The following is a 60,948-nucleotide window of genomic DNA, read 5'->3' on the forward strand; positions in this document are numbered from 1 at the left end:
TGGGAAGCTAAGGCAGGGAGTATTGTAAATCAGGTGAGCAGACACATCAACCTCTCCTCCATTCCAATCTACACACACGGATGCGCGCACACACACACGCACACACACACACACACGCACACACGTGTGCGTGCACACCTTTATTAGTGACCCTTTTTTCTTCCCAAAGTCTACAAGAGTTTCTCCATTTGAGTGACCAAGGTCTGTCATTCTAAAGACACTGGGTCTTGCTGGGCGTTGGTGGTGCACACTTTTAATCCCAGTGCTTGGGAGGCAGAGGCAGGCAGGTCTTTGGGGGTTCAAGACCAGTTTGTCTACAGAGAGTTCCAGGACAGCCAAGGCTACACAGAGAAACCCTGTTTCAGAGGAGGGAAAAGATACTGGATCTTCCCTCAATGACAGGAGATAAGGGGTGACTAGTGAGAAGTGGGTTAACAACCTGCCTTTGACCTTTAAAAAAAAAATCTCTGGGAATGCCACAAGACGTGCACTGCTAAGGATTTTCTCAGTTTCCATATACAGCTCTAGAAGGGACCTTCCTCAGGACCATCTCAGGAACGAGATGGCAAAAGTCCTGGGTCCTAGTCAGCCAGCTATCTGCTCACCAGCAAGTGTGCTAAGGCCCAGAGCCCAGGGACCGATGTATTGCTAAATTTGTTCAGGAAAATATAACAAACACCTTTGAGTGTGAAGGTTTTCAAGCACATGAGAAAGCAGAAAAATAAGTAAAATGTACTCTCAGCGTTCCCCCTAAGGTCCAGGTGATCACAGACTTGCCATCCTGGCTCCATCCGTCCTCCCCTTCTCCCTAAGGTCCAGATGATCACAGACTTGCCATCCTGGCTCCATCCGTCCTTCCTCTCCTGTCTCTGCTTCTCTTCCTGCTTCTATTTCTTCCCCTTCAATCCCTCATCTTTCTTTGCTGTAGTATTTTAAAGCAAATCTCTTTGTAATTGTTGATTGCATGTCAATAATCCAGTGTGTCTAACACTGGGAAGAGAGCTTAAATATTTTACATTTATTTACCTTGTGTGTGTTCTGTTTGAGTCATAAAACTCAGAGTCACCAATGATGTGTCAGTAACACATCAAAGAAGGAAATCAGAGCTTTTTCCCCTTGATGCTGCTTAGCAAAGAGCCAGCCCAGACTTCAATTCTCCTCTTCACTGCTCCTGTGTCTTCTGCCGTCCTCAATCTGGCAGTTTGCTGTATTAGTCTGAGGTTGCATTGTGTGTGTGTGTGTGTGTGTGTGTGCGCGCGCATGTGTGTGTGTCCTATAGATGGTTTTAACAACAAAGAAAGCATCACACAGGGAAGGAATAAAAGATTCTTCGCACAAATCTTTAACAGGTTTTTACATGGCATAAAGTCACTGCCTTCAACTGACTCCAGTGACCCAGATACAAACAAGCACTCTGGTGTAATATCAGAACAGTGCTTCAGAATGTATGGTGGCCACTCATTTTATAAGGACACTTTATCCTATTTGATATTTCCATCAGAAGATTATCCTAACACACATGCAAGCACACGTGCCTTACTCGGGGGCGTGACTTCAGACTACAGCTATGATTAGCTTACGTTGTGACGATTGTTTAAGTGAGAGCTCCAAGGCAGGTAAGGATTGTTGCATTGTTACACACGTGGGCATGTGTGTGTCACAGCACCATATGTGAAGGTCAGTGGGCAGCCTGCAGGAGTCAGCTTTTGCCTTTCACCACTTGAGTTCTGGGGGACAAACTCAGGTCATCCGGATTATTGGCATACCCTTACCTGTGGAGCCACCTTGCTGCCCCCTCCCCCTGTGGTTTTTGGGACAGGGTCTCAGTTTTCTAGGCTGGTATCAAACTTGCTACATAGTCAGGGACTATCTAGGATGTCTACTCTTCTTTCCTCCGCCTCCTTAATGCTGGGCTTACAGGTGTGCTGAGGGACTGAACATGAGGCCCCATGCATGACAGACAAGCACTCAGTTGGTGAACTGAGCTGTATCTCGAGCCCTGACATTTCCTTGTACAACCATTAAGGCCAATATCACACGTGGCCAAATGAATAACAGTCCTCTGACCTCTAACACCCAGCTCCCAAGAAAGTTTTAAAAACCACAAGGCTTGAAATTTCTATTGCTTCCAGAGAAAGGCTCTGCCACACCCAGCCTTAATAGGTCAGGGAAGATGTTATACGCTCAGCTTACGCTTTCATCCCATTACTAACATCGTGCCCCTGTGTGTTGCGTTGAAGGAATCATCTGTCTTCAGTGTTTACACACTTCAGATACTGGTAGAGTTTAGCCCTAGCCCCTACCCCACCCCCACCCCCACCTCCAGTCATTGCTTAGCTGAGCTGCATATATTTAAATCTGCTAGTCCATGCTAGTAAACCCCACCCATCAGCGCCTCCAACATATCACCCCTGTGCTTTGAACTGTGCCCAGGTGGTTTCTATAAAGCCCATTCCAAGCAGTCCCAAGCCAGATGTAGCCAAGAGTGGTCTCACCCAAATTAAAGCACCGCCGGCTGCACCCGGTGCTCAGGCTCAAAGCAGAAGTCTCCTGTTCTCTGCTAGAATGGAAACAAATGTTTCGCTCTCTGCTTTTATTCCCAGATTTTATTTAACTTCTTTCTTCTCTTCTTCTTCTTTTTTATTTTTCCTCATTACAACATGTGTGTCATCCCTCCCACCAAACATCTGTGCCTCAGAGCACTTCTCTCCAGCTGTGATGTGACAGCCATCTGCAGCGCGCGGAGTGTAGAGAGCCCTAACTTTGCCACACTGCTGGGTGAGTCACCACGCCCTGCAGTGGCCACTTCAAGTTCTTCACCTAAATAACAGATAAAAGACAGAGCCGACTGATGTCACAAGATTAGCTGGAAGGGACTAATTAAATGTGTAAGGAAAAGGGTTTTGAAGTAATTAACCCCTTACTGCAGGGGGCACATTCCAAGGTCCCCACAGAATGCCTCAAACTGAAAATAGTACAAAACTCATGTTCGCCACCTTCACGCACGTATCCACGTGGAAAAGGACAGCAGCCAGCCGCTAATAATAAATGTCATGTAGAACTTAGGAAATGTTCATCTCTAGAACTTTCCATTTAAAATTCTCAGATAGTGGTTGTCTACAGATAAATGGAACTGGAACGTGAGACCACAGAGAAGAGGACCGCTGGTCTAATGTTAACACAGTGTCTATAAATGTACAGGCAAATCCGGCTCAGGACTGCTTGGTACCAGTTTTATAGAAAACAGCTGGGCTTGGTTCAAAGACAAGCTCTCAAATGATGGAGGAGCTGGTGGGATAGATTTAAAAATAAAGAGTAAATGAATAAAATATGCGCACATATATATGTGCACACACCCATGCACGTACATGCACTCCTGTGCGCGCACACACACATGGTTTAGAGCACTCAGCATACCTTCTGTGCAAACATGGGCATCTCTGTTCCCTAGAGTCATTAGTTTTACTTGCTGAACAGCTTAACTCACCAATAATCTCGACTGCTGTAGTTCACATCCTGTCATCAAATAAGAGAACGCATCTCAGGAACACATATGATAGAACCCAGGAGAATGTTGCCTTCTCTGCACAGGGACAGTGTGTGGGACATGCAGCTACTTACAGCTCTAGTTCCTGGACCCTAAGAACCATGCTAACCTGGGGCTCGGGACTTTGTGAAGGGGAGCACTGAAATCTCCTCTTTACAATCGAGGAAACTGGGCGTAGGAAGTCAATTATCTTGTCTAAGGTCAATAGCTAATGGTAGCACCAGCACTGGGAAAAACATACCATCCTCTTCAACCACTAGCAAGACTTTGTGCTCCCCATCACAGGTAGGAGCCCTAAATATAGACTCACACAAACAGACCCCTGCACACCACACACTCTGGAGAGCCTTCCCAAGAGGCGCATCGCCTGAAAAGAGGAGAGCACGCATGGTGGAAATCCCATCACAAGCAATGGTTACTGATGACCCAGCGCCTAAGAAAATGCTACTCAAATTTTCAGCTCTGTTTCCTTTAAAAACAATGATTGCTAATCATTTATCCCTTGATTCCATAACCCTGAATTATTGAGCCAATCAGTAAGGACCATCAATTCCTTTTTTTTTTTTTCTGTTCATTTAAATGTCTGTCACCTAAGGCTACTCCAGTCTGTATTTGACCTCAGCCTGCCACTACTGCACTATACTCACTTCTAGCTGGGGGACTGCCTCCTGGTCCTACCTGTTAGCTGTGCTAGTGAAATCTCATTACAACAAAGCCTCTGCACGAACCAGTCTGCCCTCTGAAGCATCACGGAATCCTGGCTCTCAAGGCTCCAAAGGACATGACTCCAAATGACGCAGATCCTTTTCTCTCTTCAGATGGAGCAACCACGCCATGCCTTCCGCTGTCTTTGCAGGACCAGTCTCCCGCCTTCAGCTGCTCTCTCCTCTTAGCTCTCTGGATATGCAGTTCAAGGGTGACAAAAGCCAGCCTGTCCCGACGACATGCCATGTTCTCTCCTCGGTTCAACAGGAGCAGAACAGGTGTTCTCAGGAGCAGATTATTGTTCCATTAAACCCTTCTTGGCAGACACACTCACTGGTGACGGTGTATTGCCCCCCTCTGTTACTTACCTGTGTGTGGACCACATCTTGTATGCCACACCTTATTACCTCCCAGTGAAGTCACTTGTGAATATTTTGACAGCTGATGTATTTAAAAATTTCATGGAACAAAATGAACCGGCCATCAGCTTTTAATCCAACACCAGCTCTGTGAACCCAGAGGAGATTAGTGGCTTGATACCAGGCCTCTAAGGGCTGTCTTGGCTAACGCCATAATTTGAAGTTAGAAGCCACTTCTATGTGCTGTCTTCTAATGGAATAATGAGAAAGTGGGATACTTCAAAGCACCCCAATACATGAGAAATTAGATGTTTCTATTAATTTGCTGCTTGACAGATTATGATTTTTAGGGCATGGGTGTGCGAATGGGTGGAGGTCACGGGTCAGCCTTGGTTGCCTCTCCAGTTTTGTTCTCTGAGCCAGTCCCTTCACTGGCCCAGTGCAGACTGGCCAGCCAGGGAGCACCAGGGACTCTTCCCCACGCCTCCACAGCGCTGGGATCACAGCACGTGCTGCCATGACCTGAGCTCAGGTCCCCATGTCTCCACAGCGCTGGGGGATCACAGCACGTGCTGCCATGACCTGAGCTCAGGTCCCCATGTCTCCACAGCGCTGGGGGATCACAGCACGTGCTGCCATGACCTGAGCTCAGGTCCCCATGTCTCCACAGCGCTGGGGGATCACAGCACGTGCTGCCATGACCTGAGCTCAGGTCCCCATGTCTCCACAGCGCTGGGATCACAGCACGTGCTGCCATGACCTGAGCTCAGGTCTCCATGCCTCCACAGCGCTGGGGGATCACAGCACGTGCTGTCATGACCTGAGCTCAGGTCCCCATGTCTCCACAGGGCTGGGATCACAGCACGTGCTGCCATGACCTGAGCTCAGGTCCCCATGTCTCCACAGGGCTGGGATCACAGCACGTGCTGCCATGACCTGAGCTCAGGTCCCCACGCCTCCACAGCGCTGGGGGATCACAGCACGTGCTGCCATGACCTGAGCTCAGGTCCCCATGTCTCCACAGCGCTGGGGGATCACAGCACGTGCTGCCATGACCTGAGCTCAGGTCCCCATGTCTCCACAGCGCTGGGATCACAGCACGTGCTGCCATGACCTGAGCTCAGGTCCCCATGCCTCCACAGCGCTGGGATCACAGCACGTGCTGCCATGACCTGAGCTCAGGTCCCCACGCCTCCACAGCGCTGGGGGATCACAGCACGTGCTGCCATGACCTGAACTCAGGTCCCCACGTCTCCACAGCGCTGGGATCACAGCACGTGCTGTCATGACTTGAGCTCAGGTCCCCAGGCCTCCACAGCGCTGGGATCACAGCACGTGCTGCCATGACCTGAGCTCAGGTCCCCACGCCTCCACAGGGCTGGGATCACAGCACGTGCTGTCATGACCTGAGCTCAGGTCCCCATGTCTCCACAGGGCTGGGATCACAGCACGTGCTGCCATGACCTGAGCTCAGGTCCCCATGCCTCCACAGGGCTGGGATCACAGCACGTGCTGCCATGACCTGAGCTCAGGTCCCCAGGCCTCCACAGTGTTCTGCTGACTGCGATCACTCTCTAGCTCTTGGCATTCTGTTTTCTAAGGAACTGAAATTAACTACAACATTAGTTTTGTAAATTTATCTCAAGCGCTTTTAGGATACGATGGATTCCATTTGGAGCCAAAAACAGACCAAATAATCTCAAAATCTTCTCAAGGGTAAATGGGGGGGGGGCACAATTTAAGTATAAAAAGCCTCAAGAGGGTATCAGTCTACTTGAACAGTAACAAAACGCTAGAGGGAGTAAAGGATGCAAGGTAAATACTGTGTTACTGGCTATAAGATTTTCAGAGATGTGCTGGGTGGTGGTGGCATACAGATATCTATGGTTTTCAGGCCAGCCTGGTCCATACAGAGTGAGTTCCAGGACAGCCAGGGCTACACAGAGAAACCCTGTCTCTAAAAACAAGCAGACCAAGCCAGAAAGATTGTCAGATGTTAGTTATCAGGTCGCAAGAACTGCACGTTGTTAGCACTCTTGCTGTTTCTGTAATCTGTACAGGGTTGTGATTCCATTCAAAATTATTTCCACTGTCATGCCTCTTAGACCCGTTAAGTTATTTTGAAGTTTGTTCCTTAATTTCTAAATACTGGAGGAATTCTCTGATTCGTCTCTTAATTTCATTGTGGTTGGAGATCACAAAACACATGACTATAAAATACATGGCTTTGGTCTTCTACGTGTGTCACTAGTTGTTACGTGAGACTGAGATGGTTGACCTCGGACTGGACTGTGCACATTCTTCGCAACAGTGTCTCCACTGTTGCTGGTGGAGCATCCTGTAAAAGTCACTTAGGTCACATGATTGCCAGTGGTCAAAGTTCCCATAGCATAGCTGCTTTTGGTTTTGCTGTCTCCTGGGTTTCTTGATTTCTCTATTAAGTCACAGGGAGAGCTGACACCCCCAGTTCTAACAGTTCAGCTCCGCACTTTGGCTGTGTACCTGGAGTTTTGGAGCAAAGGTTAACTCTGGTGTGCCTGGCCAAACAGATTTCCATGACTCTGCAGGGATGCTCCGAGCAGGCAAACATCTACACAGATAAAGATTCATGGAATGAACCCAGGGCCCCACTGTGGGAGACAGAAGATAGTTTTCCTTGGATGAGAATTAGGCAATTCAACAAACAATATTAGAACACACTGCAAGAATTTCAGGTAAGCTGGGTGTGGTGGTGCACGCCTTTAATCCCAGCACCTGGGAGGCAGAGGCAGGAGGATCTTTGTGAGTTTGAGGCCAGCCTGGTCTACAAAGAGAGTCCAGGACAGCCAGGGCTATTACACAGAACAACCCTGTCTCAAAAAAACAAAAATAAATAAATAAATGAAGAAGAAAAAGGAGAAGAGGAAGAAGAAGAAGAAGAAGAAGAAGAAGAAGAAGAAGAAGAAGAAGAAGAAGAAGAAGAAGAAAAAGAAGAAGAACTACTATTATTTCAGGCAAGTGAGGGCTGGAGGGATGGCTCAGTGGTAAGGGGACTCGCTGCTCTTGCAGAGGGCCTGAGTTTGGTCCCCAGCACCCAGGTCAGATGGTGTAGAGCCATCTGTAACTCAAGCTCTGGGGAATTCCATGCCTCTGGCCTCTGTGAGCACTTGAACTCATGTGTACATAACTCACATGCAGACAGACAGACAGACAGACACCCCCCATCCTTAGTTTTTGAAATAATAAAAATAAATCTTAAAAAAAAAAAAGAATTTCAAGTAAATGAAATACTAGAAACCACTGAACAGCTAAGATTAACTAGGAAATAGATTAGGAAATCAGACCAAAACTAATTGGAGAGGTTGTGGGTGGGGAGCTTTTAAAGCCACGCTGTGATGACGCAGACACCAGTCTAAATGGTGAGAATAAATGGAGACAATGTAGTGCCAAGGCCAAGGTGGAACTGCCAGCATTCCTAGGCACTGCTGCTGGGTTTTGAAAACCTGTTCCTGTCCCTGGTAGCTACCAATGCTTCAAATACATATGCCTTACAACTTAGACTCCACTGTTAGAAACAGCCTAAAGAAATGCATGTGTACTTTTACCAGGAAATAAAGACTAGATAGTTCATAGAGCTCACCTGAAACAGAAGCCGTGTGCACCATTAAGTAAAATACAGAGAAAGGGGTAGAACTAAGCATTATAATATATTATAAAGATGCCACACAACAGAGCTGGTATGAAGAGATTTATTGTGGGGAAAGGAGAAGAGGAGAGAAAGAGGAGGGTGCCCATGACAGAGGGAAACAGAGAGAGAGAGAGAGAGAGAGAGAGAGAGAGAGAGAGAGAAAGAAACTGGAAGAGTGAGAGAGCAAGCGGGGCAGCAGGTGGGTTATCTCCCCTGAATCTGGCACAGGTGATGACACAGGACACAGGTGGTGATGTAGAAAGTTGTCAGGACCCTACCACGCGTGCCCCCCTCCCCCCCCCGAGGGCAGGCCAGTTGGATTGCCGACACACCAACGTGACACTAAGCACAGCGGCTACTAACAAGTAGCCCAGGGCCACAGGCGGCAGTCAGACACTATTTCTGACCCCTAACATTTGTATGGTGATGTTTGCATTGGTTTCTTTTCTGTTGCTGTAATAAAACACCATGACCAAAAGCAGCTTTTAGACGGAAGGGTTGATTTGTGTTTGTGGTTTCAGAGGGAGCAGGATCCACCATAGCAGGCAGGGAGGCTGAGGCAGGAAGCTGAGTGCTCACATCACCAGTTATAAGCACAAAGCAGAACGTGAACTGCAAATGTTGTGAAGCATTCATCTCAGAGGAGCGACAGACTTTGTCCAGCAAGGCTGTGTCCCGCAACAGCGCCACCTACTGGAGCCAAGTGAGTACTGCGCCTCCAGGGAACATTCTCACTCCACTACAATAGCCCAAGCCCCGATGCAATTAGCTACAAAGCAGAGCCTCTAAATGACGCCATGAGGTGAGAGCCCCAAGACCAGACTAGTGGCCGGTATGAAGAGGAGGGCACAAGAGACTTTTCTATGCATCCCAAGAGGACACAGAGCCAGAGAGAGTTGATCAGGAGCAAGACCATGCTGGCTGAGCCATCCCATGGGCTAAGATAGCAACAAGATAAAGAGAATCACACACACACACACACACACACACACACACACACACACACACACACACACACACACACACACCCTTGAGCAGACACGGAAGCACACAAGCCCTATGCTTACACTTAAATAAAGCACAAAACAGACAAGATAATATAAATACACAATGTTTGTTGCAGAAAATAACTAGTTTATTACTTTTATTTTAAGAGCCTATAATTATTATAGCAGTTATTATTAACCAGCTACCATATCAATAAAATACAGACACCTGTTGTATTTTAAATCAGCCTGGCTCTGCCTGAGGCTGGGCAGATTTTGCCCCCTACGCTACCTTGTTATCTCTCAGCCCCACATCCCATGCCAACTGCCCTAGTAGTTCCTATCTGAGCTACTTCCCACCCATGCTTCTGTAAATACTTGCACGTGCTTTCCATCTGGGCAGCTTCACTCCATGGTGGTCCCCCTGTGGACCCATGAGGTTCTTTATCTACCCGTGGCGACTCTGCTTCCTTCTTTCTCTACGCCTCTCTCCTTCCGTCCTCCTTGCCTGTGAACCTTTGCCATGCCTACTTCATTTCTGTCCCAACCAGGCGTGTATAGGCATTTCATTGGTCAAACAGGGATTATTGGGAGGCAAGGTTACACAGCAACATTTTGGGTATGTGATAGTCTGCTTGTAAGATAAGGCGAACCGACCTTGGGATCAAATTAATTAACAACCAAATACGAAGCACCAGACCACGCTGTTACAGATGCTAGACGTGATTACTCTTGGGGAGGGGTGGGGGGGCAGGTCCGGTGTGGGGGGGCATAGTGACATCAGGGCTTGGGGCAGGCAGGGAGAGGAATGGCCTGATTCTTGATTTACACACTGGTCACTCTGTATTCTGTCTCTGAAAGTGTACAAAGCTATACGCTTACAAAAAGTTTTCCATATACATATTAAATCACTAATGAAAGTTTAAAATACATGTTCACAGAAACCCTGATGATGGACTAAGGCAACACAGGGCTTGGCTGTAAGACAACACTGCCATAGCTCAGTGGCAGGACACTTGACTAAATATGAATGCGGTTCTGGTTTCAATCCCTTGCATCAGAGAGAGGAGCACACAGCACACACAGAGGCAGGCGTTACATAATATGCACTGTGATGTTTTTGAATTAAAGACAGAATACAATACTCACTGAAATAATTGTTAGTAAATAAAAATAGCAGAAGGAAGCAGCTGGAAAAGGAATTGGAGGAAATTCGGGGTTCAGCATGGAAAGAGAGAGAGAGATGGGACCTAGGAAAGAGGAGGTAGCCACCCACAGTGAACGTGGAGAGAGGGAGATGGAAAATAATCTTATCATATCGTGGTTTCTTGTTTTAAGAGAAATAGAATAGAACACAGTTCTTACAGCTTTCTGACTGGCTTCAGCATTTTTAAGGTCATTCTGAAAACATCTTATTTATATTTCTTAGTTTACTTGGTTATAAGTAAAAGCATTACCAATTTGAGAGCCAGGCAAAATGTGTTTAGCATCTGTATTTCACAGAGGACGAGCTAGACGTGCTCACACAACACCCTGAGAACAGAACAGCTTAGGACAGTCTATTACCACATATAGCAATGCAGTACACAATAGCCTAACGATTCTGTGCAGTAAGGCCATTGCCACAACAGCCTCAAGTTCACTGCTCACACTTCATACTGCATACTCTGTTTAATAACTGCATCGGCACTTTAGAGTGGTTTTGAGCCATATTTCCCCTCGTTTTCCAGATCATGATACAATTTAAATTCCTTTCTTCCTCTGAAACGGAACCTCTAGATGCTCACTGTAAGTTTGGTGTGGATTTCAAACTGGCCAGAGGAGCATGAACTGTACCAGTGGCTCCTCGATGGGCGAATCCTGGTGAGTCAGTGACCCTGAGGTAATTCGTGCACAGAACAAAGAAAGGTCCAGGGAGCACTAGGGAAATGCTGGTTTATCCCTGTTCAACAATTACAATGTTAAATTACTGTTATTCTAATCCTTTTGGATTTTAAGGTCAGAAAATAATTCTATGACTATTTTAAACAACTTTCACTGAGCACAACATTTCTCAGAAACATTAAGAGTTAAATGACCAAACTGAAGTGGTTTGGTATTTTCCTTTTTGCCTGTAGGCAAAATTACTTTATCACACCAAGTATTCTGAAGCCTAAGATACACAAATCACAACTGTTTCTTCAATGTTTTGACTAAAATTTTAATAAAGTTTAAAAAGCAAGACACAAGTCGGTGGCACTGCCAGCTTGGCTCCTGAGCTTCGCGGGAGGCCGCCCTGGGCTGCCTAGGAGGAGGATCTTGAAGCCGAGCACACACACACACACACACACACACACACACACACACACACACACACACCCCGGCCCCGTGTTGACCTAACGGGGTGCAGGGCCATTCCCGAGCAAGGGTCCCGCGCGGTGGGAAACGGAGGATGTCCACGGAGCCCTGAATCTGTGGCTGGTTATTCACACTGCGGTGTGTGACCGGCTGCTGGTGTTGGACAGTCTTGCTGCCTCTACTCTAACGGGCTGCATCCTTCCGCCGCTGCCGGAGGCTGAATAAGCACGTCCCCTTTAGGGCACCTTTTGTCAGGGGATTTAATCACAGGGCCAAGGAAAGAAACTAAGACAGGCAAGGAAAACCCTTCTGCTGAGCACTTACATAACATACAAGGAATCCATCAAGACATTTATTTGTAGAAATAAACAGACTGTAGAGACAAGTCACACAAAAGCAAAGCAGAGAAGCCTTAGCAACAATGTATAAAATCCCAAAACAATGATGATACTGTAAATGTTACAACCCTGGCAACCATGAAACTGTCTTTATTGCACCATCTAAAATAACTGCAGGCTAAGAACGCATCCTAGGAAAACAGAAAAGCACTTATGTGCACAGCAACAGGAAAGTGCCAAGCGATGCGACTGAGATAATTGTGAAGACTAAATGTGTCCCGATAAAAATCACACAAAAAGTCGATAAAAGCATGAGTGCCTGGATTATGTAAATAAATGGGAAATACAAAATAAAACCCAAAATGAGTGCATTAGGGCAGTGAATATTATGAGTAATTTTTAAAAATTTGCACATTTTTTCACCATTTTCAAACAAAAGGGAAAGACTGGCTACCATTTCTTGAATGTGCTGCCTTTTCATAAATTCTACTCTTTCCTCCTAAAAGACTATATACGTAAATTTTAAATAAAAGAAAGAAATCCCTCAGTTGTGTGGTCATTTCAGACTTCAGCTGTTAATGAAGACGCACTATACCCTGGCGTTCTAAGGCGCAGTGGGGTCTACTGCCAACTTTGGTTACATGATTCACACCAGACAGAGGTAAGTAAAATTACAAGCATCCAGGGTATCCCTCTGTCGTCCCGGCTGGCCTCCAGCTCAGAGATCCACCTGCCTCTGCCTCCTGAGTGCAGGGATGAAAACCTCACCATGACACCAGGCTCAAAACAACAAAACTTCTACTTTATAAATTTGCCATGATATTATACTCATTTATTCTATCTTATCCTAAGAGTTGATTCTTAAATTAAAAACATTTTCATTCATTTTTTTTTATGTGCGTAGGATGGGTGTGCAGATGGCACACAGTGGGTGTGGACAGCAGGCTGCAGCTGAGTCTCTCCTTCCATCACATTGGTTGCCCAGAGATCAAAACTCCAGTCATAGGCCTCGGGGGCCACTGCCTTTACCTGCTGAGCCATCCTGCCTGCCCAGCATTAACTTTAACGTTTTATTCAAAACGTTGCCAAATGCTGAGAACGCTCAGTTGAAACACCTAACATTTTATATTAGGTTTACATTACACTGGCCACAATAACACCATTCGTCTATTTACTTAATTTTTTTTTTTTAGTTAGAGGCAACAACCTTTAAAAAGAAAGATATAAAAATATTAAAGCTTTATTTTATGAAATGTGCAATAAATCTTTTTGATAATATATTTTAGTAAATGAAGAATGATCCAGATGTTGTCACAGTTGCACAATACATTCCCTTCCCTAAGACAGTGGTGTTTGCCGGGACTCTGCACTCGGGAGGTAGAAATAGAGGAGCCATGGATACATCGTGAGTAGGGCCATCCTGGGCTAAGCCTTTATATCTTTTAAAGTAATTATTTTACTTGTGGGTGAATGGAGACACGTGTGTTCACAGGTGCCCAAAGGCCAGAAGCAGGGGCCCCCTGGAGTTGGAGCAGGAGGGGCCACTGTAGGTGGATGCTAAGATCTAAATCATGAGGTCTGCGACAAGGTGTGAGTTCTTTCAACCACTCAGTGAAAGGCCCCTTGCCTACAAAAACCCAAAACCCAACAAATGAATAAACAAATATTCTCAGAACAACAACACTACACTGAAGCACTCATTTAGTTTGCTTTTTTATTTTATTTTATTTTATTTTTGTTTGTTCCTTGAGACAAATTTCACTGTTGAACCTTGGCTGTCTTGGATTCGATTTGTAGACCAAGCTGGCCTTGAACTCACAGCAATTCACCTGCCTCTGCCTCGCAAGTGCTGGGATTAAAGGCGTGTCACCACCACGCTCAGGCAGTTTGCTATTTTTAAAAGTGATCATATCTTCAATAACTATAGAGACCATGTCACGGGGACCAGTGCTCCATAGAGAGACACAGAGATGCATTAAAGAGTAGGCAGGAGAGAATTTTAATTCAAGATACATTCTTTAGTTTATATTCTACGGAATCACATTTTTAGTAATTTGATACTATGTGGTTGACCACAGAAATAGCTGCCACAACACACAGCTACAAGAGCTGAGTTCTGCTCCAAATGGGATATGAAATTAATCGCATCTTAACCTATTTACATTCTGCTAGTGGTGGAAGCAGAATTTTGTGCATTTACAAATATTTATTAGGAAAACATACTCATTATCAAGAGCTAAGAAACACAGGCACAGATGATTCCGGCGCAGCAGCGCTTCACTCAGCCATGAGCTCCGCAGACACAAGGGCGGCTCAACACTGAGCACCCAAATACACAGAGAATTTCAAAACAGCAGAAGCCCCGCCCCTGCCCCGCCCCAGTCGAGGCTTCTGGGAAACTAGTGGACCACGGCAGCTGAGACTTGTTTTCTGTAAGTAGAATATTGTTTAACTTTTTTCATAGGAAAAAGACTACGGGAAGATCAAATTCAGAAAGCTTATTTATCTGAATCCAATCGAATTCATCATTCACAACATTAAGACATCTTACAAAAAACCATCGAGTCCACGGCATTCCTGGGTCAGAACGCACACTGACCGGAAGCCATCCTCCCAGACCAGTCTCAGAGCGCCTTAATTGCGTCATCTTCTCTCTTTGTCTCCCGTAGAGCTACGTATTCACAGCTTAAAACCTGATCACTGGTCTTCTCGGATTTTGATTTTTTAGATGCCAACTCCTCCGGCATAAGACATGTGCAATGCTCCAGGGACTGTGCGATGTCATCAATGGTCCACCTGTCTTCTCGGAGGGCGTGCTCTTCAAGTGTAAAGGGCCCCTGCTTGGTGCGGGTCAGCTCCAGCACGCTGGCACAGGAAGAGAGTTCTACAGCACCCCAAAGTGAAAACGCAAGATGAGCCACACAGCATGCACAGTCTGCACTCTGTAAAGAACAGGAGGCACCGCTGCCCTCGCAGGGTACTGCCTGAGGCAAGAGCCCAGAGCCCAGACAAGGCAGTGCTTAAGAACTTAGCCATTTAAACTTACACCCGTTTTTCCTACTTGAAGCAACCCAGGAGGTAAATATTCCTCCTACTGTACAAATAGGATTCAGTGACCTGTCTACTGTCATGTGACCGGGAAACAGTGGAGGCAAAACGGAGCTTTCCGAGGCAAAGCCAGTAGGATGCAGCTTCCAGTTTTTGTTTTTGTATTTTTTTAGAATTGATTTGTCTCAATGTAAATAATTTTTAGAAGGATAAATGGGGCTTTTTTCCCTGACCCCTACTACTTTGAGCTAAAATGCTTTTTACTTGAAAAAATGTTGGCTTTCCCATCCATTACCACCGCGTTTATTTTCTAGCTTTCTCTCCGTGGTGCCCCCACCCCGCCCCATTACCAGCGCCTCCTGGCAGCTGCTGAGGCTCCTAAGTGCACACTATAAACCCACAATGCATCTGCACTAAAAGCAGTTCAGTTCCTCAGCCAGTCCTCAGAAAAACAAAAAGCAGAAAATTCCCTCCCCGACCAAATGGGAGCAGCACTCTCTAAACGGCAGCTCACAATTCATTTCTCTGCTTACCTTTGCCAATGTCGTTGACCAAGCTTCGGATGTAAAAGCCGCCTCCACACTCAACATCTGGAATGTCAGTAGTGACATGGTGAGCGCTGACCTCTGCGAGCTCCACTTTACATAAAAACGAGCTCTTCAACACATGTGAAAACGCACTATGCAAACAATTGAGCCATAAAATATTTATGTGCTAAACCATAAATTATTCATCCGGCAGCATATGTGTTTGTGAGATTGAAAAGTCAGAGTGTGGAGCAGGCAGAAAGTCATGAGCACATTTTAAATTAACTGGCACGCCATACCACGTTAATACCCCAGCCTTGTTCATTTAATAGGTTTTAAATAGAAATCCCAGCTTTGCCATTATGAGCTAGAGCTGCTAAAAAATATTTTCAGATTTGTACACTTTGTTCATTTACTATGTTTGAAAATGGTCAGAAAACTCAGCTTTTCTATCATGAACTGTACATTTCTTTGGTATTTTCAGATTTTATAACATTTGAAAAAATATAACCAAACAGCAAGCAAAAATCCCTTTGGCAATGAAGAGAACTGTGCTTGGGGTGGGACACTGCATGGAGAGAGCCTGTGCATTTAAATGCTCGCTTGGAAATATTCCTGAAGAAATAAAAAATAAAATAACCTAAACTGCACAGTGCTGAAGGGCTGGCAGTGCCCGTCTCACAGCCCACACTTGCTGGAACTCAAGGCCTGAGTGGGGCTGCCACACCCTCCACATCCTACAAGGCCCGAGTGGGGCTGCCACACCCTCCACATCCTACATTGTTTCTAGCTGCATCAAGCAAGAAAAGAGACTTGGTAGGATTAAATCAAAACTCACCACCTGGGGATTTTTTGTTTTTGTTTTGTTATGTTTTGTTTATCGGGGCAGGGTTTCTCTGTGTAGCCCTGGCTGTCCTGGACTCACTTTGTAGACCAGGCTGGCCTCGAACTCACAGCGATCCACCTGCCCTGAGTATTGGGATGAAAGGCATGCACCACCAGGCCCGCCTCCATCTGGGGATTTTAATTCTTTTTCTACAGATCACAATTGGGGACGACTGAGACAAGACAGGGTGAAGCACCAGGGTCAGCCTAGGGTGCCAGCGTTCTGAGGGACACTTGACTCTGCAGAAGGCAGCTGCACACTCGCTCCTCCACACTCTCCAGTCAACACCCTGCAGGCCCCGTGCCTCACAGGCAGCCAGGAGACCCTGATGCCCAAGCGTATGTGTCTCCCAAAGTGGGGGCTGCACTTTTATGGGATAAATGGAACAAACCACCATGTGGGGGTCTTCCCCCCGCCCCCACAGTGTTTATCGAGCTGTTTAGAATTAGGAGATGTACCAAAAAAGCCTTGTGGGTTGTTTTGTTTTGTTTTGTTTTTTAGCTGTTCCACCTTCCGCAGGAACACCAAAGAGACCCAGTGAGGGCAAGGGAAGGAACATCCTCGGGAGACGCCATCAGCAAGAGTTTTTATTCAAAATTACTGGGAAATTAAGGGCTGGGTCACTTTCAGGAGCCCATGGGCTAACAACTACATAGGTTTCTACAATTTAAACACTATATAAACAAGTATTTCAGTTTTTAACTTGGATCACATATTCAAACTGACAACCTGAACTAAAAGTCTGACCAAGTGTCAACAATACTTTTACCTATATTCACCCAATAACATGCAGTTCACAAAGGGGGCATGGGATAGAAACTAGCCCACTTTTACAGCCTTTTATCCCAAAACTAACTAAAAATGCTTTGTTTAAAAGATCAATATTAGTTGGGCTTTGGCGGTGCATGCCTTTAATCCCAGCACTTGGGAAACTGAGGCAGGTGGATTTCTGTTAGTTTGAGGCCAGCCTGGTCTACAGAAAAGGTTCCAGAACAGCCAGGACTACAGAGAGAAATTCTGTCTCGAAAAACGAAACAAAACAGAAAAATCAGTATTTACTCTAAAATAAAATGCATTCAGCATGAAGCAAAATGGAAGAGAAAGTATCCATAAGATAAAAACTAAAAAATTTTAAATTTATGTTTATTTTTATTGCTATACGTGTAGGTACGTGATTTGCACATATGTCTGAGTACCATGTGTGTGCCTGGTTCCCACGAGGGCAGAGGGTATAGGATCCCTGAGGCTGGAGATAGGGACAGCTTGTGAACCATCTTGAGGGTCCTCCGGCAGCACAGCCAGTGCTCTGAGCTGCTGAGCCAGCTCTCCATCCCCAACTCTAACATCTGGAAAGTGCTGTCCTCTCCCTGCGTCTCTTAAGAGATGAAAAGTATTTACTCCCAACGTTATAATAAGATGACAAACATATGGAAATCGGCCTGGCTATGTATTTCTCAGCCTCTGTGGGGTTAATTATGTAACACCTCCTGAAAGCAAACCATAACTTTTTTTACATCCATAAAATTCTAAGACCATAAGGATCCATGCTAACTATGCAAAATTAGCCAAACACAAATAAAGATAGAAGCAAAGTGGACTATTTCATATCTCTCCGTCTTACCTAACGTGAAAAACGGTGGCTGGAATTTGAGGAGGGAGACGCTGTGCACGGTCACCAGCCTGGCGGGCCTGGGCTCCACAGCTCCACCTCTCTTCATCAGGGTAGACAGCCGCTGGCCGTCCTTCTTCAGCGCAGAGTAGCTTGTGGGTAAGGAGAGAGCGCGAGTAAGAAGGTGCTGGGAGCAGAGCAGTGCGGGCAGCATGGAATGAGGGCAGCAACACTTCTAAAATTCAACTAGTCTTTTCTCATGGTCCCCACATCTCAGGATGGAGGCCCTGCGTGTCTGGTTCTCATGGTCCCCGCGTCTCAGGATGGAGGCCCTGCGTGTCTGGTTCTCATGGTCCCCACGTCTCAGGATGGAGGCCCTGCGTGTCTGGTTCTCATGGTCCCCACATCTCAGGAGGGAGGCCCTGCGTGTCTGGTTCTCATGGTCCCCACGTCTCAGGATGGAGGCCCTGCGTGTCTGGTTCTCATGGTCCCCACGTCTCAGGATGGAGGCCCTGCGTGTCTGGTTCTCATGGTCCCCACGTCTCAGGATGGAGGCCCTGTGTGTCTGGTTCTCATGGTCCCCGCGTCTCAGGATGGAGGCCCTGTGTGTCTGGTTCTCATGGTCCCCACGTCTCAGGATGGAGGCCCTGTGTGTCTGGTTCTCATGGTCCCCACGTCTCAGGAGGGAGGCCCTGCGTGTCTGGTTCTCATGGTCCCCACGTCTCAGGATGGAGGCCCTGCGTGTCTGGTTCTCATGGTCCCCACGTCTCAGGATGGAGGCCCTGCGTGTCTGGCTCTCATGGTCCCCACATCTCAGGAGGGAGGCCCTGTGTGTCTGGTTCTCATGGTCCCCACATCTCAGGATGGAGGCCCTGCGTGTCTGGCTCTCATGGTCCCCACGTCTCAGGATGGAGGCCCTGCGTGTCTGGTTCTCATGGTCCCCACATCTCAGGAGGGAGGCCCTGTGTGTCTGGTTCTCATGGTCCCCACGTCTCAGGATGGAGGCCCTGTGTGTCTGGTTCTCATGGTCCCCACGTCTCAGGATGGAGGCCCTGCGTGTCTGGTTCTCATGGTCCCCACGTCTCAGGATGGAGGCCCTGCGTGTCTGGTTCTCATGGTCCCCACATCTCAGGATGGAGGCCCTGCGTGTCTGGTTCTCATGGTCCCCACGTCTCAGGATGGAGGCCCTGCGTGTCTGGTTCTCATGGTCCCCGCGTCTCAGGATGGAGGCCCTGTGTGTCTGGTTCTCATGGTCCCCACGTCTCAGGATGGAGGCCCTGCGTGTCTGGTTCTCATGGTCCCCACGTCTCAGGATGGAGGCCCTGCGTGTCTGGTTCTCATGGTCCCCGCGTCTCAGGATGGAGGCCCTGCGTGTATGGTTCTCATGGTCCCCGCGTCTCAGGATGGAGGCCCTGCGTGTCTGGTTCTCATGGTCCCCACATCTCAGGATGGAGGCCCTGTGTGTCTGGTTCTCATGGTCCCCACATCTCAGGATGGAGGCCCTGCGTGTCTGGTTCTCATGGTCCCCACGTCTCAGGAGGGAGGCCCTGCGTGTCTGGTTCTCATGGTCCCCACGTCTCAGGATGGAGGCCCTGCGTGTCTGGTTCTCATGGTCCCCACGTCTCAGGATGGAGGCCCTGCGTGTCTGGTTCTCATGGTCCCCACGTCTCAGGATGGAGGCCCTGTGTGTCTGGTTCTCATGGTCCCCACATCTCAGGATGGAGGCCCTGCGTGTCTGGCTCTCATGGTCCCCACGTCTCAGGATGGAGGCCCTGCGTGTCTGGTTCTCATGGTCCCCACATCTCAGGAGGGAGGCCCTGTGTGTCTGGTTCTCATGGTCCCCACATCTCAGGAGGGAGGCCCTGCGTGTCTGGCTCTCATGGTCCCCACGTCCCTGCGTGTCTCACTTTCCTCTTGAGCTTTCCTGAGATGACAGCTCCCTTCACTAGTCCCCACTCAGAAGCTGCTTCTCCCTGAAAGTCTTCCACAGTAAACACCACAAACCCATGGATAATCAGAGTACATCGAAGCATTTTATATGCAGGAAACATATACGTTTACATAAACATATATTTAACTTAGTTTAACAAATGACATAAACATTTTATGCAAATTTTTTTGAAAATTTCAAAGTTTTACATTTGAAAAAAATCTTGAAGAAACATTTCTGTAGATATACTTCAGTGTTCTTAAGGGGAAACAGATTTCTAAATACAAAGCAAGATCTAAATTTTAAGGGAGCCTGTCCTGATGTGTCCTGGTCACGCAGGCATTCGTGTGACATAGTCACGTGCACACAGGCGTGGATAAGTGGTGCTGTGCTGAGTGCCTCCCCTCCCAGTCACCTGCCAAAATCCTAAGTACCGAGATGACGGCGTCAGGGGAGAGGCCTTTTAGAGGGTGGCCAGGTCAGGTGACCGAGGCCGTCTTGCTCTGATGAGGATACCATGAGAAAGCAGGCTCTAGCAGCATGTTGCCCAGAGCCTTGGCCTGCACGTGGCCTCCGGACCATGGGAAACAGACGCCTAGTCCGCGCCATTTTGTTACAGCCACCCTAATGCGCTAAGACAAGTGGGGAGGTGAGTTACACTCACAGTCTTACAAAGTTACACTTTCATCTGTTGGGTGTACTGTAAAGATTCCGGGGCAGGCAGGCTGCACGTAGTAGGACCATGAGCATCCGTCTGCCTCAGGTTAGTCCTCTCACAGCGGTTCTGGGGGCAGCGGCCCCCCTGCACTCCGTCACAGCCATGTCTGCAGGAGACAGGATGCAGAGGCTGGGCCACACTGCTACCCAGCACAGGACGAAGCGACCACTGCCTCAGGGCCAGAGCTTCTGTCCTGCCCGGGACCACTCATCTCTCTCTGATTATCTGCGATGCCCAGACTAAAGCTCAGCGAAGGAATGCCCACTTCATTCTAGCTGGTGGTCAGCCTACAGACAATGCAGTAAACATAAGGTTGATACCGGAACTTACAGAGGGGGCACTTGCATTATGTTCCCAGTGAACTTCTGTAGAACGCCTTCAATATCTTCTTGTGTTATTTTATCTGTCAAAAATGAACCAAGAAAAGATGACAACAATCATAAAGGTAATAGCCCCAACAAATAGCCCCAACAACCCTGAAAGGCATTATCATTGTTGTTGTTGTTGTTGTTAAGGCATTATCATTGTTGTTGTTGTTATATTATTATTCAATACAACACAAACTACAGGTCTGGGGAGATTGCTCAGTGGTTAGGGGCACTAGCTGTTCTTCCATCGGACCTAAGCTCCATTCTCAGCACCCATGAGGAGACTCACATGTGATTCTAGTCCTAGTAGATCTGACATCCCCTTTCCTGGGCAGTACAGGAGTAAAGACATATGTAGGCAAAACTCCCAAACAAACAAATGATTAAAAGACATTCAGAGGCCTGCCTGCTGCCATGCCACGCAGTGCGGGTGGGCGAAGATGCCCAGAAACCCGCCCTCCACTATACAGCAGGTGGACAGAAGACACAGAGACCTAGCTGCCGCCATGCCACACTACACAGGAAGGGGAGGAGACCTAGAGACCTGCCTGCTGCCACGCCTGCTGCCACGCCTGCTGCCACGCCTGCTGCCACCCCATGCGGGCAGATAGAGGAGGTCGCCCAGAGGCCCGTCAGCTGGGTGGCCCACTACAGTGGGAACCAGCACAATGTGCAAGTGTGTGGTGGACAGATAGGAAAGAAAAGCAGAACCAACCGTTTGAGTGTCAGAGACAGATGGACGTGGAGATGTGAGGGAGAAGAGGAACAGCCTGCTGTGAGTAGCCAGCCTCGCTACCTGAGGCCACGGGTCAGCACCGAGGGACATGTGTGGGTCTGTAGCCAGGCAGCAGCGGGGTTGGTGTCAGGTTGGTGGCTCACAGTACCACTAGAGAACACGGGGATGTTCCTGGTCAGGGCAGCCGCCTGGGACCACACAGATGTCCAAGGGCAATGCAGAACTGGCCCCACCCCTCACTGGAGGTCCTTGGAGAGTGAGTCCTGCACCTCACCAGGCAGCACAGTGGAGATGGCCACGGCAGTGGGAGAATGGGTGAGCCAGCTCCAAGGGCAAGAGTATGGAAGAGCTGACCCCGTCACTCATCTGCCATGAGGCGGAGTGGGGGTGGCATAATGCCCTCTCTCAGGAGAGCGGGAGAGCTATCCCTGACCCTCATTGGCTATAGCACCTGGGAGAGCCGGCCCTGCGCCTTGCCTGGGCCACATAGTGGAGCTGGCTCTGGAGGTGTGAGTGCAGGTGAGCCAGTCCTGAGTGTGTGAGAGCAGGAGAGAGAGCTGACCCTGCCTCCTACCTGGTGGCACGGATAAGTGAGAGCCAGCAGGCTGACTAGCTCAGCTATTACCCAGGTCCAGATCCAGGGCTTTGAGTTGGCCCACCCCAAAAATCTACATTATCTGTGAACTGTTGAAGTATGTGAAGGGGCTGGTCCTCCTGATGCAGAGCTGCAGGGTCTCCATGACCCAGGGCAACCACAGGATAACCAGGAGTCCTGGTGAGGATCCAACAGTGATGACGTCACAGAAGCCAGAGACGTCAATGCCTCAGTGCAATGAACATTTGCAAGTGAAGATGTGTGGTTAGAGGGTGCACTGTGGGACACGCTGCAGCTTCCATGGTGACATGTTGCCTGTGCTTTGGTTTGTTTGTTTGTTTGTTTAGTGTGTGTGTGTCTTATTTTGGGGGGAGGCTGCAAAGGCAGGGGAGAAGGAGAGATGGGGGCTGGGGTGCATGATGTGAAACTCACAAAGAATCAATACAAAGTTAAAACAAAACAAACTAAAAACTGCAACAAATTAAAAAATAAAATAAAAACTCAAAGAGTTTCAAAAAGTAAAACTTGAGTTTGCCACCGGCCCAGCTCTAAGCACAGCCATGTGAATTAGAGATGAACGTGCGCCCACTTTCTGTCATGTCACGGACCCTCACTTTCTCTAGGGTTCTTATTCGAGGCCTGATCCCACCATGTGTGGTGTAGTTAGACATGCAAAAAAATAAAGACAGACAGACAGGCAGATGATTGATAGACAGATAGATAGATAGATAGATAGATAGATAGATAGATGATGGCTATAGATAGATAGATGATAGGTAGATATAGATAGATGACAGACAGATGATAGATGATAGACAGAAAGAATAAAAACATCATAAAGCTCCATGTATGTCCTGTAGGCCAAATGCCACCTTGTTGAAAAGAATGAAATACATATTGAGATGAAAATAAATTGTTATTTTTTTTAATAGAGCTTAATTTCCTAGTTCAATTCCCATGCTAACCCAGTTATTTCCCCATTTAAAAATAATGCATCATATTGGGTGATTCTAATGGCATATTTAGAAAATCCAAGAAAGATATGGAATTAGCTACGGGCACAGCCCTACGGAATCAAGACAGAGTGACCAGAGGGCAGGCAGGCGATGCCCGCACCGCTGCACTTCCTTTCTCTAGGCTCGGTGTCTGAGTGTCTGCACAGCAGAGGAAACAGCTGCACCCTGCGTTCCACTTGAGAGAATCTGAAACTGCTCTGTGCTGTGGAATAAATCTCCTATGTGCACATTTACCTGTCTCCACACAGGGCTATTGATCGTCTCCCCGCCCGTCTCTGCTCTGGGGTCTTCTCTCCACTTTTAAATGATCACTCTTGGTCAGCTTAAACAAACCAGTACAGAAACAGAACACACAGCAAGGACTTCAGCGTGCTTACTAAGCATTTTTAAAGGTGGATCCCAGCAGATGTGAATAGACTTACATGTAAGGCTTCTCACACGCAGCACGTTTCCAGGCGCTGTCTGGCACACCCAACAGAAGGGTGCAGCATTATGCCAGCTCTGTGCCTGCAGATGTGACAGGTCCCACACACAAGCCAGGGTTTGGGTTTTCATATTTGTAGATGAATCTTTCTATCTATTTCAAGAACCAACCATGCCTTGGAAATATTCTATAACTCATTTAGATCATAGTCAATGTGTTTAGTATTTTGCAGAAATTTTAAGCTTTTTAGGTAAATGTACATTTGATTTTATTTGAAAAATATTAAAACAAAAATATCATGCGCTGACTTGTTCCAACACCATGGTAAAACTTAAAGGACATCGGGGAATACTGTGTGTACCCAGCAAGACAGTCTTAGCCTCACTGTGACCTTGAGCTAAACACAAACAAGGCTCAGACAGGAAGAGCGACAGCCTCCAGGCCTCCAGCACCGCAGACCTCACACAGCAGCCCCACCCGCAGCACTGCAGAGATGCGGCTCAGAGTCCGGTGAGGACTTCCCCACAAAAGTCTTACTCTACTGTGACATTACAGGTAGCACCTTAGTTATGCTAATCCAAGCTTGCCAAGTCTAGGTGCCCCATGCTACCACTGGGCTGGACTTGATGAACAAAATGCCACAGCTGGCAAAACTCCTACTCCCGGGCATTAACTTAACCAGGCAATTCAAAACAAGACTAAGTGGCTCTCCACTCCTGCCAGGCTCTCCTTCCCTGTGGACATGCTCACCTTTGTTCTACTTTGGTGGCTTTCTTTCATGGACACACAGACACACACTCACATATGCACACAGACACACACACACAGACACACACACATACACACACACAGACACACACTCACATACACAGACACACACACACACATACACACACACACACACACTCCTGAAACTTGCGCCTTCCCACTATCCTTCACAGCTCAGGCATCTGTGGTCTGTGCTGTTCATTCTGCCCTTTCCCACAGCGTGCTGAGCTATTAGCTCACCTACAAAATCTTGGGCTTTGAAGACAAAGACAGTTTTTCTTCTGAGATAACGCACACTATAAAGATGGCACTCCAGACGGTCTTGCTGAAATTTAATTTGCTCAGCGTAATAGAATCTCCAGGTTGAAGGGCATTTAAAAGTCACCTAGGCCAGCCATTTACCCGGTGTTAGGACGGCCAGACAGAAAGCCTACCGAGCAGGTTATTTTATAATGAAAGCGAGCTCGTGGCTCACATGCAAGTCGGGAAGCATGCTCACTGCGTCTAAAGCCTAGTGTTGGCCAATCAAACAGCTGTCCCATAATTAAACAATGCTACCACCATAAGATCTTAAAAATGCAGAAAAAACATTTCCACATCAAGGTTATGGAAACCCAGTGATGAGCCCAGAGAAGAGAGGTGCAGCACAAGTGCAAAGGGACCCGAACATTTCATTCCTTGTTCAGTAAAATAATGAGCCACCAATGTAAAAGCATTCATTTGAACTGCACTTAAAAAAACCATTCTCTAGGCTTGGGTTGTAGCTCTGTGGTAAAGCATTTGCCTAACATGAAAAAGGGTCCTGAGTTCAATCCCCAGCAAAACACACACACACACACACACACACACACACACACACACACCTGCATCCCCATAAAATCAACATATGTATGAACAAGCTACGCAGTCACTACTTGCTTACAGTATGCATCGATCCTTCCACATACACAGCACAGCAATTGTTACCTGAATTGCAGAGCTAAAAGCAGAACCGTGGAGCTGAGTGCAATGCTCCTCCACACCAAGGCACCACTGGACAGTTTTGCTACACTGCAGCTGCTAAGCCACCCAAACCTCCCGCAAGCACTGACTCTGGCCACTACAGAGCAGGCAGCAGGGACTATAATCTCTGAGAGAAGGAGAAAAAGGCAAACACCTTAAAATGTGCTTCTGCCTGGAACGGCAGACAGAGGAGTCCCAGATAAAGATCAGGGTTTTACTGAGCAGGTCAGTGGGTGAGGAATCAGGGACAGCCCATAATTTGGGGCATCTACACAAGGAGAGATGTGGTAGGATGTCTGCAACCTGGTTGAGTTCTAAGCCGTACATACATACAGTGACTCTGCATAACATTAAGACATAGCTACTGTCAACAGTTCTTCCAATGATCTGAATTCTAACATGCAGAAGGAATTATTGAACACCTTAGACTCTCAGCATAGATTCAAAAAAGCTATGAGGCACCAGCAGAGGTCTGAAAAGGTCTGTATTCATCCTAACAAGGATCTAAACAAAAAGCAGTTAGTATAGATGCACTTAATATGGCTGAACAACGCAAGATATAAAATCAACTCCATTTCCATATAGCAACAGTAAGCAGTCAGAAGTCAGCATCTGACTCTGTCACCCGGAGCATCACAACAGGAAACAGCCATTCCAAGAGCCCAAGAAAATAAATGAGCACACTGAAAACTATGATGTGTGGCTGCCAAAACCAAAGACCAAAACACAGAGCTGATCTTGGGTCATGGGTTGGGAGACTCGATATTGTCAGTTCTCTACAAACTGATAAATAGAATCAACTAAAGGTAGAAATCTCAGAAGTGTGCACACACATCTGGTCTGCGGTGGTGGTGGATAAAACAGAAACAGAGAGAAAGAGACATACAGAGAGAGGAGGGAGGAGAGAGTGAAACAGACAGGGACACACACACACACACACACACACACAGAGAGAGAGAGAGAGAGAGAGAGAGAGAGAGAGAGAGAGAGAGAGATCTACTCAAAAGCTCATATAGAAATGCAAAGAAAAAATAATGAAAATAAGTCAGAATACTAACAATCTCTGATTTCAATACTTATTATAAAGTTTTCATCATCAAGACAGAACTGGTATAAAAACAGGCAAACAGATAAAAGGGCAACAATGAAGAATCTAGAATAACAGCATGTAAACACGGCAACTGGCTTTGACAGAGACTCAAAGGTATGTAGAGAATGTATAGTCTTTCAAAAACTGATGCTGAAATAATATAATACCCACTGTGCACATGCATGTGTGCACGCACGCATGCACTCCTCTGGGAGCCAGTCCACAGATTATATACAAAAATTAACTCTCAGTGGAGCAAGATAATCACGGGCCACGTGGGGCAGGGCATGCTGGCTGAGCTTGCTCTTGGCTGATGGGGGAAAGTTCCTTGCTCTTTTCTTACAACTTTATAAAGTTCAATACTATGTCAAAATAAAAGGATCATGAGGGATATTATGGACAACTTTACACCTATGAAGTTTGCAATTTTAGACGCAGCAGACAAGTCCATGGGGAGAAACAACAGCGTGATGAAGTGAACACTAGTGTATCAGACAGTGAGCTTTAAAAATTCTTGAGTTGAAGCTTTTCTTATAAAAGCACATCTCAGAGAAGTTACCAGTAAGCACTACCAAATATTAGAAAAAAGAAGTAATTTCAACTGGACACAAATACTTCCAGGAAGTAGAAAGGGCAAAAACAGGGCCCAGGGCCCAGCTCAGAGGCAAGGCCACAGTGACGGCCTGGTCCTGCTGCAACGCCACAAAGGTCACGCCAGCCTTAAACTCTTGGGCACAGTCAGAACCTCGAGAGGGTAAAGTGGGGGGTGGGGAGAAAAAAACAAACACAGGTACTATCCCTCATAAACACGGAAGTAACATCCTAACTCTCCACCTGTCACATCCAACATACAGCACACGCCGACCACCCTGAGTCAACTCCAGAAACATTTGAACATGGAGAAAACAAGATAAAACAATTTGGAGAGAAACCTCATGTCCTCTGGACATGACAAGACTGTCCTGTACCATTCATGAGCCCAGGGCAGCCATGGTTACTGCACAATCGCGCCAGTCCCCAGCACCTCCCGAAAATCATTTTCTGTTCACGATTTAAAAGCAAACCAAATTTCATCAAAAAGGGGGAAAAAAAAGTGACTTCCTTTGTCAAAACAGCTATTTTTTAAAGGGAAGAATCTGTAATAAACAAGGTGGGAAGGGAAGATCTTTTTCCCTCTAAGATAACAGATCTTTTGGTGTTGAGACAAGGATGGACCAACTTACTGAGGTGACAGTGCAGACTCCAGGCCAGCCCATGTCTGCTAAGGCACTTCGTCACTGACAGTTAATAAGGGAGAGAGAGCAGGGCCAGCTGGATATTCGCAAAGGGAAAGCGATGGAGTGCACATGTAATGTCAGACAAAAAGCAAAAACATTTCTAGAACATAGAAAAATATTTTCTTGCTTAAAAATAGTGTGTGTGTGTGTGTGTATGTGTGTGTGTGTGTGTGTGTGTGTGTGTATGTGTGTACATGCACGAGTGACCATGTAGGGGGACATGAGTTCTTTACTAGTGAGACAACTAACTAGACAGAGCAGTAGGTGACACCCAAGCTGAAGGTTCACAGATCCGCTAAGGGACTGCCCTGCCCCACCCCAGCCAAAACCACCACGGTATCAGGGCATCCATTGCCCACTCACAGGGATGCAGGAAGTAAAACACGCTGTCACACGACATGAGCCACATGGAGCTCACAGACTGTGGTGGAAACACAGCAACTCTGGAAAACTCGTTCACCATTTCCAGTGAGTTAATCACATGACTGCCCTGTGACCTAACAACTCTTAAGGGTCTGACACAAGAGAAATGAGCACAACATGGTTTTATTTTGTGAAATTCCAAGCTGGGAACAACACATGTCTCTTAGCAGCGGCTCAGTGACAACAGTGCCTGCCTCCACGCAGGAGGGTCTGGATCCACCACCCTGTGAAAACAGACACAAATAGCACAGGGCTCAGTGGTTAAAGCACTTACTACTGTTCCAGAGGACCTAGGTTTGGTTCCCAGCACCCACATGGTAGCTCACAACTGCCTGTACCCCATGCCCACATGTGGTGCTTGCACGCATTCATGCACACACACAAGCAGGAACTCACATATATAAATAAAATAAATATGTAAATATTTTTTAAAATAATGTGTTGTGTATGTTACAAATGTGTGGGTAAAGTGGTATATAAGGCGTGGTGGTGCACGCCTTTAATCCCAGCACTTGGGAGGCAGAGGCAGGCGGATCGCTGTGAGTTCGAGGCCAGCCTGGTCTACAAAGTGAGTCCAGGACAGCCAAGGCTACACAGAGAAACCCTGTCTCAAAAAAACCAAGAAAAAAAAAAACCTTCAAGATACGATTATGAGTAAAACCATGAATAAATCTCATATATGCACACAGGGGGATCCAACCACAGAAGCACACATACTGTGTAGACCTCTCTCTCACCTGAACGCGGCGTTAGAGTCTACCTTGGGAAAAGGAGGAAGGGTGCAGAGTCACACGGGCAGGGGAGGGGGGCTCCAGACACCTGCTCCTTCACCTGGGTGTTTGCTTTGCAATAATGAACTGCACTGTGAGTTTATCTGTCGCTCACTCTATAGAAGTTCCTAACGACGACGCTTAAATACAAACACATGTCAGCATAAGGAGCCCGCTAGAACCTCATCTCAGTTCAAAACAAAGCGCTCTGCTAGCTTTACATGCACTGAGCTGCTGACAGCACGCCTGGGTCACATCACAGCCAGCAGGTCATATATGCTACTTCCTGGAGCCCTTGCGGGCCGAGCGCCTGCGTTTGCATATCAGTATATTATAAATTGCTCCTTGTTTATAGTCTATGTACTGCATTATGTTGGCTTTAAATATATGTGTATGTAGACAGGTCCAGTGCTTCAAGATACCACTAAAGGCGCAGGAAATACTGGCCTCGGCAGACTGGGAACAGAGTTTCTCACTAGGCAGAAAGTAGATTTGAAGCTCCTTTATCTTGTCCTTGGTGCCCACTGTGGCATCAGATAGCAAATATTTGATCATTTACTGAAGGAAATGGAAAAATCCTACCAATCTGCAAAGAACGTCTGGAGCTGTCACCGGCAGCTCTCAAACATTGCTCAGGAAACTGTCTGACAGATGCCTCTATTCGGGGCTGCATGAAAAGGTACTTTGTCTTTATAAATCACCACAGTGACACAATAGGCTTTCTTTCACTTTTAAAAATCAGTAAGTATGTATGCATACACATGTGAGTGTTTGTGTGCGTGGGGGGGTATGTGTGCGTGTGTGTGTGAGGGGTATGTATGTGCGTGACCATCCATGCACACGTGGCAGCAGCACACATGTGGAGATCAGAAGACAACTTCACGTCCTTGCCTGCCACGGCGCTGCATATGCCAAGCCAGCTGGCCCACGGCTTCTGGAGACTTTCCTGTCTCTGCCTCCCTCTCACCACAGGAGTCCTGGGGATCAGAACTCATGTGCTCACACAGGGGCAGCAATCACTTCACCCACCAAGTCATCTCTCTAACCCTGAGCTCTCTTTAGTATACACAAAGATACAAATCAGCAAATGCAAGGCAGAGTTTTTTAAGATTCCAAAATGCTTAAGGCTGGGAGGCAAATATCCCACCCCCTACCCCACTCAATAAATGGCAGCACTTTAACTCACTAGCCCCAACTCTGATACAGATGTCTCCGGCTCCACGCCTAGCACGCTCTGCCTGTCAGTCCTGTCAGCTCTGCCTCCGCTACTGCTACAGCCTCATGCCCATGACGGGTCTGGGCGCCATCCTGTCACCTTTTAGCAACAATATAAAGCTAAATCATTATTATTTTGGAGATGACAAAGAGGCTAAGAAATGCTCCCAGCCCTGGCTAGGACAGGGCAGGTGGCAACGAAAGCCTCCGCCAGCTGTGCCCATCTTCACACGGCCCTACTCCACCAGTTCCAGAAGCTCCTCTTCCGGCTCATGCTCGGCAAATGGGGATGAGGACATGGGCAGCTTAGCCATAGCTATGTTCAGCTGAGTAACATCTATGCGTCACCAACTGTCGCAAGCACCCCTGGCGTGCACGGATCTTGCCTTGCAGATCTCCCCCTAGAACCCGCTGGCTGAACACTACAGCTACGCCTCAGCTAAAGGAGGCTCTGCTGGTGTTCACCAACGCCAGTAATGACTCCAAGGATAATTCAGCATCCAACGTGCGGAAATAAATCAGTGATTGTCACTATATTACTTGATTGGCTGAACAAGATACTAAGTGGCATAGATGTTAGCAGGGCAAGTGAGGCCACTGGGACTAGGACAAGGTTGTGTGGCTACTATGGCATAGCATGGAGTATGGAGTAAGTGCAACCAACACAAAAGCACAGGGAAGCAGCTGCTGCACTATCTGCAGTCAAACCAGAAGAGCTAATGTCAAACACGGGGGAAAACCAGAGTGCCTGCAAATGATTCACAACCGGTGACATAACAATGCAGGTGAACTCGCCGCAACACGGCAACTGCTGCACTAGAAATAGCTTGTGCACTGTGTAGTTGCTAGGAGACCAGTTCATCTATCTCCCCTTTCTTAAGGTAGGGGAAAGAATAGCAGGCAAATTACAGTGGGCCCTGGGGAGCTCCCTCTACTTCAGAGGACCAGCTCTCCCCTGTCGGCTCTATTCACTCCAGAACACAGGCACACGGAGACTTTTCCAGCACTAACTCGGGCACATTCATCCCAACAGCTGGGAAGTTGCTGTAAAGGCCATGTGGGGGCGTGACACAGGCCAACTCCAGTGTGACCATAGCCCTGCTCTGTTACTATTCATGGGGAAACATCCTGAGTCCGAGCTGTGGCTCTGACCATCACTAGCATTCACCGTGCAGGAAAAGCACTTAAGGCCTTTGCTAACTCTCGGCTCATATGCTGTGATGTAACGAGGGATTTCCAAATTGCTCAAGCTACAGAAATGGACTCTGAGACCCGAAAATATCAAATGACATCTTGGTTTTTGATTCTGCTGTGGCTTTTCTCCTGGGGACAGGGTCTCTGTGTGGCCAGGCTGGTCTAGAACTTGCAATCCCCCTGCATCAGTCTCTCAGGTGCTCGCATTTGCCATCACAGGAACCGCCTTTAACTGTAGGGGAAAGCACATCAGAGGCTCCTTACCGTACGGCTTCTCCTCCGTTACCTTCCCGGTAGAATCCAGCGTGTCGGTAGCTTTCCCCAGCTCTCCGATGGCGATGTACCTCTAGGAAAGGAAATGACAAGAGCGGCCATGAGTGGCACAGGGCTGCTCAGCATGCCTTCCAACAAAGCACACCTTACCAACACTGCCAACCTGAGACAGAGTGAAGGAAACAAGGCACTGAAATTGCTTTGCTGGCTCATTTCTATTGTGTGGGAAGCATTTGTGAGGCCAGAAACATTCACAAACACCAGCCAACACGAGAAAGAAAAGCAAAGCCCATTAAAATGGCTTTAGGGCTTAGATGTATAGTATTATTGCACAGTTTCAGGACTATTTTTATACTGGGTACTCTGGTTTTTAAGGAAACTGCAAACACAGTCTGTTCTCTGATGAGTCCCACACACAAACATTCAACCAACCATAGATTTCAAATATCCTAAAAATAAAACGATCTCTGCTGATTATGTGCTTGCCATTACCCCTAAACGGTCCAGAGCAACATCTGCTTCCAGAACATTTTCTTCATAGGAGGTGCCATGTGGCATAAGCCTAGAGATAGGGGGTAAGAGGCAGGGCTGACTCGCATGCACACATCACATCGTGTTTTAGCAGGGCTCGAGGCCTGTGGACTATGGAACCAATACTCTGCAGGGAATGGGGACATTATATGCCCAAGAGTGGCAAGAACAGTGTGACAATACAACAGGGCACCACAAGGATCAATCATTTTACCAGGCGTACAATTAAGATGACTTCAAGCATAATGATGCGACACTACTCCAGGAAGCACTAACGACCAGTCTCAGTAGCAAGACTGTTCATTTAAAAAGCTAAGTATTGGAAACCAACGGGCAACACTGGGCTAGACACCAAATACAGCAGAGACATCTTAAACGCAGTGTTTCCTCAGTAAAGACAGCTGACACTACAGCTCTCTGAAGGGAAACTATTCAGAACTGATCATGCTCCATAAAGGACATTAGTGCTCATCAGACTAAGAGGGCTGAGCTCGGGCCGCTTCCCTCAGGGCACACCGGCACGGTGCATGCTTTCCACAGCTCTTCTCTTGGGGGCCTCACATGATGTGCTGAGAAAGGTGAAAGGACTATAATGTCCTGGAGAAATGAACCTTCACTTATGTGACTCTTAAGGTGACACTCTGGCCAGGTATAGTGCTGTACCCTTCCATCCCAGCACTTGGGAGGCAGTGGCAGTCCCATGTCTGTGAGTTTGAGGCCAGCCACGGCTGCTTAGTGAGCCCCAGGTAGGCTACATTAGTGACACCCTGTCTGGGGACAGAACCTCAAAGTACTGTGTAAAAATGCAAATTAATAATGATAAACCTGTGCTAGTAAAGGGACTAAAAATGAAAAAGAATATTAAAAATTATAGCTTCCACAAGTATGCACAGACACCACAGCAAAAGGCCTTTGATGAAGCTGCCTTCCTATCATATTTCTTATCAAAAATGAAATGGGCAGGGGGGTCTCCAATGCATTTGAATCATTTCATTTAAACATTGCATTAGGACTGGCAAGATTCAGCTTCTTACAGCTCCCCACACAGTCGCACCACCTGGGACTGGTGGCTTCTGTAGCTCGCGGCAGTCAACCTCAAGTCGCCGTCCCTTGGAGACGGAACAGGAGGATGAGGGTCAGGAGAAGCTCAGAGTCAAGCTGGTGGGGAGGCAATCACAGCTCCATCACAGATGGCGAGGTGCTTAAGTACATCTTAATTGCTCTAGAATCAGCTCGTCTTAAAGTAGGGAAAATAATAAGTGCCTCCTGAGAAGAAGCTGAGGATTTAAAGTGACAACCCTGTTCCCAGTCAACAGCGGAGAGCAATCGCTACCGCACAAAAACAGAGAGTGGATCTGAGGTAGCACTGGCCAGAGTGACTCACACAGTAACACAGAGTTCTTGTGGGCAGCAAAGCAGACTAGGGAGACAGCTCAGTGCCTGCTACACTGGGAGAACCAAGAACACACATAAAGGCCAGTGCTATAAGCAGAGACAAGCGGACCCCTAGGGCTCACTGGCCAGCCAGGCTAACCTAGTCAGCAAGCGCTGGGTTCTCAAAAACCAAGGTGAGTGGCTCCTGAGGAAGGGCACCCAAGGATGACCGCAGGCTTCCGCCTGCATGCAGACCTGCACAAACACGAGGTGGGGCGGGGGTGGGGCGACACACTGTCTATATTAAGAAGATCGTGATGATGTGTTACACGCTGTGCCTTTGACTGTACCCACAGTAGACCGCTATATAACCTGTTTGAAATGGGTGCCTTATGCTTGCCAAGTGTCCAACGTCCATTGTGGCTTCTAGCTCTGGATGTCCTTGGAACAAGCCAAGTGGACAACCTCAATTTTCTTCTCTTCAGTAAACACCAAACCCTTTCACTTCTCAAAGCACCCTGTTAATTTCCCATGCCCTGGAGCTTCCAGACCCTCACCTCCAAAAGATGGACAACAGTAGGTAATCAATATAAATTGCATACATAAAATGGGTGGGCGGCTGTCTCAAATGCAGATTCCCTAAGAACCATGAAAGGACGAGGTACTGTCCTCGGTGCGCGTGAAATTCCCAGACACAAACTGAACAGGCCACAGTGACCCCACAGCTCTAGGGAGTCACTGTGTGAAGAGGAAGGACACTGAGGACAACTCCGCTGACGGGAAGGGGCCTGGTGTGACTAGCCTGACAAGGGCCACTCTCCGTGGCTCATCTTCCTGGGCTCTCACGCATGGTGCTCAGCACAGACTGCCCGCACACATGCACTGTTTGCCGTGTCTCATCAATTGGTCCATCCTTCCCCAAGTTATAACGGTCAGCAGGCGCTGCTGCTCTGGTGTTCCCTACCGGACAGAGACGGCGTCAGCTTACCCCAGGCTGGCGGAGCTACACACAGGCCTGACGAGGGTCTGTGAGTGCGAGTCTCCACAGTTCTGTCCTAACTTCAGATATTTAGGCTATAGCTGGAAGCTCACAAAGAACACGGGGCCCTCCTGTATCCCCCCTGATATGTGGGTTCTTTTTAGGTGGCCTGAGGTCTACATTTTGGGTTCAGAACCCCTACTTGTACTTTAGAACTTACTGAAAAGCCCCAACAAATTTTTAATTAAGATTTATTTGTATTTTATATGCACAAGTGTTTTGTATGCACATATTTACACGCACCACAGGAGTGCTGCTGCCAGCAGAAGTCAGATGCCCTGGAACTGGACTTACACATGCTTGTGAGCCAGCACATGGGTCTGCTACATGTGGAACAAATGTCCTTAATCACTGAGCCACTTTTCCAGTCCTGCTGTGATCACTTCAAATATGCATAGTGTATCTTTCAACACTTCCTCTATCAGACGTTTAAAGTGAGCCCATACATTCTACCCCATCACAGTGCACATCTGGGAGAAATTCTGGTTTTGTTTGTTTTACTCTAAGATTGCAAATTTTTTTTAAAAGGCAAAATAATTAACATGGTTAATTTCAACGGAGCTGCCGAGAGCGTCTCAGGACTCCCTGGCTACACTGGCAAACTGACTGCCCACAAGATGGCTGTTCTCACTTTCCCTCAGACTGGCATCACTCAGGTACCTGTAAGCCACATGGAAAAGCCATTCAGACCAACCAAACCTCCAGCTCACCGCCAGCAAGATGACACGGGGACCACACACAGCTGAGCGTCCTCCCGTGGGGTCTACTTCCCACTCACCTACACTGGACATAGAACTGGGCTTTGGAGGTATTTACACTCCTGGATGGATACATGGGAGCTGCGAACTCTGTCAGTATTCATACATTTATTACAGCATGCAAATGGAAACCCTGCAGAAATTCCACTGAACTTTGTGCTCTTTGGGACTTGTGACTTCTGGCTGGAACCGCTGTCCCCTCCAGTCATCTCAAGCTTGCCTTGGAAGTTCACAATTCAAGACTGCACCCCCACCAAAAAAAGGCTTGGGGGAGGGCATATTACTTAGGATGAAGAACTTTTTTTTTTTTTAATTAGAAACCGATGGCACATGCCTTTAATCCCAGCACTCAGGAGGCAGAGGCAGGCAGATCTCTGGGAGTTCAAGGCTAGCCTGGTCTACAAAGCGAGTCCAGAACAGCCAAGGATACAGAGGAAGCTATGTCTTGAAAAAAATAAACAAAGCAAAAACTTAGAGACTAAAACCATGTTTGAATGTCTTCATTGTGAAAGGAAAAGCTCTCCACAGCTCCTCAGTGTCACCTTCACATCTCAACATATTCTTAGAAATATCTCAGGATTAAGAGGGCACAGAAAGGAACACACTGAACTGGCCTCTGAAGACTGAACAGATGCCGAAATCTTAAAGCCTGGCCGACCGTCACGGGAGTGCCACGGCTGCTGCTACAACATAGCATTCCTGGGGAACCGTCACCTCCTGAGCACATCCAGCGTGTGAACTGCAGCCAATGACACGGCTCCAATTGTGCCAGCTTTGCCCGAGAGGCCACTGTGGCATGCCTCCTTGTAGATGCGGGCTAGCCTCGTACCTGCACCAGGCTAATAAGAGCCCAGTTTCACCACAGGTCAACTCCTCATTTGCGCGCTTGGTCTCCAAGGCATCTGCAAAGCAGTCAGCTCTCGTCCTCATCTAGAAAGCTTGCTAAGGCAGCTCCCCGGAACTTCATCAGACCGGGAACTTCAACCACATGTGCTGCCCAGCGTCTGCACATCACACACCAGCCATCTGTCCAGTCTCCCAGAGTAATTTTATGTAAATTACATTTTATGCAGACCCACTTCTACATGGATTCCAATCTTTTTTTTTTTTTCTTCCTGAAACATGGCCTCATCGTGTAGGCCTGGTTGGCCTGGTACGTTCTATGTAGACCACGCTGGCCTTGATATCCACGGTCTCTGCCTCCTGCTTGGAACGCGGGGTTTAAAAGTGTGTGCCACCACACACCTGGCTTGTGAACTATTTTTGAATCCACATTTGTCTACACCCAAAATCCTTCAATGTGTGAAATTTCTGTCTGGAAAAAATCGTCACCCCACCCCACCCCTTTTTTCTTTAAAGAAAAAGCTTTTTCTTTCTGATCATTGTTGTTTTTCTCTACAGTGTGAGAAATTACAGGAATTAAAAACAGAAAGAAAGAAAGAAAAAAGAAAAGAAAAATTAACTGTATTCAAGATTCCCAACAGAACTTGTTTGGATGAAATTGACTTCAGGTGTGTACAGAATACGCAATCTACCAGGCCTGAAATTCAGAGACAGGGCTTGATGCCACGTGAAGTGCCCGGCACAATGGGAACTGTAAAGAAAATCTAGATGCTTTTCACACACATTATACACATAACCTCAAAACAGCAGTGAAGAAAGAAAAAAAAAGACTCAGGGTTCCAGAGAAAAAAGACCACAGGCAATACAAAGCCCAGTAAGGGCTCAGGGCACAGGGGTCAGGGCTCAGGGCTCAGGGCACAGGGCACAGGGCACAGGGCACAGGGCTCAGGGCTCAGGGCACAGGGCTCAGGGCTCAGGGCTCAGGGCACAGGGCACAGGGCACAGGGCTCAGGGCTCAGGGCACAGGGCACAGGGCTCAGGGCACAGGGCACAGGGCACAGGGCACAGGGCTCAGGGCTCAGGGCACAGGGCACAGGGCTCAGGGCTCAGGGCACAGGGCACAGGGCTCAGGGCACAGGGCACAGGGCACAGGGCACAGGGCTCAGGGCACAGGGCACAGGGCACAGGGCTCAGGGCTCAGGGCACAGGGCACAGGGCACAGGGCTCAGGGCTCAGGGCACAGGGCTCAGGGCTCAGGGCACAGGGCACAGGGCTCAGGGCACAGGGCACAGGGCACAGGGCTCAGGGCTCAGGGCACAGGGCACAGGGCACAGGGCACAGGGCACAGGGCTCAGGGCTCAGGGCACAGGGCACAGGGCACAGGGCTCAGGGCACAGGGCACAGGGCACAGGGCACAGGGCACAGGGCACAGGGCTCAGGGCACAGGGCACAGGGCACAGGGCACAGGGCTCAGGGCACAGGGCACAGGGCACAGGGCACAGGGCTCAGGGCTCAGGGCACAGGGCACAGGGCACAGGGCTCAGGGCACAGGGCACAGGGCTCAGGGCACAGGGCACAGGGCTCAGGGCTCAGGGCTCAGGGCTCAGGGCTCAGGGCACAGGGCACAGGGCTCAGGGCACAGGGCACAGGGCTCAGGGCACAGGGCACAGGGCTCAGGGCACAGGGCTCAGGGCACAGGGCACAGGGCACAGGGCACAGGGCTCAGGGCACAGGGCACAGGGCACAGGGCTCAGGGCACAGGGCACAGGGCACAGGGCTCAGGGCACAGGGCTCAGGGCACAGGGCACAGGGCTCAGGGCACAGGGCACAGGGCACAGGGCTCAGGGCACAGGGCACAGGGCACAGGGCACAGGGCACAGGGCTCAGGGCACAGGGCACAGGGCACAGGGCTCAGGGCACAGGGCACAGGGCACAGGGCTCAGGGCACAGGGCTCAGGGCACAGGGCACAGGGCACAGGGCACAGGGCTCAGGGCACAGGGCACAGGGCACAGGGCTCAGGGCACAGGGCACAGGGCACAGGGCTCAGGGCACAGGGCACAGGGCACAGGGCTCAGGGCACAGGGCACAGGGCTCAGGGCACAGGGCACAGGGCACAGGGCACAGGGCTCAGGGCACAGGGCTCAGGGCACAGGGCACAGGGCACAGGGCTCAGGGCACAGGGCTCAGGGCACAGGGCACAGGGCACAGGGCACAGGGCTCAGGGCACAGGGCACAGGGCACAGGGCTCAGGGCACAGGGCACAGGGCACAGGGCACAGGGCTCAGGGCACAGGGCACAGGGCACAGGGCACAGGGCTCAGGGCACAGGGCTCAGGGCACAGGGCACAGGGCACAGGGCACAGGGCACAGGGCTCAGGGCACAGGGCACAGGGCACAGGGCTCAGGGCACAGGGCTCAGGGCACAGGGCTCAGGGCACAGGGCACAGGGCACAGGGCTCAGGGCACAGGGCTCAGGGCACAGGGCTCAGGGCACAGGGCACAGGGCTCAGGGCTCAGGGCACAGGGCACAGGGCTCAGGGCACAGGGCACAGGGCACAGGGCTCAGGGCTCAGGGCTCAGGGCACAGGGCTCAGGGCACAGGGCACAGGGCTCAGGGCACAGGGCACAGGGCTCAGGGCACAGGGCACAGGGCACAGGGCTCAGGGCTCAGGGCACAGGGCACAGGGCTCAGGGCACAGGGCACAGGGCACAGGGCTCAGGGCTCAGGGCTCAGGGCACAGGGCACAGGGCTCAGGGCACAGGGCTCAGGGCACAGGGCACAGGGCTCAGGGCACAGGGCACAGGGCTCAGGGCTCAGGGCACAGGGCTCAGGGCACAGGGCACAGGGCACAAGCAGGCGCCACTCTCCACTTCCTCACACAGTGTGGGAGGGGCCTTGCTCCCGCCTGCCCACCATAATGGACCAAAGCCAGGAGCCCTGAACCTGGAGCCCAGGGAAAGGAAGACACTTTTGTCATGTATATTATCACGGCAGGACACAGAGTAGCTACTAATTGTTTCCTAACAAAAATGTGGTCATCAACACAGGGGTCAAAATAAAACGACTTTTATTTTAATAAATACGTAACATAAAACTGGAAGAAAAGCAAGACATCTATGCCTGATCCAAAATTCTGTGAAACACAAAATTAGGTTTCTGTGACGAGATGCACCTGGGATGTTCTATAAACGCTGCAGTCACCTGAGGCCCCTGAGTTCGCTGAGTGACAAGCAGCTTTTCTAGCAGAACACCAAAACGGTTCCTACCACATAAGGCCTGACCCAGATGTGTTTTCATCTTCAGTCATCACTTCTCTGGACACATGCCTGGAATTCACAAGCGAGCTCCCTCAGTAACACAGAGCACTGCACGTGCTCGTGATGCTGTGGAGAGACTGGACGGGTGGGCAGCAAATGTTTCAGTGACCTCAGCTAATTTGAGCTTTTGGGGGGCGAGAAGCCTGAGAAAGCTATTAGTGTAAAATGTCTTTTGTTACTGACACAAAAGTGATATGTTTATTGCAAAACTTTTAGAAAACACTAAATATATAAATGTAAGTATATTTATGTAAAATATAAAATATAAAATAAGTATAACCCTCACTCCTCTACTGAACTGGAATTATTTACATTTTATAGTTAAGAAACAATTAAAGCAACTGGCAAAATCTCGTATCAGAAGCAGACTGCAAACGCTGCGTGACAACGTTTGAGAACGATGTCTCAATCCACTCATAAATGACAACTTCCGCTTAACACCATTTTGGGCAGGAATGTGTCAGCTACATGTACATGGGAGGGCCAGCTGTGCGGGCTGCAGCCTGGACGTCCTGGCTCTCTCGTCAGTGGTCCCTTCTACTTCCTCCTTCTCTCCTTCCTCCCCTCCCAAGAGCCTACAAAAGGACTCTGTGTTTAGTCAAGGCTACTCCTTGCTGTCTTCACTTGTGGTGTGTGTGTGTGTGTGTGTGCGTGTGTGTGTGAGTGTGTAAGTCTATGTGGGGATGTGGGGGAGCCTGTGCATGTGTGTGTGAGTGTGTAAGTCTATGTGGGGATATGGGGGAGCATGTGCATGTGTGTGTGAGTGTGTAAGTCTATGTGGGGATGTGGGGAAGCATGTGCATGTGTGAGTGTGTAAGTCTATGTGGGGATGTAGGGGAGCCTGTGCATGTGTGTGTGAGTGTGTAAGTCTATGTGGGGATATGGGGGAGCATGTGCATGTGTGTGTGAGTGTGTAAGTCTATGTGGGGATGTGGGGGAGCCTGTGCATGTGTGTGTGAGTGTGTAAGTCTATGTGGGGATGTGGGGAAGCATGTGCATGTGTGAGTGTGTAACTCTATGTGGGGATGTAGGGGAGCCTGTGCATGTGTGTGTGAGTGTGTAAGTCTATGTGGGGATGTGGGGGAGCCTGTGCGTGTGTGTGTGAGTGTGTAAGTCTATGTGGGGATGTGGGGGAGCCTGTGCATGTGTGTGTGAGTGTGTAAGTCTATGTGGGGATATGGGGGAGCATGTGCATGTGTGTGTGAGTGTGTAAGTCTATGTGGGGATGTGGGGGAGCATGTGCATGTGTGAGTGTGTAAGTCTATGTGGGGATGTAGGGGAGCCTGTGCATGTGTGTGTGAGTGTGTAAGTCTATGTGGGGATATGGGGGAGCATGTGCATGTGTGTGTGAGTGTGTAAGTCTATGTGGGGATGTGGGGGAGCATGTGCATGTGTGTGTGAGTGTGTAAGTCTATGTGGGGATGTGGGGAAGCATGTGCATGTGTGAGTGTGTAAGTCTATGTGGGGATGTAGGGGAGCCTGTGCATGTGTGTGTGAGTGTGTAAGTCTATGTGGGGATGTGGGGGAGCCTGTGCGTGTGTGTGTGAGTGTGTAAGTCTATGTGGGGATGTGGGGGAGCCTGTGCATGTGTGTGTGAGTGTGTAAGTCTATGTGGGGATATGGGGGAGCATGTGCATGTGTGTGTGAGTGTGTAAGTCTATGTGGGGATGTGGGGAAGCATGTGCATGTGTGAGTGTGTAAGTCTATGTGGGGATGTAGGGGAGCCTGTGCATGTGTGTGTGAGTGTGTAAGTCTATGTGGGGATATGGGGGAGCATGTGCATGTGTGTGTGAGTGTGTAAGTCTATGTGGGGATGTGGGGGAGCCTGTGCATGTGTGTGTGAGTGTGTAAGTCTATGTGGGGATGTGGGGGAGCATGTGCATGTGTGTGTGAGTGTGTAAGTCTATGTGGGGATGTGGGGAAGCATGTGCATGTGTGAGTGTGTAAGTCTATGTGGGGATGTGGGGAAGCATGTGCATGTGTGAGTGTGTAAGTCTATGTGGGGATGTAGGGGAGCCTGTGCATGTGTGTGTGTGAGTGTGTAAGTCTATGTGGGGATGTGGGGGGGCATGTGCATGTGTGTGTGTGAGTGTGTAAGTCTATGTGGGGATGTGGTGAAGCATGTGCATGTGTGAGTGTGTAAGTCTATGTGGGGATGTGGGGGAGCCTGTGCATGTGTGTGTGTGAGTGTGTAAGTCTATGTGGGGATGTGGGGGGGCATGTGCATGTGTGTGTGTGAGTGTGTAAGTCTATGTGGGGATGTGGGGGAGCCTGTGCATGTGTGTGTGTGAGTGTGTAAGTCTATGTGGGGATGTGGGGGAGCCTGTGCATGTGTGTGTGTGAGTGTGTAAGTCTATGTGGGGATGTGGGGGAGCCTATGCATGTGTGTGTGTGAGTGTGTAAGTCTATGTGGGGATGTGGGGGAGCCTGTGCATGTGTGTGTGTGAGTGTGTAAGTCTATGTGGGGATGTGGGGGAGCATGTGCATGTGTGTGTGTGAGTGTGTAAGTCTATGTGGGGATGTGGGGGAGCATGTGCATGTGTGTGTGTGAGTGTGTAAGTCTATGTGGGGATGTGGGGGAGCATGTGCATGTGTGTGTGTGAGTGTGTAAGTCTATGTGGGGATGTGGGGGGGCATGTGCATGTGTGTGTGTGAGTGTGTAAGTCTATGTGGGGATGTGGGGAAGCATGTGCATGTGTGTGTGAGTGTGTAAGTCTATGAGGACGTGGAAGGGCATGTGCATGTGTGTGTGAGTGTGTAAGTCTATGTGGGGATGTGGAGAAGCATGTGCATGTGTGAGTGTGTAAGTCTATGTGGGATGTGGGGGAGCCTGTGCATGTATGTGTGAGTGTGTAAGTCTATGTGGGGATGTGGGGGAGCATGTGCATGTGTGTGTGTGAGTGTGTAAGTCTATGTGGGGATGTGGGGGAGCATGTGCATGTGTGTGTGAGTGTGTAAGTCTATGTGGGGATGTGGGGGAGCATGTGCATGTGTGTGTGTGAGTGTGTAAGTCTATGTGGGGATGTGGGGGAGCATGTGCATGTGTGTGTGTGAGTGTGTAAGTCTATGTGGGGATGTGGGGGAGCATGTGCATGTGTGTGTGAGTGTGTAAGTCTATGTGGGGATGTGGGGAAGCATGTGCATGTGTGTGTGAGTGTGTAAGTCTATGTGGGGATGTGGGGGAGCATGTGCATGTGTGTGTGAGTGTGTAAGTCTATGTGGGGATGTGGGGGAGCCTGTGCATGTGTGTGTGTGAGTGTGTAAGTCTATGTGGGGATGTGGGGGGGCATGTGCATGTGTGTGTGTGAGTGTGTAAGTCTATGTGGGGATGTGGGGAAGCATGTGCATGTGTGTGTGAGTGTGTAAGTCTATGTGGGGATGTGGGAGAGCCTGTGCATGTGTGTGTGTGAGTGTGTAAGTCTATGTGAGGACGTGGGGGGGCATGTGCATGTGTGTGTGTGAGTGTGTAAGTCTATGTGGGGATGTGGGGAAGCATGTGCATGTGTGAGTGTGTAAGTCTATGTGGGGATGTGGGGGAGCCTGTGCATGTGTGAGTGTGTAAGTCTATGTGGGGATGTGGGGGAGCCTGTGCATGTGTGTGTGAGTGTGTAAGTCTATGTGGGGATGTGGGGGGCATGTGCATGTGTGTGTGTGAGTGTGTAAGTCTATGTGGGGATGTGGGAAAGCATGTGCATGTGTGAGTGTGTAAGTCTATGTGGGGATGTGGGGGATCCTGTGCATGTGTGAGTGTGTAAGTCTATGTGGGGGAGCCTGTGCATGTGTGTGTGTGAGTGTGTAAGTCTATGTGGGGATGTGGAGGGGCATGTGCATGTGTGTGTGTGAGTGTGTAAGTCTATGTGGGGATGTGGGGAAGCATGTGCATGTGTGAGTGTGTAAGTCTATGTGGGGATGTGGGGGAGCCTGTGCATGTGTGTGTGTGAGTGTGTAAGTCTATGTGGGGATGTGGGGGGGCATGTGCATGTGTGTGTGTGAGTGTGTAAGTCTATGTGGGGATGTGGGGAAGCATGTGCATGTGTGTGTGAGTGTGTAAGTCTATGAGGACGTGGAAGGGCATGTGCATGTGTGTGTGAGTGTGTAAGTCTATGTGGGGATGTGGGGAAGCATGTGCATGTGTGAGTGTGTAAGTCTATGTGGGATGTGGGGGAGCCTGTGCATGTGTGTGTGAGTGTGTAAGTCTATGTGGGGATGTGGGGGAGCATGTGCATGTGTGTGTGTGAGTGTGTAAGTCTATGTGGGGATGTGGGGGAGCATGTGCATGTGTGTGTGTGAGTGTGTAAGTCTATGTGGGGATGTGGGGGAGCATGTGCATGTGTGTGTGTGAGTGTGTAAGTCTATGTGGGGATGTGGGGGAGCATGTGCATGTGTGTGTGTGAGTGTGTAAGTCTATGTGGGGATGTGGGGGAGCATGTGCATGTGTGTGTGAGTGTGTAAGTCTATGTGGGGATGTGGGGAAGCATGTGCATGTGTGTGTGAGTGTGTAAGTCTATGTGGGGATGTGGGGGAGCATGTGCATGTGTGTGTGTGAGTGTGTAAGTCTATGTGGGGATGTGGGGGAGCCTGTGCATGTGTGTGTGTGAGTGTGTAAGTCTACGTGGGGATGTGGGGGAGCCTGTGCATGTGTGTGTGAGTGTGTAAGTCTATGTGGGGATGTGGGGGAGCATGTGCATGTGTGAGTGTATAAGTCTATGTGGGGATGTGGGGAAGCATGTGCATGTGTGTGTGAGTGTGTAAGTCTATGTGGGGATGTGGGGGAGCCTGTGCATGTGTGTGTGTGAGTGTGTAAGTCTACGTGGGGATGTGCGGGAGCCTGTGCATGTGTGTGTGAGTGTGTAAGTCTATGTGGGGATGTAGGGGAGCATGTGCATGTGTGAGTGTATAAGTCTATGTGGGGATGTGGGGAAGCATGTGCATGTGTGTGTGAGTGTGTAAGTCTATGTGGGGATGTGGGGGAGCATGTGCATGTGTGTGTGTGAGTGTGTAAGTCTGTGTGGGATGTGGGGGAGCATGTGCATGTGTGTGTGTGAGTGTGTAAGTCTATGTGGGAATGTGGGGGAGCATGTGCATGTGTGTGTGAGTGTGTAAGTCTATGTGGGGAGGTGGGGGGGGCATGTGCATGTGTGTGTGAGTGTGTAAGTCTATGTGGGGATGTGGGGAAGCATGTGCATGTGTGTGTGAGTGTGTAAGTCTATGTGGGGATGTGGGGGAGCATGTGCATGTGTGTGTGAGTGTGTAAGTCTATGTGGGGATGTGGGGGAGCATGTGCATGTGTGTGTGTGAGTGTGTAAGTCTATGTGGGGATGTGGGGGAGCATGTGCATGTGTGTGTGTGAGTGTGTAAGTCTATGTGGGGAGGTGGGGGGGGCATGTGCATGTGTGTGTGAGTGTGTAAGTCTATGTGGGGATGTGGGGGAGCATGTGCATGTGTGAGTGTATAAGTCTATGTGGGGATGTGGGGAAGCATGTGCATGTGTGTGTGAGTGTGTAAGTCTATGTGGGGATGTGGGGGAGCATGTGCATGTGTGTGTGTGAGTGTGTAAGTCTATGTGGGGATGTGGGGGAGCATGTGCATGTGTGTGTGTGAGTGTGTAAGTCTATGTGGGGATGTGGGGGAGCATGTGCATGTGTGTGTGTGAGTGTGTAAGTCTATGTGGGGATGTGGGGGAGCATGTGCATGTGTGTGTGTGAGTGTGTAAGTCTATGTTGGGATGTGGGGGGCATATGCATGTGTGTGGACACAGAGGTTGACATACGTGTGTGTGTGTGTGTGTGTTGGCACAGGTTGATAGTGGAATATCGTCCATGAATACCCCCCTCACTGAACCTGGAGCTCAACATTCATCCTACACTGGGTAACCAGCTCCTGGATCTACACGTCTCTGCCCTCCAGCAATGGGGCACAGGCCCATGCCACCATGCCTGGTACTCTATGCTGTGTGCTGCACTACTGAGCCATCTTCCCAGCAACCCTCAGTGTCTTCATTTCACAACTACTGAATAAACCGTGTTTTCATTCAAAAGTACACAGTTAACAAAATGGTCCTGCTTTTTAAAAATCCCACGGCTAAAAACAAAAACAAAAACATCCCAGGACTAGAAATAAGAGCTCAGTGGGTAAAGCATTTGCCATGTAAACACTATGTCCACATTCCCAGAGCCTGTGATGAGCAGGCATGGTAGCACTAGCATGTGCATGTACACACGTGCATACAGACACATAGACACATACAGACACAGACACACACACATACAGACACACACAGACACACAGAAACAGACATACACATACATACAGACACACACAGAGATACACAGACACACATACATATAGACAGACACAGACATATACACAAATACATAGACACACACACACACACACACACACACACACACACACACACACACACACAGAGTCCTCCAGTAGAATTTATAGTCTATAACTTCCTTTCAGCTAAGAAATATCACATGTTAAGAAACCTAAATCTAAGAGCAGATTACTTTGAACTAGCTGTTAGCAGCATCTACTGATCTGTATTTCAGTCTGAAAGGAGTCTGACTGGAGCACACATTATCAGCTCCCAAGCACCAGTTTCCAGGTGTTTGCAAATGCACCGTATAATGTCAGGTGCTGAGTATGGTGGCAAACCTTAGTCCCAATATTTGGGAGATATAGATGTTTGAGGGTAACCTGGTCTACACAGCAAGTTCCAGGCCAAGCCAGAGATACATAGTTAACATCCTGTCTTTTAAAAAAAAAAACCCTCATATTTAGGCAAATGTCAGAATTTACAATACTATCTTAGCATTTGCAAACTTCAAGATAATACTGAACATTATTTTTAAAAAAGTATGTGCATTTATCTGTTTTTGTGTCTAGGGAAAGCAATAAAACCAGCATTCACCTAGTGAATGTAAGGCCAGATGGGGGTACATAAATGGGACTGTATTAACCAAAACAAAAGCAAGTGTGTTGCTGAGAGTAATTCATTGATCTCTAGGCTCCTTGTTAACTGCTATTGTATATTAGCTGTTTGACCTCTGATCAGTTTTCTTTATTTTTTTTTACATATATCTATGAGACCCTACTGTACTTTTAAAATTATTATTACCTAAAGTTAATAAACTCAAAGTCTCAAATTTGCATGGCAAAAAAAAAAAAAAAAGAAAGAAAGAAACCTAAATATAATGAGCATCTAAGAACCTCCTCATGGAGATGGCTTCAAATGTGGCAAACAAGCCACTGGGCAAAATGTCCTCATCTCTACCACAGACAGAATTCTGCCTAAAAAATGGGCAAGCGCGGATGCAGGTAGAGTCAATGGCCAGACTCTGCCAAGACAGGGTAAGCAAGTCCTCAATAGCTCCTGTCTCACAGTTATGTCTGTCAGATATACTGGGCCAGAAGGCTGAAGAAGATGCTCCAACATTATAGAGAGTTTTGGGTGACTGGTCAGGTAGCAAACTGTCTCTGTCATCTTCTCATTTGGAAAGCTACTAACCCGCTCTCCTGTATACTCAAATAATCAAGTTTATTCCTTCTCAAGTCTCTGATGGGGTTGAAAACCAGGTAGTTTAGTTTTACAATGAAGCTTAATTGTTTAGGGGTTAAGATGTTTTTAGGTCTAGATAGGTGTTCTAAGTTGATAATGATAAGATGTGATGGAGACTGATTTACATTCAGAATTTTAGATGCCCCGAGATAGGAAAGATGTCTTCTTCAAGGTTGTCAAATACAAATAGCCAAAACACTAAGAATGTAGCATTTATATAATTCCTGACTGTGTCATGGTTCTTCTTGCCATAGGTAATCTATTGTATATATGTATAATAATATAAATGTATATGTACAAAACTAAAATAAAGAAAAAAATCTAAATGTAGAATTTAGATTTTAATTTTAATTTAGATTATAGATTTATATATTAAATAAATATATTTATATTAAATATTTAATATAAATTTAGATATATTTAAATTTTTAGATATAAAATTGAAATTAGACTTAAATTTAAAATATTTTTAGTCTAATTGTTTGAGTTATAGCCTTGTGTTTACAGGCATTGTGATGGATAAGAAAGACACTTGACCATGCAAATTATACTTTATTTATTTTTTAATTTTTGAGATAGGGTTCTCTGTGTAGTTGAGGCTGGCTTTGAACTTGCAATATTCCTATGTCAGCATGCCAAGTCCTGGAATTACAGTCCTGGGCCACCACATCTGGCAATGTGTTTATAACAGTTGAGGAACTTTAGGTTTGGTTTTGTTTTTTAATGTCTATGAATGGTTCATCTGCATGCATGTATGAGCATACATGAGCACCTGTTGCCCTCAAAAGTCAACAGAGGGCGTCAGGTCCCCTGGAACTGGAGTTATGGTTTGTTGTGACCATCACACAGGTGCTAGGAACTGAACCTAGGTCCTTAGCAAGAGCAACAAACACTCAAGTCCTCTGAGCCATCCCAGTCACCTGGGTTTCTTTCTTCCTTTCTTTTTTCTTTTTTCTTCATTTATTAATTTTTAAAGATTTATTTATTTATTAAGTATACAGTGTTCTGCCTGCATGTACACCTACACACCAGAAGAGGGCATATGTGAGCCACCATGTGGTTGATGGGAATTGAACTCAGGACCTTTGGAAGAGCAGGCGGTGCTCTTAACCACTGAGCTGTCTCTCCAACCCTCTTTCTCTTTTAAATTAATGACATGTAGGTCACTGTGGTGGTTTGGTGAGAACAGCCCCATCTGTTTGAGTACTTGGCCTTCAGTTGGTGGAATTGTTTGGGAAGGATTAGGAGGTGTGGCCTGGCTGGAGGTGGTGTGTCACTGGTTGCCAGTTTTGAGGTTTCAAATGACACATGCCATTCCCAGCATGCTCTCTGCCTCGTGCTTGTGGTTTGAGATGAGAGCTGTCAGCTGCTGCTCCGTCTGCCTGTCACCATTGTTCCACCATCACAGACTCTGACCTTCCGGAACTCTGGTCCAATTAGACTCCTCTATAACCTGCCTGGCTCAGGGTGGTTTATCACAGCAATAGAAAAGTAAGACAATCACTGAGAAACACATCAAAGAAGAAAAGCATCGTGACAGTCTTACCTTGGACCCCGACAACATACTGGTCAGCATTTTTGTTCCTCTTCCAATCCCAACCACTATGAAAGAAAGAAATATTTTGACAATCTATTCTGAAAACGAAGTTCATCAAAAATTGGCATATCTTGTTCATAATTTAGTGGCCTCTGTAGTGCAAGGTTATTAAGAATGTACATTTAACAGGACTTGGGGCTCCTATTTATCCAGTTGGACGGTGTCAGGCAACTGAGAAATTCTGATAGAAAAAGAGAAAAAAAATAATATCTACTCATCCCCAAATATTAAACACAGCAAATGCCTCATCCCAGCCAATCAGAAGATGAATATTCAGAGCTGTCTCCAAGGATGCGCTGGGACTTTATATGGGTACCATAAAAAATACATGGTACAATTAGCCATGTTCAAGTGCTGATGAAATCCTGACAGGATTCATTACTAAACAAAGCAAAAGCCATCATTGGAGCTAACGAACCATTAAGGATGATTAGTAGCAGGCAGTACACAATCAAGAAAAGAAAAACACGGTTAATGAGCCCAACAGAGAGAAAACTACAGCTGGAGTGAGGGCCCACAAACCAACCGCCTCGGCTCAGAGCAGCCACCCACAGTGCGGCCGCTGCCATGCCTTCCGTCTCAAACACTTCTTATCCTACACGCCACAGCTCACCACGGAGAGCAGAGAGGATCTGATTTTTTTTTTTAATATAAAAGCGGGCAGTTTTGTTGTAAGGATCCCAGTATTTACCATCAGAACACAGTGTAATGCTACAAGTCAGAGTCCAGAGGAAACAGGAGAAGGCTGACAGCTGAAGAGGATGACCAGCAGCATCCACAGCAGCTCAGATTTAGTTCCCACCTTCTCGTTCACCACGGCCCTCTCTACCTCAGACACGACGGAGCCGAGGCCTGCAGACACTAAGAATGTCGCCCTGCTTCTTGAGGCCGGAGAAGGATGAGGTGGGGCTGAAGTTCAAACCAAACCGCCTGGTCTCCTCAGCCCAGCCAGCAGCCTGACCCCCGCACATCTACATCCCAGCTTTCCTTTTCCAGCTCGGACCACGGCTCAACTGCTCCTGAGGCCCTCACTGTGCACACTGCCAAGTTCCTGGAAGACTCAACTACGTCCCAGCTCCTTAGTATCCAAAGCTTAACCTTCCAAATCCAGCCCAAGCCTCAAACCACTCATAAAGCCTATCCCGAAAGCCTGACCCCCACGACACGCACTGGGTGGACACTTTATCTCCAAGTAGTCATAATAGTCCAGAACTAAGGTCAAAGGCCATCTGCCCGCAGTAGCTCTGAAGAGATCAATTGTCTTCAAACAGCAGCGCTTGCTAATGCTGCTGAGGAGGCAGAAACTGTGCAGAAGAGCAACATGGATTTGATGTGATTTGACCTCGTATAGATGACTCCCTGGGGGATAGCTTTTGAGCACCAACTGCGTGCAGTCCTGAGAGGACAAGGAAGCCAGAGAACTCATTCCTGACTCTGACTCTGACACCCGTATTCTCAGGGGAAGGAAACTGCAGACAGGGAGCACTCAGGGCTCAGAGCTGAATGGCACATGATGGTGCCCGTGAGTGTGGACTCACAGAGGGAGGAGCGCTGGGGAGGCCGCAGGACCACCCAGAAGACTCAGGCCAAAGGCTTCATTCAGCTCTGCAAAAGGAGAGAGCTGGCGAGGAACACCCGTGGAGAGGAGCCGCGCTGGTGTCTCCACGTGCGCCTCTGTGACGGTGCCAGGGTCCTTGGAACCAGAATTACAGAGAGCTGTGAACCGCCGTGTGGGTGCTAGGATTTGAACCCTGGTTCTTTGAAAGAGTAGCCAGAGCTCTTAACCACCGAGCCATCTCTCCAGCCCCAAGAATCACGTTCTAAAGGAACAGGCTGGGCAAATTCTCAGACATGAGAGCGGGAGTGGTGGGCTCGCTGACCTCACAAGCAGACTGCCGAGTGTGAGTTTGAACTCAGCCACGGCTTCTCTGTGATGACGGCTTCCAGACTAATTATGTGGTCTAGAGCAACGAAACTTCTGGGAGACACTTGAGAGTCACCCGAAAAACCCTCTCGTTTTGTATTTAAGAAGAATCAAGGCCAAAGACGTGAGGGGTTAATGGAAGGTCCTGGCCCAGCAGTGTTTTCTGGAAGGAGCACCTGCAGCTGGGACCCTGCCTGGCAGCAGCTTTCTCCTGAGGGGCTGGATTTGCAGTCAAGGCATAGACAGACGACCCCACCCGACTCCCAAGCCCTGCGCCCGCTTGATCATGTGAAATCCTAGTCTATATCTATTGTACAGGCACGGAGTTACATCCTAACAGGAAGATGACTGTCACCAAAGTTAAGAGGGCATCTCAGGACCTGGAAAAGCCAGTGCAGGAGACAAGAGAAACTGCAGTTACAGGAAAGCAGACACACAGCCTGGGAAATGTGGAGTGCGCTGGATAAAAGGGTTTTTGTTTTTTCTTTTTTTAATTACTATTTTGTTTTGAAATTGTATTCTTTAAAAATTTTAAATTCTGTTAAATTTAAATAAATAAATAAATCCTGCACCAGTAATCTCAGCACTTGGGAAGTTCGAGGCTGACTGGGTCTACAACTGGAGTCCAGGACAGCCAAGACTACACAGAGAAACCCTGTCTCCAAAAAACAAACAAACAAACAAACATCCTGTATCTCAAAGCCTCCATCAGGCCCCAGTGCATTAGTCTCTGGTTATAAAGGGGTCATCTGTGGACAGGCCAGGGCACTATGCTGCCTTTCCACAGCTGCCAACACAAGGACGCTCTCACTGGTGTTTAGCTTATTTGCTAACACCTGGGACAGGCGGTACCATTACGGTTCTAAGAATCTCCTTAGTAACTCAAGCGAGTGAGAGCTCCTACTTGGAAAGATGCTCCTAACAAAGTCAACCAGATAGAGAGAGCCCAGTAATGACCTCAGCGGCCTCAGCTGCGGGGCTGATCACACAATCGTATTTACTGTTGTAAAATACTGATGTAAAATATTTCTGTTGAGAGAAAGAGACACACAGAGAGACAGAGAGCCACAAAGCAGAGCTCCGTTTTAGCACAGGCCTGGGCAGAGGCTGGAGGGGCGGCTCTGTGCTGAGCTCTGGCTGCTCTTCCAGAGGACTGCGGTTCAGTTCCCGGCCCCCACAGGCAGATTATGACCAACCATAACTCTAACTCCAGGGGGTCTAACACCCTCCTCCGGCATCACTTAGAGACACAAAATAAAAAGGGGAAAGCAAGCACGAATAGAGACTGAGAAGAAATATGGCGACCGTATGGCGGGCGATGGCTGCTGGGAACACAGCACAGCACACGTGATTAGTACCAGCTTTGTGTGTGATCCTCCTGAAAGGCCCACTGTGCCTCAAGCCTGCAAAGTCAAACGCACCTATGTAAAGCGATAAGCAGAAACTTAGTCTCCACGTTGAGGGCCTGACGGTAAAAGTGTGTGTGACTTCCGTGTTGCTGCTGTAACAACTGTCACCGCCCTGGCGCATGGTTCTCAAGTCAGAAACCCAGAGCAGCTTACAATGGGCTAGGACGATGATTACACAGCAATTTAAAAAGAACTCGGGGACTGGCGTGGCTGTGCTCCTTCACAGTCCCAGGGGAGAAGCTGGCTAAGAGCCTCCCCAAGGGGCTGAGTGTCCTGCCTTTTCCAGCTCAGAGACGCTGCTCACACTTGTGGCTTGGGATCCCTTCCTTCTTCAAAGGCAGCGACCACATCACTGCAGCCTCCACTGCCACATGTCCCAACTTCCCTGGGCCTCTTCGGTTTTAGGACGTGCAGTGGGCTTACCTGGAACTCCAGGTAACGTTATTACAGTCACCTGACCACCAACACTAACCTGGCTGCCCCCATGTGACATAACCCAGCATGCTCGGGGGGGTGTGGATGCCCCCATGTGACATAACCCAGCATGCTGGGGGGGTGTGGATGCCCCCGTGTGACATAACCCAGCATGCTGGGGGGGGGGGGGTGTAGAGAGAACTCCAGTGAAGAACTCTTGCCTCCAAATATACTGGTTCATTTTGCAGGCGCACCTGTAACTATTTCATATATATATGAAATAGAATGAAAACCCTTATTTTATCCTCAAATTGCCACCTTACATTAGTGGTTCTAAACCTGTGGGTCACAATCCCTTTGGGGTCAAGTGACTCACATGAGTTTCATATCAGGTATTTTACATAACAATTAACAACAGCAGCAAAATTACACTTACGAAGTAGCAATGAAAACAATTTTATGGTTGGGAGTCACTGTATTAAAAGCTCACAGCATTAGGAAGGTTGAGAACCAATACCTTGGATCCTAAATCTGCACCATTATTACAATGAACATGGTTTCTAAAATGCGTAAAGCACTTCCAAGTAAGATGGCAGAATAAACGCTGCCCCGTAGCAAGCACAGAGTCTGGACAGGGAAGAACGGAAAAGCGAATGAGAGAAAGGGACAGAGGGACAAAGGATGACGGGACAGTTGAAAAGCACGAAACCACAGCATGGAGACTCAGTTCTCCCTGGAAGGGGAGGGAAACCCTGACACAAAGGAAACAACAGCACACAAACCACAGGAAATCACAACCCTGCGCCAGTCCCAGGTAAACACACCAGCACTGGTCTCTGAGTTCACCTGAACCCCCACCCACAGGGCAGACTCTGATTTTAGATGACCCAGAGGAATCCCCTCTAATAATTTCTCCTCGTACTCCCTCCATTTTTCACCAATGTCTTTAGTTTCTTCTTTTAAAAAGGCTTTTACGGGGCTTGGCATGGTTGGGCGTGCCTTTAATCCCAGCACGCAGGGAGCAGAGGCAGCGGGTGAGAGCAAGTAAGGAGCACGCACGAGAGCAATGAAAGTTGGTTTCTAGTAATATGGGGATGCCCGTGACTGGAGGCCCAGTATACACATCCTAATATATGCATCCATAGGATGCAACCTCAGAAAGTCTTAAAATATACCCTAGCCTATGGATATACACCTTTGCAGTCATAAAGGTTTAAAAGGAGAAATGCTAGTTTCCTCTCAATCCATACTATCAAATTTTCTCCCACAAGCAATTAAACCAACAAACCCTGTGGAAAGCAGATGGCTTCCCCTCAGGAACTATCAGGGTTACAGCCTACGGAGAACTAATTTGAGGTTAGATTAGCTACAGCAGCACCCCAAAGCTGTGTGCTCTGCCTCGTCGGTAGCCTCAACTGCCCCATGTCCATAGTCTCTAAAGTAACTAAGACTTGTGGTTAATAACGCACTGTGACTTAGCATAGCAGGGACAGGACACTGCAGGGCCTCTCTACCTCCTGTGGAGGGGACACTTGGCTTGGTAACTATGTTGAAATGCAAAGTATAGACGATGTTTCTCTCAGGGAAATAAGTCAGAAACATAGTACCCAAGTCTCTTTGGGACTGGGAAGTGCTTACCCAGGTGCCCTCTGCCTGTGTGGTAGCACAGAATTCCAGATTCCAGAAGCAAACTGCGGTTCATATAGTCAAGGCACAGCAAACCATGTGACAACCCAGGAAAGGGTGGAAACAGTTCCTACATCCAAGTTCACAGATGCTGGCCACGCCCAAGCCTTCCCAAAAACAACAGCTTCATTCCTGGTGTGTTAACTGCTCTGCTCATGTTTGAACCTTTGCTCAAAGTCCATGCACACCCACGAGAGGCGATAGTGGGTATTCCGTGTGCTGTGTGCTGTATGTGCTGTGTGTGTCATGTGCCATGTCCATGTGCTGTGTGTTGTGTGCCATGTGTTGTGTGCTTTCTGTTCTGTGTGCTGTGTGTGTTTGTGCTGTATGTGCTGTGAGTGCTGTGTAGCTATGTGTGCTGTGTGCTGTGTGTGTTTGTGCTGTATGTGCTGTGTGTGCCGTGTGCTGTGTGTCTGTTTCTGCTGTATGTGCTGTGTGTACTGTGTGCTGTGTGTGTGTGTTTGTGCTATATGTACTATGTGTGCCGTGTAGCTGTGTGTACCGTGTGCTGTGTGTGTGTTTGTGCTGTATGTACTATGTGTACTGTGTGCTGTGTATGCTGTGTGTGTGTTTGTGCTGTATGTAATATGTATGCCAGGTAGCTGTGTGTGCCGTGTGCTGTGTGTCTGTTTCTGCTGTATGTGCTGTGTGCTGTGTGTGCTGTGTTTGTGTTTGTGCTATATGTACTATGTGTGCTGTGTAGCTGTGTGTGCCGTGTGCTGTGTGTCTGTTTCTGCTGTATGTGTTGTGCTGTATGTGCTGTGTGCCCTGTACCACACTCTTGGACTAGAACACTCCAAGGTGCATGCAGAAACCAGGAGTAAGACGGTTTAGCCTGCATTGGCCAGCATTTCTGGTATCAAAGGAGCACGCCGTTAAACCCTTCCCGTCTCTCACCCAGAACACCTTGTGCCGCACTGTCCAGCGTCCCTCCATGTCCAATTTTCAGTGTCTTCTTTTGCCTCTTGTTCCACTCTGGAGAAGGCATGCCAGCTTCTGTGAGAACATCAGGATGAAAAACCATTACCAAGACCAGCCGGAGGGACATGGACGACACAACTTAGTACAGATGTCAGGCTATGACCACATCACTTACAAAAAGCAGATTCTAACATGTACAGTGCAGTCGTACATGCTCTGAACCATGAGTCTGAGGCCAGGGCAGTCTACATAGTGAGTTCCAGGCTAGCCAAGGACACGCGCTGAGACCCTGTCTCAAAAACTAAACAATAAAAACTGTACAGCCAGGGCCAGGAAGAAAGTACAGTTGGTAAAGTGCTTACCACGCAAGCAGGAGGAACTGAGTTCAATTCCCAGGGCTCACATTAAGGACAACATTGGGCGTGGTGATATGAATTTCCACTCTCTGACCTGGGGCAGGGGGATGGTCTCTGGGGCTCACTGGCATCTACTTAATGAACGCCAGCCCAGTCAGACACCTTGTCACAAAAAATAATGTCCACAGAGGAATGACATCTGAGGTTGCCCTGCACACACGTGTAAACACATACACACGTACACACATGTGCACACACAGAGGCTCACACATGTGCATGCATACACCCCACACATGCACACACACACAGACATACACACACGTGCATACACACCAACATGTACACACATGTGTGCACATGTACACATACACACATGCACAAACTCCCTAAATTACAAAAGAACAGTATTTCAAAGTTAGTGAACGAGAAACTAGAATTCATTTTCTTTAAGGAAAACATTTATTATTTATTTATCTATCCATTGTTTAAATATATTTTATTAATTTATTCATATTACATCTCAATGGTTATCCCATCCCTTGTATCCTCCCATTCCTCCCTCTCTCCCATTTTCCCCTGACTCCCCTCCCCTATGACTGTGACTGAGGGGGACCTCCTCCCCCTGTATATGCTCATAGGGTATCAAGTCTCTTCTTGGTAGCCTGGTATCCTTCCTCTGAGTGCCACCAGGCCTCCCCATCCAGGAGACATGGTCAAATATGGGGCACCAGAGTTCGTGTGATATGTTTGGATGTTCTGGTTGCATGTAAATCTATGTGCCATGTGCATGCAGTGCCCAAGGAGGCCAGAAGAGGGCACCAGAGCCCCAGGAACTAGAGTAATAGATGCAATGAGACACCAAGTGGATGCTGGGAATCGCACCTGAGTCCTCTGGAAGAGCAGCCAGCGTCCTTATCTGTGGATCTAGCCATGCCCCAGTAGTTAGAAAAGAACAAGCTGCTGGTTGTAAATGTCTCGGTCAGCACCTCTGAACGTTGTTGATTTCCTGACTGTAGCACATGAGCCTCGAAGATTAGGCTGGATTTCAACTGCTTCACCTTCCATCCGCAATGCACCATGGGTCTCTGACAGTGAAATAACAAAAATGCACTGGGGTGAAGGAGAGATAAACCTGTTTTTTAGGATCCCAAGTGAGGGATCGGAATGGTCTCGTGAGAGAACAGGTGAGGTTAATCCACTAGAAGAGCAACCACCTCGTGCAGGAGCTTAATTGTTGCCAGCTAAAAAGATCCTGTGAACAGACTCTGGGAGGAGATATATAAATGAGCCCAGAACTGGAGGTGGGGCTTTTTGGAGATTTCGGATAGTTTTGGCTGTTCATCACTGCACTTTGAGATGCTCCTAGAGAGAACCGCCTGAGGGAAGGCTTCAGGGCTCCGACTCCTACTGAGGTTCTGGGTTCTGGTTACTCTAGGTTCCAACAAAAAAATCCTACAGATTGTGCCAGGAAAATCGTTCCTCAAAACTGATATCCTTACAGTTCTGTTATTGTGTCCATTAATCCTCATTTCCTATTGTTTTGGTTAGTCGGGTTATAAGGGACACATGCTCGGTCACTAAGTTGTTAATAAAATATATTGGTTAAGAAAATTGAGCCTGAACTGGGGAACTCTGGATCTTCAACTTGATACACCTAAGAGCATAAAGGTCCCATAAACTTAATCTTATCTGAGCCCAAATTTACCTCTAACTTACAGACGTCACATCTATCTCTGGTGCACCATTGAAACGCTGATCAACTCTTTTGAACCAAACATGCAGATGAGTGTTTGTGGGTAGCCATGTAAGGTCCTTTCGAACTATAAAACCCTAGTATGCTTCAGCCCTACAAACTCTCAAAGTCACAGAAGGGCGGGGCTCTGCGATAGCAGGGATTCTTGGGAGGACAGGCGGGGAATGCTCCCTAAGCGGCATGGCCTCTGACTTCAAGTCAGTCAGTGTTTGGCAGACCCGGGCAGGACAGAACCGCCTTCTGGCAGTTAGGATGGCATGGAGAAGCACAGCTGAGCTGAGAAGAATGAAGAGCCGCCCAGTTGCAGGCTCTGTAGCAAAGGAGAGAAAGAGATCCGCACCTCAATGACTGCGCTCTACACACCAGCCTTGGTGAGCGCCCCAGAGAAGTCCCAAGGAACCTCAGAGTTTCAATCCTACGAAAGCCTTCTCTAAACACCGTAATCTTCAGTCTGAAACATCGGTTTACTAACAAACCAGCCAAAATGAAAGCGACACATCTACGGAGGGAAAAGCAAAGCTAGTAACACCACAGCACTTCCCTACGATGTAAGTCCTGAGCTCAGTACCCGCCGGATGACCCATCCTGGTGAGCAGCACCGCACTGCTCTGGTTACACCAACGCTGCAGAAACACAGCTTTGCGACGGTAACTCAGGGAGTTTATTTTATCTCGTGATTCCAGCTTGCCGTCTACTGGACACATCACATCCACATTGAGGGGCAGAGTGAGGATGAACGCATGAACGTCTCGTGCTCAACTAGCAGGTGCCCAGCTCAGTTTCCCCACTCTTACACAGTTCCAGACACCCTGTCTATGGGAGGGTGCCGCCCACAGCACCACACCCACCCTGTCTTCCCAGATCAATGACTCATAGACACGCCCACAGGCCACCCCAGCATCGACAGACCCTACCCCATCCTGGAATTCCCTTCCCGGGGGATGTCTAGATTATTTTGAGCTGACAAGGAAAGGTAACCACTCCACTCGACAAATGAGCACCACCATTTAGCATCTGGAAGAATGTACCTATTTATCAACAAACATTTACATTTGCATTTTACTCCAGCATGGAGATGCACACCTGTAAGTCTCACACTCAAAGAGCTGAGGCAGGAGGATCACTGCGAGTTCCAGGCTACCCTTGACTACACAGTGAGTTCAAGGCAACCCTATCTCAAAACAAGCAAACAAAAATAGAATAAGTCTACCAGGAGACACTGAACAATGTAAGAGTTTCTTTACTGGTACCAAGACAAGCTATGCCCAATCTCTGGAGAGCCTAGGACAACAACTTACTTAAAAAAAAAAAAACTGTAGCCTGCAGAAACCACAAGACTGTAAGCCTGGTTAAGGAAGAGACAGCCACTGTTCATGTCTCTACAGAACAGCAGGTACGGCTTAACATGAGAACCCTGTAAAAGAAAGGCTTCGTGGGGGTCATTCACAGGGCAAAGTGCAGGCCATGCAATCATGAGGACGAGGGTGGAGTTGAAGCCTGCCTGGTCCCAGTGCTGGTAGCCACACTTGCCTAAGTGGCAAGCTCTGGGTTCAAGTGGGGTACTCTGGCTCAATATACAAGATGGAAAGCCATCTCTGAAGACATCAACATCATCTCTGTCCTACACACACGCATGCACACACACACACACACACATACAATAAAACTATATATAGTATTCAGTTCTCAACTGAAAAAAATAACAATGATATCTCTCAAGAAAGGAAGACAGAGAGACAGAGATGGTCTCTGAAGAATTGCTAAGGTAATGCTGAAGCCTGACAAGTCCCAGAGAGCTGCAGATCCAGGGGCTCATTAAGGAACGAGAATTTGGAGCACTGGAGAGCAGTTTCCAAAATATATCCCAGATCTTTAGAATCTCAGCCTCTGCAACGTGGGGGTTAGGAACCTATATTTGTACAGAAGATGAATTATCATGCCCACTAAAAGGTGGAAATGATGTCTAGCTAACTCGACCTATGTGCTTTCTAAATATATTTTTAAAGTTTGCAGCCTGGAGGTTCAAAGCCAGAGTTTTCTTTGGTGGAAGTCATCCACAAGAGTCAAACCAAACCCCCGTGGGAGGGATCAAACTACAGAACACTGGGCTGCCAGCATCTAGCTAGAAACGTGTGTGTGCAAGCTGGCCCCCAACTCCACGCATACATCCCGTGAGAAGCTCCAATGGGCACTGTTGAAAGAGTCTGAGCTTAGGTAAGTCCAAGAGCAAGATGCTGGGTTTCTGTCCAGAGTTGATTCAGTGGTCACTCTTTTTCTCTCTTAAGCCACGAGAGCGCAAACTAAGTCAGTAAGTAAAGAAATGAATTTAAGAATCCGAGGGCGCTTGCCCTGCTGCGGAGACCGCCTCAGCCTGGACCCTACCGGGCTGCAGTACCTGCCAGCAGCTTCTCCTTCAGCCGGTTCAGCAGCTCGGCTGAAGTGGGCCCTTTGGGCTTGTGCACGGCGAACACGCCGCTGAGCGACATCAGCTTAGCAGCCAGGGCGGCCTTGGAGACCTGGGCCTGCGATCTGCTCCCAACCGCCGCCGCCGCCACAGCTGCGGCCACGGAGGTCGCGGCTGCACATGAGGTGTCTGCGGCCGTGTCCACTATCAGAGGTGAAACCACCTCTGCCTCAGCAGCTGCCATGCTTTCCCAGCCTGGACCGGCAACCAAGGGGCGCACACGGATGACACAAGAGATGCGGCACGAGACACGCCGCAGGGCCTTCTGGGAGTTGTAGTCCATACCGTCCTTACAGTCCAATCGCTTGCTGTGGTATGGCATCTCAGGGTTTTTGGCAGAATCTCTACTTTATCTCTCTGTTCAGAAACGCTCACCGGGCGTGGTGGCGCACGCCTTTAATCCCAGCACTGGGGAGGCAGAGGCAGGTGTATCACCGTGAGTTCGAGGCCAGCCTGGTCTACAAAGCGAGTCCAGGACAGCCAAGGCTTTGGAGTTGCCATTGTAAACTACCCAAGACAAACACCAAATTTGTGTATTTTAGGTGAGGGAGTCACTTCCTGTCCCATGGGCACCCGTCTACAACTAAAAGAAAAGTCCCTCTCCCCCCCCCTCAAAAAAAAAACCTCTGTGTGTGTGTGTGTGTGTGTGTGTGTGTGTTTGTGTGTGTGTGTGTGTACATATATACGGAATTTGAAATACTTTTTCTGTTGCTTCTGAAGACTCACAATCTTCCGCCTAGATCGCTGTCTCATCTGATGTAGCATGCTCTTGAATTAACCATTTCGAATACAAAACATCAAAATATATGCTCAGCCTATACAGATACCCGTGGACCTCATTATGAACCCCAGATGCCTCACATGTTAGTGCGTGAATTAATACACCAATCCGGTGGTAAATCACGTGGGCTTATTTTGATAACTCCACTTTCTTCACTGCAGCTCTTGAAAATTCTAAGATTTGTTTTATATTCTTTTGAAGTTCTCATTGCTTTGTAAATACGGGAGATATATATATATATTTGAGCTGGGCATGATGATTCATGAAGGGCTCTCTAACAGGCCAGATAACAGACATGGACCCCACAGGCTTTGCCCTTTTCCCCCTTTTCTTCTCTGTAAAAGTAACTTTTATTCTCCAGAGGTAATTGTCATATCTGAGGCTTACTGCCTCTGTCTGCTAACC

General features: G+C 48.2%; 1 protein-coding gene across 1 annotated transcript; it reads right to left on the bottom strand.

Annotated features, from left to right (window-relative positions):
- Positions 1–13,639: 13,639 nt before the first annotated feature.
- Positions 13,640–59,990, bottom strand: TRUB1 (TruB pseudouridine synthase family member 1). The gene is made up of 8 exons (XM_084772171.1): positions 59,694–59,990; positions 55,166–55,264; positions 48,785–48,840; positions 31,800–31,881; positions 20,988–21,060; positions 18,022–18,161; positions 15,521–15,577; positions 13,640–14,823 (listed from the first exon to the last, which is right to left on the bottom strand). Exons 1-8 carry the CDS (start codon positions 59,944–59,946, stop codon positions 14,564–14,566), a joined length of 1,020 nt encoding a protein of 339 aa, XP_084628297.1. The 5' UTR covers positions 59,947–59,990; the 3' UTR covers positions 13,640–14,563.
- Positions 59,991–60,948: the final 958 nt, after the last annotated feature.

The sequence above is a fragment of the Acomys minous genome (genome assembly GCF_964271855.1).
Source record: "Acomys minous genome assembly, chromosome: 2".
Lineage (NCBI taxonomy): Eukaryota > Metazoa > Chordata > Mammalia > Rodentia > Muridae > Acomys > Acomys minous.

Coding starts and splice junctions, on each gene's coding strand:
- TRUB1 (XM_084772171.1), bottom strand. CDS start 59,946: ATGGCAGCTGCTGAGGCAGAGGTGGTTTCACCTCTGATAGTGGACACG. Junction 31,882..48,784: donor GTATGTTGTCGGGGTCCAAG/GTAAGACTGTCA, acceptor TTCCTTTCCTAG/AGGTACATCGCCATCGGAGA. Junction 15,578..18,021: donor GCCACCGTTTTTCACGTTAG/GTAAGACGGAGA, acceptor CTGACATTCCAG/ATGTTGAGTGTGGAGGCGGC.